At 43.3% G+C, this 72,089-nt stretch overlaps 3 protein-coding genes across 5 annotated transcripts in view; 1 reads left to right on the forward strand and 2 right to left on the reverse strand.

The window, feature by feature from the left end:
* The first annotated feature begins 17,428 nt into the window (after positions 1-17,428).
* LOC132405923 (uncharacterized) lies at positions 17,429-18,409 on the forward strand. Its single transcript, XM_059990904.1, has one exon. The coding sequence runs from the start codon at positions 17,429-17,431 to the stop codon at positions 18,407-18,409; it is 981 nt and encodes a 326-aa protein (XP_059846887.1).
* Positions 18,410-22,966: 4,557 nt separating this feature from the next.
* LOC132406471 (uncharacterized) lies at positions 22,967-56,596 on the reverse strand. Of its 3 annotated transcripts, XM_059992188.1 has the most exons (4): positions 56,246-56,596; positions 50,035-50,091; positions 26,485-26,515; positions 22,967-25,613 (listed from the first exon to the last, which is right to left on the reverse strand). In XM_059992188.1, exons 1-4 carry the CDS (start codon positions 56,270-56,272, stop codon positions 25,219-25,221), a joined length of 510 nt encoding a protein of 169 aa, XP_059848171.1. In that variant the 5' UTR covers positions 56,273-56,596; the 3' UTR covers positions 22,967-25,218. The 3 variants fall into 3 exon arrangements, with proteins under 3 accessions (XP_059848171.1, XP_059848170.1, XP_059848169.1); XM_059992187.1 differs by lacking the exons at positions 50,035-50,091; positions 56,246-56,596 and adding an exon at positions 29,729-30,407; XM_059992186.1 differs by lacking the exons at positions 50,035-50,091; positions 56,246-56,596 and adding an exon at positions 26,920-27,216.
* An 8,484-nt stretch (positions 56,597-65,080) lies between these two features.
* odad3 (outer dynein arm docking complex subunit 3) overlaps positions 65,081-72,089 on the reverse strand; it is a 65,819-nt gene continuing 58,810 nt past the window's right edge. Inside the window, exons 10-13 of the mRNA XM_059992189.1 lie at positions 70,589-70,745; positions 69,787-69,942; positions 69,245-69,329; positions 65,081-67,026 (exon numbers count right to left, since the gene is read on the reverse strand). Coding sequence (XP_059848172.1) covers positions 66,809-67,026; positions 69,245-69,329; positions 69,787-69,942; positions 70,589-70,745 — 616 coding nt within the window. The 3' untranslated portion in view covers positions 65,081-66,808. The remainder of the gene's footprint in view (positions 67,027-69,244; positions 69,330-69,786; positions 69,943-70,588; positions 70,746-72,089) is intronic.

A 72,089-nucleotide genomic window follows, 5' to 3' on the forward strand; every position in this document is an offset into this window, starting at 1 on the left:
GTGTGAAGTGGTGTCTCACTTAAAGGGACTGCTGAGGGCCCCGGAATATGGTAAGGAAGAACCATAGGGGCAGGTGTAACATTTAGCAAGTTTATCCCTGCAAGGTGATCAGGCAAGGGAGTTCCGAAGAGTGCCACCCCTGTGGAAAGAGGAGAAGGATGAGATTTAGCACTAGTATAGATGCTAAACTTGGATAATACAGCAGTGGCTGCTACACCTTCCATACTACCTTCCAGGTGATAGTGCCTCACATATGAATCCATCAGTGTCATCCAATGCATTTGGTGCCCATGGTGCAGCCTCCTCTGCAGTGAGATCTGATGCAGATTGAAGAATCACTTACTTAAGCACGTTCACTTTATCCACCATAACAGCCAGAATCTTCTATTGGAATCTTTCTATTGGAAAGCCATTTTAATTCCATTTCCCATATCCACCCTTACATATCTATCCATGGTCAAGTTGATGCAGATTAGAGGAACACTACCTTAAGTTCCCTCTTGACAGACTCGAACACGACGGCATTAACATTAATTTCTCTAATGTCTATTCCATCTCCACTCCTTTTGTTTCCACTCACCTTAGTGGCCCTTTCACCGCTGTTCTCCTTCTATCCATATGACCCATATCTTCCTCCTGTTCCCATTTCCTTCACTTTATTCCACTGACAATTGTTCCCTATTAGATTGTACCTTGTTCAGCTTTTTGCCTCTTTCACCTATTACCTCCAAGCTTCCCACATCCTTCCCATTTCTCCTCCCTCTTCTCACCTGGATTCACCTACCTGCACATGCTCCTCGCACTATTCCCACCCTTTAACCCTCACTCTGCCCTCTCTTTCCATTCCTGGTCTGAAAACTCAGCTGTCCTTTTCCCTCCATTGATGCTGTAAGTGCTGCTGAGTTTTGTGTGCTGATCCAGATTTAAGCATCTTTCTAAGCACTGTCCAAGCCATAGTTATGAACATAGCTATAAAAGTAGTGTATATTTTTAATGTCAGTGTTTTGTCAGCAATTCCAGCCATTAGCAATAAATAAAATAACAAAGATCTTTTAAAAAAAGGCTCCAAACATAAACCAGTAAATTATAGGCCAGTGAGTCTAACATCAGTTGTGGGGAAGCTCGATGAGTCCAAGCCACTCTAAACAATGGCACACTCACCTTGTCTACTTATGCTACTGGTGCCAAAGCTCAGCAAGACTTCTGAATGCCTGTTGTGCTTGCACCTGTGCAATTTTCATTAGCCTTTTCTAACAAATCCCTCTTGCAAATTGGTGACTCCTGATTGAGAGCTACCTCTTTTTACGTGCTCCCTGACGTCGAATGTCCATGTCAGTAATGGACTCCAAAATCTTCCCAGTCACTGAAGTCAAGCTAACTGGCCTATAATTTCCTTTCTTCTGCCTCCCTCCCTTCTTAGAGTGGAGTGACATTTTTGATTTTCCAGTCCTCTGAACCATTCCAGAATCTAGTAATTCTTGCCTCCACAATCTCTTCAGTTACCTCTTTCACAACCCTGATGCAGTATAATCCATCTGGTTCAGGTGACTACCTGTACTTGAAGGCCTCTCAGCTTCCTAAGCACCTTCTTAGTAATAGTGGCTACACATCTGCCCTGGATACATTCGAATTTCTGGGATATAAGACCGACAATGACCGATAAATTACTTTTTCAGCTTGTCCGCCATTTCTTTGCTTCCCGTCACTACCTTTCCAGCGCCATCTTCCAGCGGTCCGACATCCACTCTTGCTTCTCTTTTTACTCTTTATCTGAAATAAAGATTTGGCATTCTCTTTTATTGGCTAGCTTACTTTCATATTTCACCTCTTCTCTTATTGCTTTTTTTAAGTTGCCTTTGTTGGTTTTAAAGAGCTTTTCAATCCTCTAACCTCCACTAATTTTTGCTAAATTGTATGCCATCTTTATTGATTCACACTATATGATGTGAAGAATTCATTTAGTGCATTCTATGGCAGACAAAGACAGATAACAACCCAAGCTCTAGTACTGAAAGCCTGTGCTCCAGGTCTAGCAAAGCCTTGTGTATGTTTTTTTCTCCCCCAGTAGCTACACCACTGGCATCTTTTCTAACACAAGGGAAACGGTTCCGGTATGGCCCACTCACAAAATTCAGGACAAATCCAGTCTGCAGATTACGACTCAATCCACCTAATCTCAATTAACAGCAAAGTATTAAAGGTATAATCATGAAGCACTTTCTAGAAAACAACTCAGTGATGCGCATAATGGGTTTCCCCAGGAACACCAGGCTCCAGACTTAATCACAGCTTTGATCCAAACATATTACATGTTTCCTTATGACACAGGAGACCCTCTGCCATTGGATTCATGCTAATACTCACAGCACTCAAACCCATATGATTTTCCCACTTATATCCTTAAAATCTATTGTCTCATATTTCCTTCTCCCACCAAGTACAACAGACAAGTTACATTAGCCAATTAGTCTACCAACCAGCACACCTTTGGAACATGGGAAGAAACAGAGCAAGCAGGGGAAATATGCAAGATCACAAGGAGAATGTGCAACCTACATAAACAGTGCCCAAGATCAAAACTGATCTCAAGTTACAGGAACTATAAGACCGCTGACTACTGCAGCACCAAATATGGATGTGGTGATGTGAAACTGACTGCCTTTGCCATCAAGGGACAGTTTGACTGATTATGGTATCAAGTTCTGGTAACACTGAAGTCAGGACATCAAAACCTGGCACAAAGGAAGGTTGTTATGGTTGGCACAAGTCAATCATCCCAATCAATTAAAAAAAATACTCAAGGTAATATTCTAGAATCAACCATAGCAACTCCTTCATCTATTCTTTCTGTTTTAAGGTCAGAAATTAGAATGATTGCAAAATTATAAATTCTGTTTGCAATTTTCATTTGCAAATGAAACAGTCCATGTCTATCGACCTGCAGTAAGACCTAAACAACATTCATGAACAGACTAATAAACGGTAAGTAATATTTATGCCACCAAAGAGCCAGGAATGACCACCTCTGGCAGGAGAGCCTAAACATTCATCTTTCATATTCAATGACATTCCCATTTCTAAATCCCCACTATCAACACTCATTAATGAGAAACTAAACTGGCCCAAACACATAAATTCATTAGCTGCAAGAGCAGATAAGATATTGGACATCTTGCAGCACGTCTTCTCCTAACGTCATAAGATTTTTCACCGTACGTGAGGCACCATTTAGTAGAATAATGGAATACTCTCTATTTACCTGGCCAAGTGCTTGAATCTATCCACAACAAAACAACGTCATGAATTGACTGGCGCACTTCCATCACCATGCACATCCATTCATTCCCTGCACTACTGGTGCATAGCGGCTGCATCATTCACACATAGCACAGTTCTGACAATTACTTGTCTAGAATACTCCCAGAACTTCTTCATCACCAAGGACAAAGGTAGCAGGTGAATGGGAACACCACTTGGTTCCTCTCCAAGTCAGATAACACACTGATACTGAAAAAATATCTCACAATTCCTTCATCCTCCATAACCTTAAATCAGGAAATGCCCCCAACAGCATTTTAAGAATTTGAAGGATTCAACTGGTTTAAGAAGGGAACTCATCAGGAATCACCTTGTTATCCATTCACTAAATCACAGGAAGAACGTAGCAGCAAAATAAAAAATGCAAAAGAGATTCACTACCATTTCATCTAGAATGAGGGCTTAGGTTTCAAGAGATTGGACGGGCTGGGCTCATTCTCACTAGGATGTCAGGAGCATATGGATGACCTTAAAGAGGTTTATAAAATTATGAGATGCATAGATAGATCAAATAGTCACAATCCCTTCTCCAGGATAGGTGAACCTACAACTAAACAGAGCCTAATGCAGACAAATAGAGTTGATGTAGATAGTCAATCAAGTTAGTTTGGATGAGATGAGTTTTTATGCTGTACATTTCTATGATGCTACAAGGTTGATACCAGGTTATTGTAAAGTTACCAGAAAAGAATGAGTGTGTGCCCTCCAGTGACACCTGTAGTACAGAGGTACAGTAATCTAGAGGCAGCCATAATTCAATCTCAATTAATGTCACCTCACCTTAACACCACCCTACCTTCATACAGTGGATTCCAGTTAATTGGGGCAGCTGCTTATTTGACACAACTCTTAAAGAACAATAACAAACTGAGAAAATTGCCAGTATTCCCTCAGTTTATTTGGGACACTGTGCCGAACATTTTTTAAACTAGTATCAAGTCATGTGGCCATTAGACACAACGTGCTTAGAGCAAACAATTTTTAAGTAGCAGCATTTGCTGTGTTCAAAAAACCAGTGATTTTTGTCACTGATAGTTGGTGAGTAATAAACTGTACGGCAATTCAGAACTGTTTTGCTCACTGTAGTTTCAAGCATTCAGGCTTGAAGATGCCAGAAATGGCTGGGTATGAAAATGAACTCATTTCAGTACTTCAATAAATTAGGAATATGAAGAATTTGAAGGCATCAGCAACCATCTTGAATGTTACAATTATAATGAAGATTTGGAGGATACAGTCAGCAAAAGCACAGTGTGAAGGAAACCCTATATCTGCACTAGCTTAAAAACACAAACACAAGGAAATCTGCAGATGCTGAAAATTCAAGCAACACACACAAAATGCTGGTGGAACGCAGCAGGTCAGGCAGCATCTACAGGAAGAAGTACTGTCGATGTTTCCGACCGAGTGCCATCTGCACTAGTTGTCTGCACTGATTTTGTTAATTTACAGTTAAAAGAACACGTCATCATACACTGAATGAATTCATCCATTGATAGCTATTAGGAATTAATACAGTTTTATACTGCTACAGTAGTTTGGGTAGTATTCTAATTTATTCTGCATTTTATTTAAATACATACTTTGTTACTCAGGTAAACAGCAGTTTGCCTTTTATACATTTTAACTATTTCAACGAAACTCTAGACAGCCATATCTAGATATCCCTCTGATCAAACCCTTTAAATATAATGTGCTTCAAAGATTAACCATGCCCCCAAAATATCATTCCCCACTGCTCTCGCCCTGTGGACAAACCACCCAAATATCCTAAAGCAATATTAACCACCCTGAACCCCATTAACTCCCTGCTTAAATATCAACCCCTACTGAACAACAACATTCCCGATCAGTCCACCTCTCTCCATTTAACTTGAACAACAACCCAGGACTAACATGTCTGCTTGAACATCAACCTACCCCAGTCATCTCCATTCCCTCCCTGAACATCACCTTCTGCTGAACATTTCCCTGAACATCAGCCTCTACTATTTGAAACCCACTGAACATCATTTCATTGAATACCAATTCCCCCTCCATATCACTTCACACCTAAACTTTAACTTATAAACATTACCTCTCATTGACCAATTGCCACTGAACTCAGCGCACTGCCCTCTCTAAAGTGCTGTAACATCAACTAGACAGTCAGCCAAACTTCATTCAAAAATGACATGAAAGTCAGGGAATAACCTCCTAGCTCTTTGGTTTTATTGCAGACTCAATGACATGACATAGTGAATAAAGAGTGAAACTGAAAAGCAACAAAATACAGTGCAATTATCATATTGTTCTAGTCACACAAGTAAATATTAGAGATAAGTAAGAACTTAGTTAAGTTTCTTGCAGGTAAATATAAGATTCCAACATTTAAATACGACAGGTAAATATTATGTGTAAACCATTAGTATCTAGGTGAGTGTCTAATAAACACAAAAATAACATTCTATTTCATCAAAATCTTGATACCTGCAGATTAACTTCTAAACAATATAACATCAACTTACAAGCAATGCTTCAGTTGGGGAAACAGCACATTAACTTTAGATAGATACTTCTTTCACTCCTAACATAAACCTCTGGCCTCTTCTTCTTTTGACTTTTAATGGCACTTGGCAGTCCAACTTAAAAGTGTATTACTGCCATCAGCCGGACTTGGACTGTGGTGTAGAGAGCTGGGAAATAAAAACCTCTACTAGTTCTTTATAAAATGAAAACTAAATTAATCAAAGGAGCCCTATAGATTGTAATTAATGAAAGACAATATAGTGAATTAAATTAAAATCACTTCCATAACATAGTAAAGTTTTAAAATTAAAACTGTCAACCCCCAAAGCTAGTAGTGCGACCTGCGTTTGTTTTCTTTCAACCTTCTATGTTTCACATTGTAAAAGAATGTGTTCATCATCATAATGATGACAAAACCTACACACCCCAGAGTGATGTTTCCCAACAAGATACAAGGAATAATTAAGCATAGTATGCCCAATTCTAAGTCGAGTCAATAATTCCTTCCTTGTCTTATTCCCTTCTCCCATCAATCCAGTAGTTTTATGTAAGCTGTAAAGGAGTTTCCCTTTATGCCCATTATCCCACATCTTGCCATAATCCCCTAATTCTTAGACCCACCAACCCCTTAGCTTCTGATTTACTGAATGGAAGGCCTATATCCATAGATAAACAGCTTTTTTGGCCAATCAACCCACTCATTCCTCTCAACACCTCTATGTGCAGGCACCCGTAAGATGACATGAATACCAATAAAGTTTGAAGAGCTTCCAGCAGTAAATCTGACCTACTACTAGAATGATCTGTTTTAAGATTGGTCAAAACTGAAAAAGAATCTCAACAAATTATACCTTTGCAAGGACAGATTTCCTCCACCCACTGTAAGCCCAAAAATGATGGCAATCATCTCTGCACTATATACTGATAAATGGTTAGTAAGATATTTCTTTATTGCTACCTGTAACTCAGGCACAAAAACAGCCACACTGACATTCTTTGTTAAATTATCTTTTGATCCTTCCAGTAAAAATGATTAACATAGCTCAATAATTTTCTTGAACATTTCCCTACTGCAGTCACTTTGCTGAACAGTTAACTGCCGGTTAACTGTCGGCTAACTATTACTTGGATTGCACTACTTATATGTATAATCTATATTTTCATTTATATTTATCATCTGTTATGAGCATAGAGACAACATCTGCCAGAAGTAAATTCCTTGTATGTGTACAGGTACTTGATGATTAAAGTCTGATTCTGATATCGATGAACCAACAAATCATGCAACGTAAAATAAGCTAAAGTAGTTGGGAAAAAAACACAGCGATTACCAAAAAAAAGCTACAGTGGATCACATGCAGCAAACCCATATTACTAGCGTGGTATGAACCCAACCACCCAAGGATATGTAATACCCACAGAGAGTACCCACATAGACACCCAAGTATATTTAATGTCCCTTTGCATTTGTTAATTCCCTTACCTATATGGTACTTCCATGTCAGCTTATTATCCAGCCACATGTCAAAAAGTCTTACCACTGACACTTCAAGAGCTTGATTCCATATTTTTAAATTAAGTGCAGGTCTATTGATCCTTTTTGTAAAACATTAAAGTGTTTTAGCTACTGAAAGCTTAAAACCCTATTTACTTGCCAACTGTTCAACCTTATTAATCACTAATTGCATCCTTTCTTTTCTTTCTTTCTTTTTCAATCTTTTTATTATTGTTATTAATATCAACAAAATACAATTGATACATAATGGGATTACAAACATACACATTTCAACTGCACATGAAAGAATACATAAGCAATGATTACAGTATAAATGAGTATTCCCAAATCATGGACGATACTATAAATAAACAAGGCAAATCTAGGTATATCATAATACATAATTTTTAAAAAACAGAAAAAAGAAAAAGAAAAAATATGCAAAAAAACTAATCTAATAACTAATAAGGAAAAAAAAACAAAAAAGGAAAAGGAGAAAAAGAAAAACTGGAAAAAGCAGAAAAAAGAAAAAAAAAAGGGCTGTTTATAATATCTCACAAAAATACAAAATCATCAGTGTCGTCAACTCCGATCCTCTCAACATATGTAAAATCAAAACTGGAAAATCAAATAGGCTTGAAGCAGGGTCATATCACATCATATGAAAATATTGAATAAATGGTCTCCATATCTTTTCAAATTTAATAGGTATCAAATACACCACTTCTAATTTTTTCTAAATTTAAACATAACATAGTTTGAGAAAACCAATGAAATACGGTGAGGATTAATTTCCAATTCAACAAAATAGATCTTCTAGCCATTAGTGTAAGAAATGCAATCATTCGACAGGCGGAGGAAGATAAATGAAGTGAGTCCATCATTGGTAAACCAAAAATTGCGGTAATAGGATGGGGTTGTAAATCAATGTTCAATACCACAGAGATAATATCAAAAATATCTTTCCAATATTTTCTCAAAAGCGGACACGACCGGAACATATGAGTTAAAGACGCTATTTCAGATTGACATCTATCACAAATAGAATTTACATAGGAATAAAAATAAGCCAATTTATCATTGGACATATGGGCCCTATGTACGACCTATATACATTTGCATCCTATATACAGTTAAATTGAAATTTCTACCTCTGATCTATAACACTCCATCGTCTGAAAAAACTGATTTACCCACCCAGTACCTATCTCAGAGAAAATATCATCATAATATTAAATAATAGAGCTACAAGTACTGACTTGTGGGGTCCCATTCTCTATCTCATAGAAGGTCAAATATAACTTGCCTACCCTTACCTGCATAAACCATTCAAATAAAAAACTCAAAAATTATGTAGTCTTCTCTCACTCTTAATTTCCATAATTTAATTAAAAGACCCTCCCTCTATAACATATTGTATGCTTTTTCTAAATCAAAAAATACAGCTATTACATCTTCTTTATTTATCTGGGCTTTCCTAATATCATCTTCCAAACATCAAACTATTATTCTACACTTCCAAAATCTGCTCTGGTAAAACACTATATCACCTCTTTTTCCCAAAGTATAATTCAACCACTCTATTACCATATGTTCCAAAAGTTTACAAAAATGGGACATTAGTGATATTGGTCTATAACTAGAAGGAACCAATGGGGGTTTTCCAGGTTTCAGAATAGGCACTGCTATTGCCATTTTCCATGAGGAGGGAAGATGGCCTAAAGTCCAGATATGAATCAAAAATGTTATTACCTGAAAAGAGTTGTCGGCCATATGTTTAAACATACAATAACAAATATCATCCTTTCCTGGAGCCATCTGACCTGTACTATTAATAGCTTTCTTAAATTCACACAAAGAAAACTCCACATCATTAATACTATCATTAGTACAGCTGGCTTCCAACACACCAGGTTTTATCCATACAGTGTTTAGCCTCTTCACTTAAATTATCTTGACTATGAATTACAGCAAATGGTGGAGCCAGTAACTCAACCTTCTCTATTGCAATAACAATTGTATTACCTTCTTTTATCAATATTGGAATGTTATTAGCTCTATGAATTCCCCTCCCCCTCCCATTTTTAATCATTCCCCAAAACAGCTCCAGGTTTAATATCCCTTCTAATTCTATCACAATATGACCTCCAGTAAACCTTTTCACAACTTTTACCAGTTTCCTCACCACGGCCTAAGCCCTTATAAGGTCACTCAGAGAGTGATCGTTCTCATCTTTCCTAAACGCCTTATTACTCACCCTACTTTCCGGTGCACACTCCTCAGCCAACTATGGTACAGTCTTTCTTCTATTAATAGGAATCACTTCCAATGCAGTTGGATGAATAATAACCTTCCATTGCATAAATCCATATCATCTTCAACATTTAGGCCTGACAGATGTTCATCATATAAAACCTTAAACTACTCCCAAATACCACCTCCTAAAAGTGGCCTCCTGTCCCTTAAACAAATCCAAACCCAAGCTTATAAATGTAGGAAAACGATTGCTCGCCAATGTTTCCTTTCCCATGACATCCCACTCACTCACTCCAGCCAGAATGTTTGAAAGTAAAGTTAAACCTTTGGCAGTTTGAGAACTATTATGAACATTAAATCTGACACCCTTCCCATCATTAAGACACACAAGATGTGAAATATCTAGAAATTCTACAATTAAACCATTCATCATTCTTCAAAGAACCCCACAGAGAACTATGTGCAATAAAATCCCCATATCATGTAACACAGAGTAAGCTAGAGCTACATATACTTCCAACAAATGAATTGAAAGCCTTCCACAAGGGTCGTAAAAAATTACCACCTTAATGCCTCTACCTGTTGAATCAAATACTTCTACTACAAGTGCCTCATATACTTCATTTACATCCACACCTCTCTGTCCTATCCCTTTCCTTATAAAGCTTGCAATACCACCCCCCTCTATCAACTAGTCTATCACACCTAATTGCAATACAATCCAACTTAAATATGGTAACAACCAGGTTTCCTGAATACATAAAATATCAGGTGGATTTGATAAATCATAATTAAACTTCTTGAAGTCTTGACCATTAGAAATCAGGCTTCTTGCATTCCACTGCAATATTCTTTTACTCATTATGTTCCTTAACAAGGAGACTGAAATTCAGACACCTCACCCATCAGAGCTTCATTTACAGCTTCCCACACAACACCAACTATACCCAGATACTTTTCAGCAGCTTTCTCAGCACAACTAGATGTCTGAGCAGTACAATTCACCACATCCATTATAAGCATCACAAACTTCATTTTACCAACTAGTGAAGTATCTTTAGTAAGAGAAGTATGATGCCAACATCTAGCCCCTGACTTCACATTCTGTTCTCTGACTGGTAATACTTCATCAACATTCAGTTTAACTTTTTGCAAGGCCTCTGCATTAGACACACTTAACTGTACTTTAACCTGTTAAACTTCAGCTGCCTTCTTAAGCACTTCACATCCTCGATAAGCTGCACTCTGTTCTCCTCTGCAATTATAACATTTAAACCTCACGCCTTCACAATCTTCATACTTATGTTCCACACCACACGTACTACATCTTAGTTTCTCATGACATACTGCTGCAACATGCTCAAGTCTCTGAAATTTGTAAAATCTAAGTGGTAGTGGAATATAAACTTGTACATTATAACTAACATACCTCAAACTAACTTTTATCAGGGAGCTTCACTTCATCAAAACATCAATATAAAAAAACTATACATCCTTTCCCCATTTCTGACTACTTGCAATCTCTTTGCCTCCTTAACCTTGCCTCCCAATAAATGAGATTTAACCTCTTTTATCAAAGTTTCCACAGGAATACCCATTATAACACTCCTAATACCTCTATTTTCATTGGGCAACAAAGACACTATATTTTTGCTCAGTAAAGTCTTCAATCATGCCTTCTCACACTATTTCTTATCCTTACAAATGATTAACACATCACTTTCTTTTAATGTACAAGCACAATCTATATTCCCTAGGGCCAACTTCAACTCTGCTGTTAATTTAATGGGATTGATAGAAGAAGAAGGCTATTTCAGGTCAAATTTAAACAATACCTTGGTCTTCCTACCTTTTTTTCAAAATATCCCACCATTCCTCTCCATCACTTGAAATCATTCCAATATTATGTTTCTTTTTCCATATCTCGATTCAACTTCATTCCAAACTCCTCCAATCAACGCACACTCACCTTATTTATGGTTCCTTTTCCAGATCCTCTCCCCTACCAGTGAATGTGCTTTTATATTTAATACTGCCTGATGGCGCAGGAAGTGACCTAATACAGATCTGAAACTGCTCATTAAAATAAAAGTTGAATGTGCTTAACATAAATCAATTGTCTGAAATGCAGAAAAAATCAGTCATTTCGAGCATTGATTTCCTCAGTCTGATCAACCTCCACCAAACATCAGTGCCTGTACCAGCCCACACCCCACACTCTCTCCCAAATGAATAGCAGTTTCCACTTACCTTCAATCAGTTTAGCTTTGGTTCACCAATGCCACGACCATTAACAGCCCCCCCCCCCATGCTTAAAATCCTGAACATCACTTCAATGAACTCAGACTTGCAAACATCAACCCTCTCTAAATTCACACCCTTCTGAACATCACATCCCACTGAATATCACCTACCCTTGAACATTCATTCCAACTTATTCTCTTGCACAATACTCCACTTTGAACATCACTCCACTGCAAGACAGCCTTCAAAGTCACCTTCATGAACATTAAACCCTTAACATAATCTCCATTGTCCATTAACTTCTTCCCCAAATATAATCCCACTTCCAAGTATCACCACCTTAAATGTCACTTAAATATGAAGATGTTACATTTGAATGCACACAGTATATGGAATAAGGTAGATGAACTTGTAGCACAGTTACAGATGGTCATGTATTATGTTGTGGACATCACTGAATTGTGGCTGAAAGAAAATTCTAGCTGTGAGCCTAATGAATGAGGATACACATTGTATCAAAATGATAGGCAGGTAGGATGAGGGGGTTGCACCCCCTCATTATTTTTTATTGATAAAAAATGAAATCAAATCATTAGAAAGTGGTGACACAGGATAAGAAGGCATAGGATCTTTGTGGTTCAAGTTAATAAATTGCAAGGGCAAAAAGACCTCCAAACACTAGTAAGGATGTGGTCTACAAATGATCAAGTCAAGTCGCTTTTATTGTCATTTCAACCATAACTGCTGGTACAGTACACAGTAAAAACGAAACAACGTTCCTCCAGGACCCTGGTGTTACATGAAACAACACAAAGCTACATTAGACTTCAGACCTACACGGGACTACATAAAGTGCACGAAACAGTGCAAGACAGTACAATAATTAATAAACAAGACAATAGGCACAGTAAAGGGCAAATTACAATATAATAATAAATGATATAAATGTAAACAATGTTTTAGCAGGAATCAAGAAAGAAATGAGCAAAAATTGCAAAGGGACTGGAGTGTGTGTGTGTGTGTGTGTGTGTGTGTGTGTGTTTAGGTTGATGTCAAACTAGACTCTGGGAGTTGAGGACACTAATAGCTTGGGGGAAGAAACTGTTACACAGTCTGGTCGTGAGAGCCCAAATGCTTTGGTACCTTTTGCCAGATGGCAGGAGGGAGAAGGGTTTGTAAGAGGGGGGTGTGGGGTCCTTCACAATGGTGTTAGCTCTGCAGCATGTGGTGTAATGGGATTTAGAAAGTACATGTCAAAAGGGCAGTGTAACGATAGTCATGGGGGATTTTAATTTGCAGATAGAATGGTGAAATCAGGTTGGTGCTGGATCCAAGAGGGGTAATTTGTAGAATTGCCTATGAGATGACTATTTAGAGCAACTTGTAATTGAGCCCACTAGCAGATCAGCTATTCTAGATTTGGTATTGTGCAATGAACAGGAATTGATTAGAGAGATTTAGGTAAAGGAACCCTCAGGGGTCAGTGATCATAATATCTTAAAATCGACCCTGAAATTTGAGAAGCAGAAGCAGTCAGATGTATCAGTATTACAATGGAGGAAAGGGAATTACAAAGATTTGAGAGAGGAGTTGGCCAGAATTGGTTGGAAGGGAACACTGGCAGGGATGACGGCAGAACAGCAAAGGCTGGAATTTCTGGGAGCAATTTGGAAGGAGCAGGATAAATACATCCCAGAGAAGAAATATTCTAAAGGCAGGATGGTGCAACCATGCCTGACAAGAAAAGTTAAAGCCAACAAAGCCAAAGAGAGGGCATATAATATACCAATAACTAGTGAGAAGTTAGAGGATTGGGAAGCTTTTAAAAACCAGAGGGCAACTAATAAGGTCATAAAGAAAGAAAAAATGGAATACGAAGGTAAGACAGCCAATAATGTTAAAGAGGATATAAAAAGTTTCTCCAGATATATAAAGTGTAGTAGAGAGAGGAGAGGAGATATTGGACCACTGGAAAATGATGCTGGAGAGGTAGTAAAAGTGGGACAAGAAAATGGCAGATGAAATGAATAAGTATTTTGGATCAGTCTTCACTGTGGAAGACACTAGGAGTATGCCGGAAGTTTGAGAGTGTCAGGAGGCAGAAGTGAGGGAAGTTGCTATTATGAGGGAGAAGCTGTTTAGGAAACTAAAAGATCTGAAAGTAGATAAATCACTTTGAACAGATGGTCTACATCTTAGAGTTCTGAAAGAGGTGGCTGAAGGGAGCGCAGAGGCATTAGTGATGATCTCTCAATAATCAATGGATTCTGGAATGGTTTCAGTAGACTGGAAAATTGAAAATGCCACTCCACTCTTCAAGAAGGGCAAGAAGTAGAAGAAAGGAAATTATAGGCAGGTTAGTCTGACATCAGTGGGGCTGGGAAGATGTTGGAGTTGATTGTTAAGTATGTTGTTTCAGAGTACTTTGTAGCTCATGACAGAATAGGCTGTAGTTGGTCAACAAATGGGCTGTGGTTTCCTTAAGGAAAACTCTTGCCTGACAAAGATGTTGGAATTCTTTAAATAAATAACAAGCAGGGTAGACAATCGAAAATTAGTGAATAGTGTGCTTTGGATTTTCAGAAGGCCTTTGACAATGTGCCACACATGAAGCTGCTTAACAAGTTACAGGAAAGATACTTGCAGAGTTAGAGGATTGACTGATTGGCAGGAGGCAAAGAGTGGGTATAAAGGGTACTTATTCTGGTTGGTGTTCCACAGGGCTCTGTGTTGGAAGTCCTTTTTATGTTGTACAGTATTATCAATGATTTGGTTGACAGAATTGATAGCTTTGCTACCAAGATTGCAGACAATATGAAGATAGGTGGTGGGGCTGGTAGTTTTGAGGAAGTAGAGATGCTGCAGAAGGACTTAGACAGATGAAGAGAATGGGCAAAGAAGTGGCAGATGGAATCCAATGTCGGGAAATGTATGTTCATGCACTTTAATAGAAGAAGACTCAATAGAGATAAAATTCAAAAATCTGAGGTACAAAGGGACTTGGGAGTCATTGTGCAGGATTCCCTAAAGGTTAATTTGCAAGTTGAGTAGGTGGTGAGAAAGACAAATGTAATGTTAGCATTCATTTCAAGAGGACTAGAATATAAAAGCAAGGATGTAATGTTGAGGCTTTATAAGGCATGGTGAGGCCTCACTTGGAGAATCGTGAACAGCTTTGAGCCCCTTATCTCAGGATGCGCTGACAGTGGAGAAGGTTCAAAGAAGGTGCACAAAAATTATTTTGGGATTGAAAGGCTTGTCATATGAAGAGCGTTTGATGCCTCGGGGCTGTATTCACTGGAATTCAGAAGAATGAGGTGGGGAATGAGGGCAAACTAGCCCATAATATAAAGCAGGATATGTTCAGTTATATAAGGAATAAAAAGGTGAGAGTTTATATTGGACCACTGGAAAATTACGCTGGTGAGGTAGTAGTGGGGGACAAAGAAATGGCGGATGAACTTAATAAGTACTTTGCTTCACTCTTTAATGTGGAAGACACTAGTTGTATGCCAGAGGTCCGTGAGTGTCAGGGAGCAGGAATGAGCATCACTGCTCTTACAAAGGAAAAAGTGCTAGGCAGACACAAAGGCCTTAATTTGGATAAGTCACCTGGACCAGATGGACTACATCCCAGAGTCCTGATAGAGGTTGCTGAAGAGCTAACGGATGCATTAGTCATGATCTTTCAAGAATCACTTGATCCTGGCATGGTCCAAGAGGACTGGAAAATTGCAAATTTCACACCACTCTTTAAGAGAGGAAATGATAGGCCAGTTAGTTTTTCAGTGGTTGGGAAAGTGTTGGTCCATTACTAAGGACATGGTTTCAGGTAAAATATGAGGCTGCTTAACAAAATAAAATCCTATGGTAATACAGGAAATACACTGGCAAGTATAGAAGAATGGCTGACAGGCAGGAGGCAGCAAGTGGGAATAAAAGGGGCCTTCTTTGTGGAAAAGTTTGCAGATGATACAAAGATAGGTTGAGGGGTAGGTAGTGCTGAGGAAGCAATACGATTGCAGCAGGACAGACAAATTGGAAGAATGGGCAAAAAAGTGGCAGTGTTGGGAAATATATAATAATACATTTTGGTAAAAGGAACAATACTGCAGATTATTATCTAAATGGGGAGAAGGTTCAAAAATCAGAGGTGAAAAGGGACTGAGGAGTCCTCATGCAAGACTCTCAGAAGGTTAATTCACAGGTTGAGTCTGTGGTAAAGAAGGCAGATGCAATGTTGGCAATTACTTCAAGGGGAATAGAAATTACATCAAAGATAACGCTGAAGCTTTATAAGACACCAGTCAGGCCACACTTGGAGTATTGCCAACAGTTTTGAGCCTCACATCTCAGAAAGGATGTGTTGTCATTGGAGAGAGTCCAGAGGAGGTTCACAAGGATGATTCCAGGAATGAAGGGGTTAACACAAAAGGGACATTTGTCAGCTTTGGGCCTGTACTCACTGGAATTTAGAAGAATGTGTGGAGATCTCATTGAAAGATGTTTCCTCTGTTGGGGGTATCCAGAACTAGACAGCACAACCTCAAAATTGAGGGGCAATTCTTTAGAACAGGAGGAATTTTTTTTAGTTACAGAGTGATGAATCTGTGGAATGCTGTGCTATAGACTGCAATAGTGGCTATGTCCACGGGTATATTCAAAGCAGAAGTTGATAGATTACTGATCAGTCAGAGCATCAAGGGATATGGTGAGAGGGCAGGTATATAGGGTTGAATGTGATCTAGGATCAGCCATAATGAAATGGCAAAGCAGACTCGATGGGCTGAATGGCCTTATACTGCTTCTATGCCTTACGAACGTGCAAGGTGCATGATATTCAATAAGTCATTAATGTTCAGAGGAGGTGATGTTTAAAGGGATGCTGTTTGGGGATGTTTACAAGGAGTTATTTTCAAGTGGGCTTATTATTCATATTCAAGGGAGCTAACTTTCAGGGAACTGATGTTCAAATGGTAGAGAGTGGATTGACATTTGGTTGATGGGTGATGACGTTTATAGTAGTTGATTTTGAAAGTAGCTTGAGTGGATGAGATGGGGCATAGGTTTATGTCAGTGTGTTGATAATCATGATCTGGGGTGAAAGCGTTTGAGGCAGGAAAAACAATGCCTGCAAGATGATTTTATGGGGGGGGGGGTGTTGAGAAGTTCATCACGACAGATTTGGTGATGTTTCAGAAGTTCAGGGTTGTATTCAAATGGAGATTAATGTTTGTGCGTATGCGACGTCCAAGAAGGTTGATGTAAGCGTGACAGAGTGAGATTAATAAAAAAAGAGGCGGTAGTCGAAGAAGGTGCTCACGGGTCTAATAGGGTGGGTAATGTCATCAAAAGTAGCCGATGGTCCCTCAGACCCTTCCACCTCTCAGTCCATAGCGCGTAATCCAATCTTGGGCTCAACATCAGTTCCCTTCGGCCCCCCTTGCAAAGTAGGCGCCCCTTCACCCACCACGGGAATGTATACAGTAACAACACTCACCCATTCCTTCGCCCCCCCACCCAACGTTCCTTCTGCAGCTCTCGGCGGTAAATATTCCCTCGGAGAAGTAATCATTACCTCATTGTCTCAGATGGACAACAGGAAAGATGGGTGAGAGAGAGCCCGTAACTCACCAACTCCAGCTCATTGTGAGTTGTCCCCGGTCGAGCGTCAAGTGTGCCCAGAATATGCCCGCGCGCTCCCGCCGCCCCACACCTACACGCGCAGCCGCGAGCTCCGACCCCATCCCGCGCGCTCAGACACCCCACCACAGCCCGCGCGCTCCCGCCACCCCACACCTACACGCGCAGCCGCGAGCTCCGACCCCATCCCGCGCGCTCCCGCCGCCCCACACCTACACGCGCAGCCGCGAGCTCCGACCCCATCCCACGCGCTCAGACACCCCACCACAGCCCGCGCGCTCCCGCCGCCCCACACCTACACGCGCAGCCGCGAGCTCCGACCCCATCCCGCGCGCTCCCGCCGCCCCACACCTACACGCGCAGCCGCGAGCTCCGACCCCATCCCGCGCGCTCCCGCCGCCCCACACCTACACGCGCAGCCGCGAGCTCCGACCCCATCCCGCGCGCTCCCGCCGCCCCACACCTACACGCGCAGCCGCGAGCTCCGACCCCATCCCACGCGCTCAGACACCCCACCACAGCCCGCGCGCTCCCGCCGCCCCACACCTACACGCGCAGCCGCGAGCTCCGACCCCATCCCGCGCGCTCCCGCCGCCCCACACCTACACGCGCAGCCGCGAGCTCCGACCCCATCCCACGCGCTCAGACACCCCACCACAGCCCGCGCGCTCCCGCCGCCCCACACCTACACGCGCAGCCGCGAGCTCCGACCCCATCCCGCGCGCTCCCGCCGCCCCACACCTACACGCGCAGCCGCGAGCTCCGACCCCATCCCACGCGCTCCCGCCGCCCCACCACAGCCCGCGCGCTCCCGCCGCCCCACACCTACACGCGCAGCCGCGAGCTCCGACCCCATCCCACGCGCTCCCGCCGCCCCACACCTACACGCGCAGCCGCGAGCTCCCACCAGACGTCGCCCCCCGCGCGCTCCGACCCCACAGTTAGTTTGCGGTTTATGTGTGTAATTTAGATGATTTTGTAGAGATCTGTTTTCACTTTGACAGGAAAGAGTCTTTATCTGTGGATCATTGTCGAAACAGCCAAATTTAATCCACCGTGGTTCAATGTTGTAAAGCAATACAACGTGAAAACTTATGGGACCGGGATGGGGGTTGAATACTTTCAACGGGCACTGTAAGTACTTAATTGACCCTTGTGTAATTGTAAAACACTTTCATTTTCCATTCTTCAATCCACATGTACAAATACAACCCAAACCTTTCGATAACCACTTTCCACATTCCCAACTGTGTAAGCTTTTTATATACCATTCATTCACTAGAGCTCATTAGTTCCTTCATTCGCTCACCCCACCCCAGAGTATTTGCATTTCCTTACAATGTGTCTTCATTCACTATTGTCCCTAGTTGGTATTGTATCCCTTGAGCTCATGCACTGGGAGCAAAGATGCCCACACATCTGCCCACTTGGCCATCTCCTGTCCCGAGCCGCGACAAGCCCGCAAGTCTCACATTAGCCTTATTAGTCACCTCAGAACTTACAAGTCATCGTCAATCCCCAATACATAACTTTCCATTCACCATTCTCCTCAAAGTATAAACTTTCCATTTACCATAATCTCTTGTGCAGAAAACTGCTATTCAGCCATTCCATCACTTCTAGCATCTGAATGAAAAAAAAATCCTATTTGCCTTTCCCATGCCTCACATTCACTCTGGTCAAAGCCATAACACCTAGGATTTCACCTGGAAATTTCTCACTTTTATGAGGAAAAGCACTGTGTTACTGTAAGGAAAAGTATTGTAGGACTTTGGAATTAATTGTTGTACTCCACGAAAAAGCTAAAGAGCTTGTGGGATTTCCTCCGACAATTTCCAAAATTAATCGTGTAAATTTTATTTACTGTAACACTAAGTGGTTTGCCTCTTCAACTGCGACAAATTAAACTATTCCAGTTCAGTCAGATCAACTGTCCACAAGAGGTTTTGAATGAACAGGACACTGGAAGAACTCAGCAGGTCAGGGAGCATCCGTGAGAAAAGAGTAGCCAACGTTTCGGGACCCTCCAATGAAGGGTCTCGACCCGAAACGTTGGCTATTCTTTTCTCACGGATGCTGCCTGACCTGCTGAGTTCTTCCAGCGCTGTGTTCGTATTCTTTGATCCACAGCATCTGCAGTTGTATTTTTGAGGTTTTAAATGGACAGGCACGAAACAAGCTGAATGGTTCCGTGGGATATGGTGTAATGAGACGCCCCCTAACCGCGCCAGCTGCCGGGATTTGGACGCTCAAAACATCCCGGAGCACGAATAGCTGACGCAGCCCCTTAAAGGGTTCAGGGCAGTACCGCTGATTGGTAATCGTGCTTCGAGTTCCAAGAATTGAGTATTTAAGGAACAGCTGAACTGTGGTTTGATACTCATTTGCAAGTCTGGTAGTGATATCGTCTAGCACTTGTTTTGTGCTCAGAGCCAGTTTAATACCGTGTTTCAAACCCTGCTTCCGATACCCCAGCATTTGGGTCCAAACCTACCGTATCAATGACTCTCATCACAACATGTTCATGCATTTGATGACATCTTGTCTGACATATTTCTCAATTCTATTCCTCTGTCGTTTATTTCTCTTTATAGAATTATCTAACAGATTATCAACGTCAGGTGAAAAGAGATTCTTTCAGATAGCATCTATAGATTTCCTGTGGGAGGTGGTTCCACAGTTTGATTATCCTTTGTCTGAAACGCTTCTCAATTCTTGATGACTTGGTTCTGATTTTAAGCCTTAACATTAAAAATAGGAAAGTGTCCTTTGGGCCCTCCCACCTCCTCCAACATTTAGTATTGTCTACTTTTCTACCAGTCCCCCTTTGCCCTGATGTCTAAAAGTCTAAATGCTGAAGAGTAGATTTAAAAGGTAGGGGGAGGGGAGAGAGAAATGCAAGGTGATATGTGAAATCTGAAGGGAGAAGGATGAAGTAAAGAGCTGGGAAGTTGATTGGTGAAAGAGATACAGAGCTGGAGAAAGGGGAGTGTAATAGAAGAGGACCGAAGACCATGGAAGAAAGAAAAGGGGGAGGAACACAAGATGGAGGCAATGGGCAGGCAAGGAGATAAGGAAAAAGAGGATGGGAATTGGTGTACTGCGGAGGTGTATTATCAGAAGCTTGAGAAATCAATGTTCATGCCATCAGGTTGGAGGCTACCCAGTTGGAATATAATGTGTTGTTCCTCCAACCTGAGTATGGCCTCATCACAACAGTGGAAGAAGCCATGGATTGACATATCGGAATGGGAATGGGAAGGGGAATTAAAATGGGTCGCCACTGGGAGATCCTGCTTTTTCTGGAGGACGAAGCGTAGGTGCTTGGTGAAGCAATCTCCCAATCTATGTTGGGTCTCAAAATTCAAAGTTCAACCTATACACACAAAATGCGGGAGGAACTCAGCAGGTCAGGAAACTCATCTATGGAAAAGAGTAGAGTCGACATTTTGGGCTGAGTCTCTTCATCAGGACTGGAGAAGAAAAGGCGAAGGGTAGATTTAAAAGGTGGGGGGAGGAGGAGAAAGAGAAATTCTAGGTGATTGGTGAAGCCTAAAGGGAGAGGGATGAAGTAAAGAGCTGAGAATATACAGGATATACAGTTGGCCACACCAGGAGCACCGGACATAGTGTATGACCCAATAGACTCACAGGTGAAGTGTTACCTCACCTGGAAGGACTGTTTGGGGCCCTGAGTGGTATTAGGGAAGGAGGTGTAGCACTTGTTCCGCTTGCAAGGCTGAATGCCAGGAGGGAGATCAGTGGGGAGGGAGGAATAGACAAGGGAGTCATATAGGGAGCGATCCCTGCTGAAAGGAGAAAGTGTGGTGAGGGGGGGAGGGAATGATGTGCTTGGTGGTGGGACCCTGTTTGAGGTGGCAGAAGTTGCGGAGAATTATGTGCTGGACATATAGGCTGGTGGGTGATAGGTGAGGACAAGAGGATCCCTATTCCTCGTAGGGTGGTGGGAGGATGGGGTGAAAGCAGACATGCATGAAATAGAGGAGATGTGGCTGAGGGCAACATTGATGGTGGAGGAAATGAAGCCCCCTTCTCTGAAGGACATCTTCATTCTGGAATGAAAAGCCTCATCCTGAGAGCAAAAGTGGTGGAGACAAAGGAATTGAGAGAAGCGGATGGTGTTTTTACAAGTAACAGGGTGAGAGGAGGTATAGTCCAGGTAGCTATGGGAGTCAGTAGATAAACTGTCTCCAGAAAAAGAGACAGAGATCAAGAAAGGGGAGGGAGGTGTCGGAAATGGACCAGGTAAATTTGAGGGCAGGGTGGGCATTGGAGGCAAAGTGGATGAAGGAAGCATCACCAATACAGTCGTCATTGTAGCAAAGAAAAAGAACAGGACGGTCACCAGTGGAGGGTTGGAACATAGACTTTCCACATAGCTGACAAGCAGGCAGGCATTTCTGGGACCCATGCAAGTGCCCGTGGCTACACCTTCTGTTTGAAGGAAGTGGGAGGAGCCAAAGAAGAAATTATTTAGAATAAGAAGAAGTTCCACAAGGCAGAGGAGAGTGGTTGTGGAGAGAAACAAGTTGGGCCTGGCGTTCAGAAATAAACAGAAAGCTTTGAAGCCTTCCTGGTGGGGGACAGAGGTGAATAGGGACTGGACATCCATGGTAAAAATAAGATGATGGGGGCCTGGGAACCTGAAATCATTGAAAAGATCCTGAGAATGTGAAGTGTCACAGATGAAGGTAGGAAGGGACTGAACTAGCGGGCTAAAACAGAGTTGAGGTATACAGATATGAGTTCAGTGGGACAGGAACAAGCTGAAACGATGGGTGAAAGTAGATTTTATTATCAAAGTACATGTATGTCTCCAGATTCAACTTTGAGATTCATTTTCCTGAGGGCATACTCAGCAAAACTATAGAACACTATAAAAGGATCGATGAAAGGTCAAGCAGAGTGCATAAGACAACAAACTGTGCAGACGCAAATGTAAATAAATAGCAATAAATAATGAGATAGAGTCCTTACAGTGAGATCATTGGTTGTGGGAACATCTCAATGGATGGGCAAGTGAGTGTAGTTATCCCCTTTTGTTCAAGAGCCTGATGGTTGAGGGGTAGTAACTGTTCTTGAAGCTGGTGGCATGAGTCCTGAGGCTCTAGTACATTCTATCAACGGCAGCAGTTAGAAAAGTGCGTGGCCTGGGTTTTCAGGACCTCCAATGATGCTGTTGCTATGCTATGGCAGTATTTCATGTAGATGTGCTTAGTGGTTGGGAAGGCTTAACTGGTGATGTACTGCACTGGTCCAAGTTCACTACCTTTTGAAGGCTTTTCCATTCCAAGGCATTGGTGTTTCCATACCAGTCCATGATGCAGCCAGTCAATACACATCAAAAGAAGTTTGTTGAAGTTTTAAATGTCGCGCCAAATTGTCGCAGACTCCAAAGCAACTAGAGGCACTGCTGTGCTTTCTTTTATGCCGGGTCCAGGAGAGACGAAGTCTTGTGAAATGTAATTAAGCTTTGGGACAACAAATAGAGTGAACCTGTGACTGACGAACAGGCAGAAAACAAACATCAAAAGACCCAGTTTGGAGTAAGCTTGCATTTATTGGTTATCCTGGTGTGCCTGAGAACATATGTTGAGGTATTTCTTTGAGTTGCAGTAGTTCATACAATAAAGTTGCTTACATACTAGTAGGAAAGGAATTTGCTCTAGATGCAATGAACCATGGGAATGTATTTCCAAAATCTGGATATTTTACGATTTGTAACCTGGAGATAATAGTATACCCATGCGCTTGCTGCTTTTGACTAACAGTGGTGAGTAGGGTTTGGAATGTATGATTTGAACATTTTATAGAAAATATCAGTTCTGTTAATAATATGAATACTGCAGGTCTTCCCTGTTTAGTTCATATGAATTTTCATGGATTTTAATTGACATTTAAGGTGAATACACAGAGATTAAATGAAATAAAAATGATGAAATTCACTGATCTGGGGCATCATGACTTTGTAATATTGGATGAAAAGTATATTGTTCAGACTTCTTAATAAATCTGTTTCATTCAGTTGTATATATGTACAGCCAGATGACAATAAGCGGGAATTTGAACTTAAGGTACTTAAAGGTGAATGAATAAATGTACTAAGAAGGTTATGTCAACACTGGAAGCATTATTTTGTAAGTGAAGCAGCATCTAATGAAAGACCAAGGTAGGGTTATTATTTCAGATCACTCCTTTGTTGTAACCTCTGCTATGGTAATGAACCACAGAGATCTGTAAAGTTATGAATTCAGTCTGCAGTGAAACCACTGGATTAGAAAGAGAAAACCAGTCAATGTTTTCAAACTTCTTAGTCATGAGACCAGACGATTTGCCCTATAAAATTTGAATAAAGATGGAATAGGCTTGGAACAGATGACTACATATGACCTGCTCCATCCAGATTTTAGATTTAAAATGTTCGTTTCACAAGGGTTTGGGGATCTAACCCAATACATCAGATCATTCAGGACATGAGAAAGGAACGTGGAAAGATTGGATGAGAAGCATTGTAAACCTAACATAAGAAGATAGAAACACCTTTGAACAGACTTATGCACCGAAGGAAAGCATAAAATTACTAAATAGAATTGAGCAAATGTTTGTATTATAAATATTTCAGATGGTGAATATTTTGCAAATAAAATTATATTTATCTTATGATTCAGTAAACACAAAGAATACATTAGTGCAAATAAATTACATTCAAATGAAAATATTACATTAACTTTTCTGTAAATGTGAAGTAACGGCATCAGTCCGATGGGAACACATAAAAACTAAATGACAACCCAGTGATTTCAGAACAGATGCTTACAAATTTTTATATGTGAGGACTGCCCGGTGCTCCAAATTCCATCCCTGTTGAGTTACTTTGGTTTTAGTCAATGCAGAAGAGAATATTATTTTACAGAGTTGAATTGATCTTTACAGAGAGTATTATATTATTGTGACAAAAGTACCTATGTCACCCAAAATCCTTCCTGAGGTCCAGACCTGCTCCTGTTAAGTACTTATGCACCCTATGGAATCATTGGTGCCATAACTCTTATGAATAAAGTCATTTCTAGGTATCTTGTCATGAAGTAAATACAATAGCACATAGTTACTATTGTACTATTACTAATATTGCTGGATTGGGGCACAAATAGGAAGGTCCCAGGATGCAGAGGATAGCTTTTCTGCCAATTTTCTTTCACCTTACACTTTCACTGTCTCTCTCTTTGGAGCCTGTCTGTATCCACTAATTTATGCACCCGGATAGGGAACTGCTAACATGTGCCACTCTTGTTGGGTGCCTTCATTCTCCCCCTAATTACGTAACAGACTTGAGGAACATTACTTCACTTAACAGTGCAATGTAACATTTGTTTACATAATATTTTACCTCTTATGAAAAGAGGTTTCATTAGATAATTCCAAATTAGGAATATTGCATCTGAACATCAGACAATGGACATACAACATGTCCAGTAACCCATCTCTTGCTGATTGAAACATTGTACCGCGGGACTAAATGCTCTTATATAAATAGTGTAGTGAGCAGTAAGCATTATCCCCTCTCCCAACCAAATGAATCAACCAAGTCTACAGCAGGAGAGTTACATAACAATAAATAATTTGCACCCGTACCATTGATAGTCCTTGAGTTGTATGGAAGTTATTCCTCCAGAATTCAAAACCCTGAGGTTTGTTAAAGTGCTGCCTGTTGTACAATCGGAGAGAATCTAACTTTATATCAGAAATGCTCCAAAATACGTGTCAGGGATATCCAGTTCGACATTTTCCTGCTTCGGATAGTGGATTGTGGCTTGAATCCAACTCTTGGATGTCATGTAGACTAGTGTGCTAGACTGATCAAACGCATCCTCTGCTTCCTGCAACAGCTTCGCCTCCATGCTCAAAAGTTGATTGCAGGTACCCCTTCTGCAATGCTTGAGTTCTAACTTGACAGGCAAAGTGTTTCCGCATCGATTCAGGACGGTGCATTTCACTTTCAGCTTGGCGTATACATAGTACATCCCATCCTTGATGCTGTGTAGCTCTTGCCCTTCTAAATGGAAACCAGCACCCAGGTAGCTACCTGGTATCCCTTCGGCGGCTAACCATGTTACGGTTCGGTTCAAATCTATAGACAGAAACAAAACAGCCATTAGATTACTGCAAGTGAATTTGCTGCAGATCTAAATACAAATACTGTATATTAGCACCATTTCTAAATGCTATAAACTTTGGGTGAAAGCTTCACGGGGCTTCCTCACTCCAAGGCTGGTGAAAGTGCTTAATGAACGACTACAATATAAAGCCAGCGTCGGAAGCTCGAGCGCTTGACTAATCTGTGAAAGTAGCACAACTGTTAGGGATGAAATAGCGGTTTCCCCCTGTTGCCTGTAAAGAGTTTATACATACACCCCATGACTCCTCCGGGTGCTCCGGTTTTCTATGTTACTGTTTCATTACAATTTATTTTAAAAAATGCGATAGATTCCTCAGATCAATAAAACTAGTGTCACGCACTGGACATGGTGCTGAGCAAAACTGAAGGAAATTCTTCAGATTTCAGGCATGTGATGGGCGAGTTATGAGTGTGATGTCAGCAATATTCAGTATAAGAACTGAGAACTGGGGTAGGATGAGGAAGGAGCTGTAATCGTGGAAACTACAGCACAAAAGGAATTATTTGGTAATGTCTTTGACCAACTGGAATCATTTAACGCTTCCGCTACGGTTATATACTCTATTTACAGGTCTTATCAAATCCCCGTAAATCTACTAGTGTTAAAACTTTCCCTGTCCGTAACATTATCAGCATGAAAAAATAATTTCATTTTTTTCTCTTCAACCCTCTGTTGACAATCATTAACATCATCTAGCTTCCTTTACTTTGTCCCGTGAACTCCATCTAAAGAGCCGCCTTCGTTCTCTTAAACACCCCCATGTCTAGCCCCCGTTACGCATACAGACAAGGTAATTTTAAAGTTAATTAAAAATATGCTTACCAAATTGTGGTGTCAGCAGGGCGGCATATTGCTAAATAAACAAAAACAAAAGGAGAATGTGATTAGATATTGGAATTTCAGAAATTCGTAAAAGAAATACATTAGATCTGAGTTTAAACTTTATGACTGTGTTCATCTCGGTGTGTGCAAATTCCCACGGGTATGTTTCGGTCATCTGAATTCACTCCCCACCCCCGTGAGCGCCCATGTAAATCAGCGTCGCGGAAGATGCCGACTCTAGCCCAACTGCCCACTTGAGTGAGTGAGCCTGCACTGGAAGCTGATGTACCCAACCCATAAACCCTGGAGTTGCACTCCATCCGGGTAGCTTTGGATCCACCGTTCGGTCTGGAGCAGTGCAGACCGCGTCTAAGAGTTCGCAGCATGACAACTCCGCAAGGTTTTCGCGGAGACGGAGAAAGCGTGAGATCTTACTTTGTCTTTGACGTCTCTGGGAAGCCTGGGATAGACGAAGAGGCAAAAGGCGCAGAGAAGACCGACGATGGTGATGAAGAGCAGGAGTACAGAAACGAAGACGGCTGCGAGTAGGCGGCGCTGGCACTGGGGATTGCACTGGCTCGATTCTTGGGGCTGCTTAGACGGCCAGCTGCTGTGGGTCGGGATCACTGTCACTTCTCTCAGATCCTCCTGGTGAGGCATTTTTTGCAAGCTCCTTTCACTCTGCTCGGATGTGCTCTCGAACAGGCACCGTGTGTTCTGCGACCAGTGCATCGGCTGGGCCTTTTTATGTTTCCCTCACTCGGGGAAGTTTCCGTGATGACAGAGCCCGTGAGCCGGACTTCCCCAGCACCTAGAGGTCGCTAGATTCAGAAGTCTCTAGGATTCACCCTACACAGTCAGGAGAGGAAACGTGGGTGGAGGAAAGGGACGTGTCAGTGGAACCAAGCGACAGTTGGAAGGGAGGGAAGAGAGTTAAGAGTGGGAAAAGGAAAAAAAAAATAACCCAATAGCAGAAGAGTGTGGAAACGTAACGGGCTGTAAAAGGAACGGAGAAATTATCGGGCATGTGAATTAATGAGTAATTAATGAAAACAAAGTGATCCAAAATTGGATGTGACCCATGGGTAAAGGGAGAGAGTTACATAAAACGAACAGAAAAGGGGGGCAGGAGGTGATAAGAGGAATGTAGGCAGAGTGCTGGAAATCACTTGGGAGATTTCGAAATAGAATAAAAAACCGAGGCTCAGAGTGAAACCCGTCAGCGTAGAAACAAGACTACAGGCTGAGGTAAACCCGGGATCATTGCGCATAGAGCGAGGCAACAGAAGAGAAGAACGAGTACAGACTCGAGATGGAAATTATAAACTTCAGGTAAAATAACGACAGATAAAATACATAAAGAGAAGCAATGTGTAAAGGTATTGGATGAGCGTTTATGTCTCTCTATCCCTGTCTGCTGTTTATTTTTACCGTCCATCTCCTCCGATATTGGAACTACTGCCCGCGACGTTGTTATAGTAACTTGAAGAGGTCTATTGACGTTAAAGCGGCTGTCAAATACACGGGAGATGTTGTAGATGCTGGAACACACGCACACAATGCTAGAGGTACTCAGCAGGTCAGTAACATCCATGGAGGAAATAAACTGTCTATATTTTAGGCAGAGACCTTTTATCAGGGCTGCTCAATCATCAGGACATTATTATCTTTGGACGCTTCATTAGGACATCACATCCGGGCAGATCATTTCAAATTATTTGAGATGTCAGCTGTATAACCAGCGCCGAAAGAAACAACCCAAGACAATAATATATTCAACTGTAAATATTACAAACTGCAACTTGTAGACTTACCTATCTGTCTCCAACTCCCTGACTTTAATTCATTTTTTATTACTAGTCTTCTATATCTTCCTATTCATTTTCTCTGCCCTTTTATCTCCAGATCTCATTGACCATATCATTTCTCTTTAATTTTCATATTTATATTTTTCTGTGCATCTTTGCAATTTCTCTCTGTTAATATCCTTTTCTTTCTCTTTCTGTCTGTGATTTAACATTTGGCCAGATCTGTTCATCTTTGTGTTATCTTTGACATGCCATTTGCCAGACAGTTTCCCATAGAAATATGAGTACAGATCTGAAATATGAACAAAATGATGCAGAAATACTCGGTGGACAGCTACAGCATCAAGACTAAAGTTAATATATCATCAGAAAACCCATCGGTATCCTGCGGGGAAGCATCAGCCTAAAATGTTGACTATTTCCTCTTCATCATCTGCGTATCTCCACCATTTCTTTTCTTAGAAGTTCACCTTATGCCCTTCATTATTCCATTATTTCCTCTATAGGTTCATCCTATATAATTCTGTCAATTTGTCTTTCCAACTCTGTCGCTTCCTGCACTATTGTTACTGTACGTGTAGTACAAATAGTGAAGAAACTCAGTTGGGTTTCTGGAAACCAGAAAATCCCTGAATGCCTTGTAGAAAAGGGATACTGGAAGTCCCAGAGAAACAGGAAGGGCTGCTTGTTTTTAGATTTAAATTAGAATGATGTCACAGCTGTTGAAAAACAACTCTGGTTTTACTTACAGTTTTTCCTCATTTTGTGGTTTCATTACAAAAATAGGATGCAACTTCAACAACGTGAAAAGGGAAAGGTAGACTTATATTTCAGAGAGAGTCTGCACATCCTCTTGGATTTTTGTGGCTGTTTCAGAAGGTTCTGCATAGTGGACTGGTCTAGAAGGTTAGAACTCATGGGTTCCAGGGCGAGAAGGAAAACTAGAAACAAATTTAGCTTGGTGGTAGGATCCTGAGTTTGTTTGTGGTGGGTTGCTTTTCAGATTGCTCCAGCAACATGCCATCTACTGCAAGGATAAGTGCTGGGTCCTTTATTGATTGTCATATATATTAATGATTTAGAAGCGAGTATAGGTGGGTGTATTTATCACCCAAATTGGTGGTGCTATGGACAGTCCAAGTTCAAGTTTAAGTTTTCACTGGACAACAAATTTTTTCAAAAGTGTTGCTTCCTCAGAATTTTTTTTGTGTATGATAGACTGCTTGAAGATGAACACAAATATAACTTCAGACTACTTGTATCACGTAGGAATTTGGAGAAACAACAAATTAACTTTTATTGAACATAATGTGTTTAATTGCATAATGGTGCTGATGCTTTGCAATAGTTCAACTAAGTTAAAAATATTTTGTTAATGATTTTCATTTGTACTCAGTGTCTGAGGCTTCTCGCTTAAGGGTCCAACAATAATTCACCGGCATTGATGGATTCCAGTTGCCCTGGTATCTTTTCTCCATGACCACAACGTCCTGGTGAAACCTTTCACCGTGCTCATCGCCAGCAGCACCAAGACTTGCAGGGAAGAAGTCTAAATGGGAATGCAGAAAATGAATCTTTAGTGACATGTTGCATTTCATGGTTTTATATGCTTGAAGCATGCTTTCAACCAGCTGCATGTAGTTTGGTGCTCTGTAGATGCCGAGAAAAATTTCAACAAATTCCTTGAATGCCTTCCATGTGATTTTCTTCGGTTCCACTAGAAATTCTTCAAATTACCTGTCATTGATGAGTTGTTTGATTTGTGGACCAACAAAAATGCCTTCCTTGATCAGTTATTCTGGGAAGCATCTGTCTGAAATATCAAAATCCTTCATAGAAATTCTTGTGCCTGATGATAGCAAATTCCATCCTTACAGTCCTGAACCCAATAATTATTACTAAAACCTGTCCTGTCATGCAGCAGCCGTGCCGCCTAAGCTTGCCCAAGCATGCCTGGACAAGATGGGAAACTTTCCAGCTTACATTGTAGGCAACATTTTCATTGACTTGAATTATGAATTGAAATAATAAACTTAGTTTATTAAAAAATAGTGCATGATAGGGAAATTTCATGGTGATTTTCATGATCAGTAGCCCAAAATTCATAAGGTATTCAGGAAGCAAAATCTTTGTTGTCCAGTGTTATCATTCAACCATACATAAATACTTTTGAATACAGCCAAACAAAACAGTGATACTCTGCAAAATACAGTACCACAAGTCATACGCAACATAAGGCTCATATTGCACATATAAGGTAGCAGTAAGCATACATTCCCATGAAAAAAAAAATATAGCCTAAGTTTCTAAGTGACATGTCTGACAGGAACAAACAGTTCTCAGCAACTTTTACATATCTTTTACATTCTGTTAATTAGATACACCTGTACACCTGCTCATTAAGATAAATATCCAATCATGTGGCAGTAACCCAATGAATAAAAGAATGCAGACATGGTCAAAAAGTTCAGTTATTCAGACCAAATGTCAGAATGAGGAAGAAATGTGATCTAAGTGACTTTGACTATGAAATGATTGTTGACATTAGATGAAATGTTTTGATTTCCTGGGATTTTCAAGCAAAACAGTCTCTAGCATGTACAGAGAATGATACAAAGAACTACAAAAAAAATTCAGTGAGTGGCAGTTCTGAGGGCAAAAATATGTTGGTAATGAGAGAGGTCAGATGAGACTGGCCGGACGGATTCAAGCTGACAGGAAGGTGACAGTAACTCAAATAACCATGTGTTACAACAATGATGTACAGAAAAGCATCTCTGAATGCTCAACACATTGAACATTAAGTGGATAGATGACAGCAGCGGAAGACCAGGGGGTACCTAATAAAGTGGCCACTGAGAGCAAGGCGGATGCGATTGAACAGGAGATTGTACAGAGAAAATTCATGGAAGACTTGAGTTACAGGGAAAGATTGGATAGGTTGGGACTATATTCCCTGAAATGAAAGAGGCTGAGAAGTGACCTTATAGATATCTATAATATCATGAGGGGCATAGATAAGATAGGTGTTGGCGCGTGGCCAAGTGGTTAAGGTGTTCGTCTAGTGATCTGAAGGTTGCTAGTTCGAGCCTTGGCTGAGGCTGCGTGTGTGTCCTTGAGCAAGGCACTTAACCACACTTTGCTCTAAGTTGACACCAGTGCCAAGCTGTATGGATCCTAATGCCCTTCCCTTGGACATCATTGGTGGCATGGAGAGGGGAGAACTAACTGGGCTACTGCCGGTCTTTCATAAAAAAAAAAAATCCTTGCCCAGGCACAACTTTCCAAGGCTCAAATCCATGTTCTATCGAGACTAACGGAGGCCTACACACAGATAGGGTAGATCGTCACAGACTTTTTCCCATGGTAGGAATTCTAAAACTTGAGGGCTTAGGTTTAAAGTGAGAGGAGAAAGATTTACAGAGGGTCGGAGCAGCAAATATTTTCACGGAAGGTTGTGGGTATGTGGGTTCTTTATCTCCACCATCATATTTATGAACGATTTACGGACACAAACTCATTATTTATTGACAACACGAGTGAATCTGCAGATGCTGGAAATAAATAAAAACACAAAATGCTGGCAGAACTCAGCAGGCCAGACAGCATCTATGGGAGGAGGTAGTGATGATGTTTCGGGCCAAAACCCTTCATTAGGAGGATTATTGATTTTGTTTTTGCACTGTTTATTTATTTTGTGACTGATGGTAATTTCAAGTCTTTGCACCGTACTGCTGCAAAACAACAAATGTTACATCATATAAGACACATAATAAATCTGAATCTGATTCTGGATTCTATAATGAGCTAACAGAGCAAGTAGTGATCACTGGTACGGTTACAACCTTTAAAAGATATTTGGACAGGTACAGTGTGATAGGGACTAAGTGCAGTTAAATGGGATTAGTGTAGGTCAGCATCTTGATCAGCACAGTTAAGTTAAGCCAAAGGACCTGCTTTTGTGTTGTATAATTTTATAAATCTAGGTGAATCTATGACTTTTCTTCAGAAGGTTTCAGTACTAAGCACCTATTTCCTTGGTATAGCCACAGAGAGCAGGCCATCATGGTGACAAGGAGGCATACAGGAGTGGGATAGATCAGCTGGTTGACTGGTGTTGTGACAACAACCTAGCACTCAACATCAGTAAGACCAAGGAATTGATAGCGGACTTCAGGGAGGGGAAGCTGAGGGAGTGACAATGAAGAAACTCCTGAACCTTATCTCACTATTTTTGCTCTCTTATGTCATTACCTAATTAATGTAACTTTTAAATATATTTCTCATTGTGTTTAAAGTATTTGTATTGTATTGCCCTGTAATGCCACTGAAACAACAAGTTTCACAACATATGTCAGTGATATTAAATCCGATTCTGACCATCAGAGAGGGAAAAAAACTTGGAGAGAAGAAATGCTAACAAGAGTGTTAGAGAAGTTGCGTTGAGAGAGAAAATAACATGGGGATGTGAGAATGAAAGAAAAGTAATCAAGAGACTAAGGGAGATAATGAAAAAAATAAGGAGCTTGAGTGAAGACAGTAAGGACACAAAGTAAATAGAATGAGAAAGAGGATAGGCAATATGGGAAATGGCAAATAAATTAATAGTGTTGGGGCATATCCTGGAGTTATGGTATATAGCAAATATTAATTTCAACTGCAACCAGTCTTTAGATCTGAATGTGGATTGCAAATTGAGTTTAAAATGCAGCTCCGAACAATGGTTTTCCTGGAGCTGCAGCTGGGGTTCATTGCAAACCAAGAAACACTCATTGACATGAGATGTCTGCATATGCATGAATGCAACTCAGAGGCAATGTATATGTAATATACATTGTAATTATATGTAATTTTAAAAAAAGATTGTGGATACATTGAAACCATAGAATTGTCATGCTGTTACCTTTGATCTTTAGCTTATAAAAATGTCATGTACAGTGCCTGTTAAAAGTATTCACTCTCCTTAGAAGTTTTCATGTTTTATTGTTTTACAACATTGAATCACAGTGGATTTAACTTGGCTTTTTTGACACTGATCAGCAGAAAAAGACCCTTTCATGTCAAAGTGAAAACAGATCCCTACAAAGTGATCTAAATTAATTACAGATATAAAACACAAAATAATTGACACCCCTTTAGTATTCACTAAAGTATTCACACCCCTTTAATATGGCACACCAAATCATCACTGAAAGCACATAATTAGGTAAATGGAAATCACCGTATGTAGTCAAGGAGTTTCAATTGACCGTAGTAAAAATACCTCTGTATCTGAAAGGTCCAACCGCTGATGAGTCAGTATCTTGGCAAAAACTACACCATGAAGACAAATGAACTCTGCAAAAGAAAGTTATTGAAAACCACAAGTAAGGAAATGGATACAAAAATATTTCCAAGTCTCTGAATATTTCTTGGAGTACAGTTAAGTCAATCATCAATAAATCTGACTGGAACAGGCTGCCCTCTAAAACTGAGTGACCGTGCAAGAAGGAGACTAGTGAGGGAGGCAACCAAGAGACCTATGGCAACTGCGGAGGAGTTATAAGCTTCAGTGGCTGAGGTGGGAGAGCCTGCATGTACAACAACTGTTGCCTGGGCGCTACACCAGTCGCAGCTGTATGGAAGAACTGTAAAAAGAAAGCTACTATTGAGAAAAAAACTCACATTAAATCTCAGCTAGTGTTTGTCAAAAGGCATGTAGGAGACTCTGAAGTCAGCTGGAAGAAGGTTCTATAGTCTGATGACACCAAAATTGAGCTTTTTGGCAATCACACTAAATTCTATAAGCCAAGAACTGCATGTCATCAAAAACATACTATCCCTACTGTGAAGCATGGTGCTGGCTACATTATGCTGTTGGGATTCTTCACTGCAGTAGGCCCTGGAAGGCTTGTGAATGTAGAGGGTAAAATTAATGCAACAAAATACAGGGAAATCCCGGAGGAAATCCTGATGCAGTCTGTGAGGGATCTGCAACTTGGAAGAAGATTTTTTTTTCCATCAAGATGATGACTCCCAGCATAAAGCCAAAGCTATAGAAGAATGGCTTAAAAAGAACACAGTTAATGTCCCGGAGTGGCTAAGTCAGAGTCCAGGCTTCAATCCAGTTGAGAATTTGTGGCTGGACATGAAAAGGGCTGTTCACTCACGATCCTCATGCAACCTGATAGGGCTTGAGCAGATTTGTGAAGAAAAATGGGGAAGGGGGGAAAATTGCAGTGTCCAAATATGCAAAGCAGATAGAGACCTATGCTCACATATTCAAGGCTGTAATTTCTGCCTACCAAATTTTGACTGGGGGGAGGGTGAATATTTATGCAATATATTGCACTTTATATTTGTAATTAGACCACTTTGTAGAGATCTGTTTACACTTTGACGCAAAAAGGTCTGTGGTCTGTGGATCAGTATCAAAAAAGACAAATTCAATCCACTGTGATTCAGTGTTGTAAAGCAATAAAACATGAAAAATTCCAAGGGGGTGAATACTTTTCTGGGAGCCTCTTCTCAAAGTGTCTCCATTATGATGCCTGCTTGTGTGCTGAATATCACCGGCTTAATGCCTCCCAGTGACTTTAATCACACTCACAACAGATAGCATAAGGGAAAATGAATTACAAATGATTGAAATGGGGACTTGGCTGAAAAAGGCTGTGCCATTAGATTGAATGATGTAATATTAAAACAGTAAATGCCGACATTCTAAAGATGCTTCAGTAAGCCAAGTGGCAGTTTGGGAATAGAAATGATAATGATTTGGTACAAGATTATCTGTCAGAAATGGGGATGTGAAAGCAGCGTAGTTTTACAATGCAGAGAGAATGGTGTGAAATCTTATTTCATGAGAACGAAAAATGTGATGACAAACAAACAGTAACAGGCAAATAAGGAAATATTTCAGGATACTCAAGCAAGCCACACTCATTGTGAAATAGTTTTCTAAAGAAATTAAGATGCTCTTATGTCATTAGCATGATGGATGATGGTAAGCCTGAGAATGAAAAGTATTTTAGGAAAGAGCAAAAGATAACTACAATAGAGGAACTAATATATGAGTATAATTCACCAGAAATATGAAATATCTATCATCAACAACTCGCACCAGCCAGGACATGGTCTCCTCCTGTTGCTACCATCAGGAACGGGGTACAGAAGCGTCGGGATCTGCGCCACCAGGTTCAGGAATAGTTATTACCTTCATGCTCTTGAACCAGAGGAGATAACTTCACTCAGCTTCACTCGCCACATCTCGGAACTTATGGACCTACAACTTATGGACTCGCTTTCAAAGACTCTTGATCTCACGTCCGATATTTGTTAACATTATTATTATACTTGCAGCTTGTTATCTTTTCTACATGTTGTGTTGGCGCGTGGCCTAGTGGACAAGGCATCGGACTAGTGATCTGAAGGTCACTGGTTCGAGCCTCAGCTGAGGCAGCGTGTTTGTGTCCTTGAGCAAGGCACTTAACAACACATTGCTCTGCGACGACACTGGTGCCAAGCTGCATGGGTCCTAGTGCCCTTCCCTTGGACATCGGTGGCGTGGAGAGGGGAAGGCCTGCAGCTTGGGCAACTCCAGTCTCCCATGCAACCCTGCCCAGGCCTGCGCCCTGGAAACTTTCCAAGGTGTACATCCATGGTCTCTCGAGACTAACGGATGCCTATATAAAAAATATCTTTTCTACGTTAATTGTCTGCTCCTTCCATTGGGTGCAGTCTTTCATTGATTCTATTGTGTTTCTTGGACTTACTGTGAATGCCCACAAGAAAACAAATCTCAGGTTGTATATAATGATATATATGTATTGATTATAAATATACTAGGAACTTTGAAAACAGATTATAAGAGCTACAAGTGTGTAATATTTATGAAAATAGAACAAAAGTAAATATGGACTTATACTCACGTCTTAATAAGCTGGTAAGGAAGGCGGGCTCTGTCGTGGGCACAGAACTGGAGAGTATGACATCGGTGGCAGAGCGGAGGGCGCTGAGTAGGCTACGGTCAAACATGGAAAACCCTGAACATCCTCTGCACAGCACCATCCAGAGACAGAGAAGCAGCTTCAGCGGCAGGTTGCTGTCAATGCAATGCTCCTCAGACAGGATGAAGAGATCATTACTCCCCAACGCCATTCGGCTCTACAATTCAACCACTAGGGGCAAGACATGTTAAAGTGCCGGGGTTAGGACTGAGCTTAAGTTACCACTCAATGAACTTTAGTAAACTATTTAAGAACTTTTTAAAAGCTATTTATTAATGCTTTTTGGGAGGGTGATTTTAGATGCATATATTTATACTGAGTTAAATACTGTATGTAATTAGTTTTGCTACAATAAGTGTATAGGACACTGGAAAAATGTTGAATTTCCCCTTGGGAATGAATAAAGTATCTATCTATCTATCTATCTATCTATCTAAAGAAGTTGTGCAAATATTACAACATGTATTTGAAAGAACATAGATTGGTGGTTAACTGATAGGATTAAAATGCGATGGATGAAGTATCATGCAGGAAGTATAAATTTTTTTCTAATTCTGTAGGAAGAATAGAAGAACAATATTATTTAACTGGAATAAAACTGTGAACTTTGTTGCTCAGAGAAGTCATAGTGTGTGGAAGCGGGCTCATGCCATCCAAGATGACCATCCAAGCTAGTCCAAATTGCCTGCATTTGGAAAGCTGAGGAGCTCAGAAAGTTAACATGCAGGTAACTGCAAAAGCAAAGAGATGGGGAATACTACACGAAGATGAATCGAAGGGTACGAAAATCTTGCTGCGTCTATGTAGAGTTCACCAAAAGTCTTGAATGTCTACCGTCTAGAGGCCCTGACCTCACGTATCGTGAAGACCCTGGAGAGGCTGGTCCTGGCTCACCTCTGACCCCTGGTCAGATCAGCCCTCAATCCCCTGCAGTTTGCCTACCAGGAGCACATTGGGGTCAACTATGCTGTTATCTACCTGCTGAACAGAGCCATTTGGATAATCAGGGCAGCACGGTGAGGATCATGGTTTTTGATTTCTCAACTTCCTTCAATAACGTACTGATGCACCATCACTAACTCTCAGAGACGGGAAGTGAACGATTGGCTTTTATTAGCAGCATAAGGGAGCACGACATCTCGGAGACTGAGGGGGGAGCAGTGCCCCATTCGCCCTTATACAGGGGTCTGTGGGAGGAGCCACAGGAGCAGTCAGCGGGGGGGGCGCGTCCAGACAGGTATACATAGTTCACCACATTCACTCCCCCTTTGTTTTAAAAGAGAGTCCCCATGGGGCGAAGTTTCTTACAAGTATATTTACAGGTTAAGTCTATCAGGCGGTCGAGTCTGTCGCTGTGATCTACGTAGCACTGGTGGTGATTGCACCGGTGATGGAGGTTGTGCTGGCTCCGGCCTGACTTGAGGTGCCAGCCCGTTAGGCATCAGTAATCCCTCATGCTTGTGCCAGGCGCCCGGTATGGGAGTGTCGTGAGGAGTCTGTGTAGGGCTTGGTGTGCGTGGTGTCTCGTGGGTATATACATCAGTGGGTACGGGGTTCATAGTCACCGTGAAGTGTTCAGGGTAGGGGTCTGGTGCTTCTGCGGGCACCAGGTCATGGACAGAGACCGTGTCCTCCCGCCCATCAGGTAAGACCATGTAGGCATACTGGGGGTTCGCATGAAGTAGGTGAACCCTCTCGACCAGCGGGGAGTATTTATTGCTCTTCGCATGTTTCTGGAGCAGCACTGGCCCTGGGGATGTCAGCCAAGCCAGTGGGGTGGTCCCAGTGGCAGACTTCCTGGGAAAAGAAAAGAGTCGCTCATGAGGGGTGGCATTGGTGGACGTGCATAACAGGGAGCGGATGGAGTGGAGCGCCTTGGGGAGGACCTCCTGCCAGTGAGAGACTGGCAATCCCTTTGACTTAAGGGCTAAAAGTGTGGCCTTCCACACTGTGGCATTCTCCCTCTCCACCTGTCCATTTCCCCGGGGATTATAGTTCGTGGTCCGACTAGTAGCAATACCACTAGCCAGCAGGTACTGGCGCAGCTCGTCACTCATAAAGAAGGACTCTCTATCACTGTGGATACAGCAGGGATACCCGAACAGAGTGAAGAGCTGGCGCAGGGCTTTTATGACGGACGTGGCAGTGGTATCGGGGCAGGGGATGGCAAAGGGGAACCGTGAGTACTTGTCGATTATGTTGAGAAAGTACACATTGTGGTCGGTGGAGGGAAGGGGGCCCTTAAAGTCGACACTCAGTCGCTCAAAGGGGCAGGTGGCCTTGATAAGTTGTGCCTTTGCTGGACGGTAGAAGTGCGGTTTGCACTCAGTGCAGACTTGGTAGTCCCTGGTCATCGTCCTGATGTCCTCAAGGGAGTAAGGCAGGTTCTGGGCTTTCATGAAATGATAAGGCCAGGTGATCCCCAGGTGGCGAAGATCTGCATGGAGGGCGTATAGCCAGTCGAGCTGTGCGCTGGCACATGCTCCCGGGGATAGGGCATCAGGGGGTTTATTGAGCCTTCCAGGCCGGTACAGGATGTCATAGTTGTAGGTGGAGAGTTCTATTCTCCACCTCAAAATTTTATCATTTTTGATTTTGCCCCACTGTTGGTTGCTAAACATGAACGCAACTGAGCGCTGGTCGGTCAGCAAGGTGAACCTTTTGCCGGTGAGATAGTGCCTCCAGTGCCTAATAGCTTCCACTATGGCCTAGGCTTCTTTCTCCACCGCGGAGTGCCGAATTTCAGGGCCTTGAAGGGTACGAGAAAAGAATGCTACCGGCCTTCCTGCCTGATTGAGGGTAGCAGTCAGCGCAAAGTCGGAGGCGTCACTCTCTACTTGGAAGGGAATGGTCTCGTCCACCATATGCATCATTGCTTTGGCAATGTCCCCTTTAATGCGGCTGAAGGCTGTGCGGGCCTTGGCTGAGAGGGGAAATGCGGTGGACTTGACCAGGGGGTGGGCCTTGTCTGCGTAGTGAGGGACCCATTGGGCGTAATAGGAAAAGCCCAGGCACTGTTTGAGGGCTCTGAGGGTGGTGGGAAGAGGGAGTTCCAAAGGGGGTGCATATGGTCGGTGCCAGGGCCAATGACCCCGTTCTCCACGACATACCCAAGGATAGCAAGTCAGGTGGTTCCAAACACATACTTGTCCCTGTTAGAGGTAAGGTTAAGAGCTTTGGCCGCTTGGAAAAATCGTTGGAGGTTAGTGTTGTGATCCTGCCAGTCGTGACCGCAGATGGTGATGTTATCCAGATAGGGAAATGTGGCCTTCAGTTGGCACTGGTCCACCATCCGGTCCATTTCCCTCTGGAAGGCAGAGACACCATTCGTGACACCGAAGGGGACGCGCAGGAAGTGATAGAGCCTGCCGCCCGCCTCGAAGGCGGTGTAGGGGCGGTCCTCTGGGCGGATGGGGAGCTGATGGTAAGCGGATTTCAGGTCTGTGGTTGAGTACACCTTGTACTGAGCTATCTGATTGACCATATCCACGATGCGGGGTAGGGGGTACACGTCAAGCTGCGGGAACCTATTGATGGTCTGTCTATAGTCCACGACCATCCTATTTTTATGCTCGGTCCGAACAACGACAACCTGGGCCCTCCAAGGACTTGTGCTTGGCTCAATGATCCCCTCCCTGAGTAGCCGCTGCATCTCCGACTGAATGAAGGCCCTGTCCCCCGCGCTGTACCTCCTGCTTTTAGTTGCCACAGGTTTACAGTCAGGGGTCAGGTTGGCGAACAGCGGTGGGGGAGGGATCTTGAGGGTGGAGAGGCTGCAAGTGGTGTCAGTAGCGCGGCTGTTGGCATGGTGTTGGGTGGGATATGCGGGTCGGTGTGTGTGTGTGGTCAGTAGCAGGGTATATGATGAAATCCCACAGGACTGAGGATTTTTGACAGTGATTGGTGGGAGGGGCCCATCATACTCCATTGTCACACTTTTCAGGTGATGACCATTAACGCAAAGTCCCAATATTCTGTGCCCTGCACCACCAGTGTCGCTAAACAACCCCCCCGGATGTCTGTGGAATGCGATCCAGAAGCCATGGTGACCCTCTGGCTTACCAGCCGTGTCACGAGTCCGCAGCGTTGCACCGTATCCGGGTGAATAAAACTCTCAGTGCTGCCCGTGTCAAACAGGCAGCTAGTCCTGTGCCCCTCCACCAGGATGTCCATCATTGACCTTGCAAGCTGGTGTAGAGCGCTTTGGCTGAGGGTCACGGAGGCCAGAGTTGAATCGCCGTCTTGGTGCCCGGTAAGCACCTGTGGGTTGGAGGCGGGGTGTATTGGCGCCGACAAAGATGGCCGCCCCCATGCCCCGCACACGGCGGGCAGGCAAGATGGCGGCGACCAAGATAGCGACCCCCATGCCTCACACGTGGCGCTGCTCGACCCCGCTCGTGGTTTGGATTTACAGGCCTTGGCGAAGTGGCTCTTCTTGCCGCAGCTGGAGCAGGTAGCTTCTCGGGCTGGGCAACATTTTCTGGGGTGCTTTTCGAGTCCGCAGAAGTAACACTGTGCGGACTTGTGACTGGCTGCAGCTGTGGTCGACTCGCCAGTGGGTTGCGGGGACTTCACAGACTTGCGACTGGCAGCAGCCGAGGTCGATTCACCGGCAGGTTGCGGGGTCTGCGGCATCTATGGGGCCGGTGGGAGATCGCGTGCCTGGACAGCGTCAGCGTTGTGCAGAGTGACCTCCAGCGTGTCGGCCAGTTTGATCACCAAACGTAAGGTAAGATCGGCGTGTTCCAGTGGCCGCTGGCGCACGTAAACTGATCTGATCCCCGTAATGAAGACGTCTCTTACTAGCAGCTCCGCATGCTGTTCCGCCATCAGTCCCCTGCAGTTGCAGGCCCGCATGAGTGTCTGTAGGGCCTGGACAAACTCAGCGCTCGACTCTCTGGCCCGCTGCCGCCGTGTCACTAAGCGATGTCTTGTGTAGACGATGTTCACCGGCCACTGGTATTGTCTTTTGAGGGCATCCATCGCACCCTGGTAGTCCGTTTGGTCTCTGATCATGGAGTAGACCCTTGCACTGACTCTGGAGAGGAGAACCCTGTGCATCGTGGCAGGGTCAGTCACATGAATCTCCTCCAGGTACGATTCGAAGCATACTAGCCAGAGTTCGAAAGTGTCACCGGCTTCCTGGGATTGTGGGTCGAGATCTAATCTGTCGGGTCATAAAATGCTCTCCATGTTTTAAAATTGCTGCCAATAAAATTGATGCACCATCAATAACTCTTGGAGACTGGAAGTGAACGATAGGCTTTCATTAGCAGCAAAAGGGAGCACGACATGTCGAAGACTGAGGGAGGAGCAGTGCCTCCAATCGCCTTTATACAGGGGTCTGTGGGAGGAGCCACAGGAGCAGTCAGCAGAGGGGCGTGTCTACATAAACTATCTATACATAGTTTACCACACATACAGCCTCCATTGCTGGGGGGAAAGCTCCATTCAATGTAGGATGGCACTTCCATTGTATTCTGGATAATGAGCTATCCGACTGGCAGACCACAGTTTGTGTAACTTCAGGGCTGTGTGTCAGACTTGGCTATAAGCAGCACTGGGGCCCCACAGGGGACTGTATTGGCTCCCTTCCTGTTTACCCTGTATACCTTGGATTTTAGATATAACACTGAGTCTTGTCATTCGCAGAAATTCTCTGATGACTCAGCAATAGTTGGGTGTGTAAAAGGAGGAAGGGAAGATGAACAGAGGGCCCTGGTGGAGGACTTGGTCAAATGATGCAAGCTGAATCATCTGCAGCTCAACATCAGTAAGACAAAGGAGATGGTGATGGATTTTAGGAAGACTAAGCCTGCACTGCTCCCAGTTACTATTGATGGTGAGGATGTGGATGTGGTGAGGATCTACAAGTAGCTGGAGGTGCACCTGGATGGCAGACTTCAGTGGAAGGCCAAGACAGAGGCTGTGTATAAGAAGGGCCAGAGTCACCTCTATTTCCTAAGGAGTCTGAGGACCTTTGGAGTGTGCAGGCCTCTCCTTCACATGTTCCACCAGTCTGTCGTCGTCAGCTCAATCTTCTATGCGGTGGTGTGCTGGGGCAATGGCATCAACATGGGTGATGCCAACAGGCTCAATAAGCTGATTAGAAAGGCTGGCTCTGTTATAGGAGTCAAACTGGACACACTGGAGGCTGTGGTAGAACAAAGGACCCTCCAGAAAATCCTGGTAATTCTGGACAATGTTTCTCACCCTCTGCATGCCACTTTGGCTGAACAGTGGACCACTCCTAGTAATAGACTGAGAGAACTGTGCTGCTCCAAAGAGCACTGTATGAGGTCATTGTTACCCTCAGCCATCAGGCTCTATAATGAGTCAACCCATAGCCGGGGAAGTGATCACCCCTTGTCCTCCTACTCACTGTTAGTGGTAACTTATTTTTTATTCTTTGTACTTCTCTTCTAATATTTATATCTGTGCACTTGTAATGCTACTGTGACACTGTAATTTCCTTTGGGGTCAATTGAGTGTCTATTCATCCATCTATAGAGATTTGATGAGATCATATCTGCTATAGTGCATGCAGTAGTGTCCCCTTTGAAGGACGGACAGAGATCTTGGAAGAAATGCAGTGTACTAGACCGATTCTTGCTAAAGAGGATTGCCTTATGAGGAAGGATTGAGCATATTGGGTAGAGCTCTCAGTGGTAGGTACACATTTCTGAGGGAAGTAGAAACCCAGATATGGCAGGAAACGTTTAACAGGTTAGAGAGTATTTTTAGAAAGAGAAATTGTGTTTCAGGCCAAAGACTTCACTTTCATGAAGGGACTTCAGCTTGAAATTTTAACAACTTCTCTTACCACAAATGTTATCTGATCCACTGATCAATTCTAGCATTTTCTGTTTCCACGTAAGATTAGCTTCTCTTTACTTCCAAGATTTTTATGGAGTTTGCCAAGATACATGCTATGAAAGTATTTCCCCCACAGTCTGTGGGTTGAAAATAAGCGGCCCCAAGTCAGTAAACTCTAAAGTTCCCAAATGGCATGCATGGTTATGTAGCATCTGGGCAGTAGCGGCCACCTGGACTCTGGCTGCAAACTTCAGTTGTGCCTGAGACCCAAGACCTTGGTCAGGGATCAACCACTTTGCTGGGTCTGGAGTCACATCTTGGACAAGCTGGACAAGGCACAAACACCTGAGAATTGCTGAGCTGCGAACAGCTATTGACTAGCATGAATAAGCCCGTAATGTAGAAGTAGAAAGTTGGTGAGCCTATGGAAATGAAAGGGAAGACTAACATTTGGGAAGTCCCTATGTTCCAAAAAAAAGGGATTGCATAAACATGACCTTTCTACATACATAAGTTGGGCTGTTTTTTTTTTATGTCATTACAGTAAATATTCTTACAGTGGATATAGTTTACTAAATATGTACAATTGATACTGGGTAGAGTAATCATATCAGATTATGACACAGATATACAATGAAAATAACTTGTTTGGAAATGTACAGTACCCATAGGTTAAATATAGTTTATACCATATAAGGAGTATAAGGATTCATATGCAATACTGTGATAAAGGATTGCATTTATAAGACCATAAGAATATAATAAATAGGAGCAGAATTAGGCCATTTGGCCCATCGAGTCTGTTCTGCTGTTCCATTGTGAATGATTTATTAACACTCTCAACCCCATTCTCCTTCCTTCTCCCCATAACCATTGGCACCCTGACTAAACAAGAACCTATCAACCTCCGCTTCACATGTACTCAATGACTTGACCACCACAGCTGTCTGTGGCAATGAATTCCACAAATTCATCACCCTCTGGCTAAAGAAATTCCTTTTCATCTCTCTTCTAAACGGACGTCCCCTGTGCCTTCCGGTCCTAGATTCACCCAATACAGGAAACATCCTTTCCGGTAATACTCTACCTAGGTCGTTAAATATTTGATATGTTTCAATGCGATCCCTCCTCATTATTCTAAATTCCAGTGAATACAGGCCTGGAGCTATCAGGCACATTTCATAAACTAACCATTTCATTCCCAGAATCATTTTTGTGACCATCCTCTGGACTCTCCAATGCCTGCACATCTTTTCTTTGAAAAACTGCTCATGAGATTTCAAATGCAGTCTGAACAATGCCTTATGAAACTATAGCGTTATAACTTTGCTCGTATAGCCTAGTCCTCACAAAATGAACACAAATATTACATTTGCCTTTGATACCGTAGACTCAACCTGCAAGTTAACCTTTAGACAACCCTGCACAAGGACTCCCAAGTCCCTTTGTACTTCTGAATTTTGAATCTTCTTCCCATTTAGGTTTATATCTTTATTCCCTCTGGGATACGTACATATCCACACACTTTCCCACACTATGTTCCATCTGCCACTTCTTCTCCCATTATCGCAATCTAAGTTCTTCTGCAGACTCTCTGCTTCCTTGACACCATCTGCTCCTCCACCTATCTTCGTATCATCTGCAAACTTGGCCACTAAGCTGTTAATTCCATCTTCCAAATCATTGACATATAACATAGAAAGAAGTGGTCCTAACTCAAAGGTGGTATGGTAGTGACATGGTTAGCCCAAAACTTTACAGTACAGGCGACCTGGGTTCAATTCCTGCCGCTGCCTGTAAGGAGTTAGTACATTCTCCCCATGGCCACATTCTCCACAGTCCAATGACGTACTGGTCGGTAGGTTAATTAATCATTCTATATTGTCCTCTGATTTAGGCTAGGATTAAATCAGGGGTTGCTGGGTGGTGCGACTCGAAGGGGCAGAAGAGCCAATTCTATGCTGTATCGTAATAAGATAAATAAGCAAATAAAAAACATGAACAGGAGCAGTCCCAATGCCAACTCCTGTGGAATATCACTAGCTACTGGCACGGCTTCATTTATTCCTACTCTGCCTCCTGCCAATCAGCCAATGTTCTATCCATGCTATATCTTTCCTGTAATACCAAAGGCTCTTGCTAATTAGCTTCACGTGTGGCACCTTGTCAAAGGTCTTCTGAAAACCCAAATAAACACCATCCACCGACTCTCCCTTGTCTATCCTGTCTGTTATTTCCTCAAAGAATTCCAATAGATTCATCAGGCAAAAATTCCCTTTAAAAAAGCATGACGACTTTGGCCTATTTTGTCGTGTACCTCCAAGTACCCCAAAACCCCATCCTTGATTATGGATTCAAGCATCTTCCCAACCGCCGAAGTCAGGCTAACTGGCCTGTAATTTTCTTTCTTCTTCCTCCCCCCAATCTTAAAGTGTGGAGTGATGTTTGCAATTTTCCAGTCCTCTGGAACCATTATAGAATCGAGTGATTCTTGAAAGATCATTACTAATGCCTCCACAAGGCTACCTCCTTCAGAAATCTGGGGTGTTGTCCATCTGGTCCAGGTGACTTACCAACCTTCAGACATTTCAGCTTCCCTAGCCTTCTCCTTCGTAATACAACTACACTCACATCTGCCCCTGACACTCTTAAATTCCTGGCATACCTTGTGTCTTCCACAGTGAGCCTGGTGCAAAATACTTATTCGTTCATTTGGCATTTCTGTGTTCCTTGTTACTACCTCTCCAGGGTCATTTTTCAACTGTCCAAGATCCACTCTTGCCTCTCTTTCACTCTTTATATATCTGAAAGAACTTTTGGTATACTCTTTTATATTACCTTCATATTTCATCCCTTCTCTCCTTATGGCTTTTTATTTCCCTTCCGTTGGTTTTTAAAAGCTTTCCAATCCTCTAACTTCCTACTAATTTTTGCTTTTATGCTGTCTTTAGGTTCCCTTATCAGCCACAGCTGTCTCATCCTCTCTTTAGAATATTATTGCACCTTTGGGGTGTATCTATCCTGCACCCTCTTGAGTTGCCTCCAGAAACTCTAGCCATTGCTGTTCTGGTGTCATCCCTGTTAATGTCCCCTTCCAATCAACTTCAGCCAGCTCCTCTCTTGTGCCTTTGTAATTCCCTTTACTCCACTGCAACATTCTGGCTGGTTGTGTGGTGCCGCACCAGACTTCAAGGTGAGTGGTCGTGGGTTCGAATCCAGCCAGCTCCTCGCACGCTTTCCATTCGTGCTGGGTTGAGTGTCGAGCTAGCAACTTCGTAAAAAGCAGACGAATGATAAAAAGAAATGGGAAGCCTGTGCCCAATGTGTGGAAAGGAACAACTGCTGTAATACTGATATTTATGACTTTATCTTCTCCCTTTCAAACTGCAGGGGTGAATTATATCATATTATGATCACTCCCTGCTGAGAGTTCATTTATCTTAAGCTCCCTAATTAAATCTGGCTCATTACACAACATTCAATCCAGAATTGCCTTTCCCCTCGTGGGCTCAACTGCCAGATGATTTAAAAAGCTATTTCATAGGCATTCTACAAATTCCCTCTCTTGATATCCAGCACCAACCAGATTTGCCCTATCTACCTGCATAGTGAAATCCCCCATGACTATAGCAACATTGCCCTTTTGAAACGCCTTTTCTATCTCCCCTTGTAACTTATATCCCAAATCCAGGCTACTGTTTGGAGGCCTGTATATAACTCCCTTCAGAGATTTTGCCCTTGTAGTTTCTTAACTCTACCCACAAGGATTCTACATCTTCTGATTCTATGTCTCCTCTGTCTAAGGATTTGATTTCATTTTTTACCAACCCATCCCTTCTGCCTACCTGCCTTTCCTTCTGACACATTGTGCAACCTTGGACGTTAAGCTCGCAACTGTAACCGTCTTTCAGCCATGACTCAATGATGCCCACGACATTGTACCTGCCAGTCTCTATCCATGAGATTTGCCTAACCAACAGCAACAGAAAGGAGTCTATGTGGTGTCGAGTGATTGGATGATTAGTTTGGTGGGAACAGTGTTGATGGATCAGGGATGCTGTTTACATGGAAAGAGGGAGAATAAAAAGGAAACATGTGAAAGATGCTTGGAGCTAAGGTTTGGGAAACATGATGTTGTGAAGGCAGAGGAAGCAGGGGAGGGAGGATTATGAGAAGACATTGCAAAAGCAATGTTATCTTTGTATTCCAGAATGTCCCTGAACTAATATTAATTTTAACAGAATTATTTATTTATCGAGCTGTAGCTCTTCTAGTCCTTCAAGCCGTGTTGCCCGGCAATCCCCCAGTTAACCCTCGCCTAATCACGGGACAATTTAAAATGACCAATTAACCTACCAGCTGGTACACTTTTGGAATGTTGGAGGAAACCAGAGCACCAGGAGGAAACCCACGTGGTCACGGGGAGAACATACAGACAGCAGTGGGAATTGAACCTGGGTTGCCTGTACCGTAGAGTGTCGTGCTAGTTAATAGGCTGTTGTGTTCTGCCACCTACCACATCTTATGTGGTGTAGCCAGCTGACATTGCACCCATTATAATAGACGCCTGGCAGACCTTTTGAACCCTATTGAGGAAATGAAGGGGCAGGTTGAATCTGAAGAAATAATAATATTTGACTCAAAAATAGAAAGTACTCAGCAGATCAAGCAGCACTGGTAGAGAGACAAAGTGATGACATCTTAGGTCAGTGATACACCATCAGATGAAAATTTATTTTAGTTTCTTGTATCACAGGCACTGCCTGACCTGTGGAGTTTCTCTGTGATTTTCCATTTTTATTTTGGATTTCCAGCATATGCCTGGAATGGGCTCAACTCTAGTTGCCCGGTGACTCACTGTCAAAGGTCCTAGAGAGTTTGTGGTTGAATTAATGAGTAGTAGCCCAATAAGGTGCTGGCGGTTCGGCGCTCGGGATTTTGAAACTACAGAATTAAGAGAATTGGGTAAGCATTTTCATTCTCGGAGCAAGCGCCAAAGGGAGTAGAGGGAGGGGGCGGAGAGGAAGTTGGGTCTGGTGAGAAAAGTCCAGGCGTTGGTTCCACATTGCAGCAGTGACACAGTGTCCATATAATCGCTGTTAATATGTGAGCACTGGATTGTTCTGAGAAACGACCACACATATGTCTGAACTGACATCTGCACCAGGAAGAGAGAGTTTTCTCTTTTAGAAATGCCAAGACCGATTATAGCTCCTGAACAGTAGGAACTACTCGAACATGTTATACCGGCGCAGCACAGACATGGGCGCTGCTAGTGCGGGTACGCACTGGCTCTACCAACTGAAATTTGCATTAATTTATCCACAAGCCCGTATATTCAGACTATATAGAAGTTATCTGTAGCATTTTAATTGTTCAACACCACTCAACAGAAGCAGAAGTGAACTTTTTTTTTATTTCGGTAAACGCTTTGATAAATCACACATTGGAGACTGGTCAAGTTCTGCTGTTGCTGGGCTCTCTGATCTTCCCAGATTTTCCTGAATTCCTGACAAATTGATCCCTGCTTGCCTTTGCATGCCGATGTCACATTCGCATCATGGTTATTGAGGTGGTAACTCGTGGGAATGGACTGTTTACTGCCCAGAGTTCTGCTCACTTCATGCTGTTTCAGTAATGGTGCTGCTGATTTTCCAGTTCTGGTTTTCAGTCAGATCATGTGTGTTGTTGGAACAGAATTGTGCCTGCGCACTGAGACACTTTATTTTCACTTCTTATATCATTTTCCAGCTTTGAGCAACACCATTTTCATTTAACTCTTCCAGACACCCCTCTCTGTAGTGACTAATCCCTTCCTCTCCTCTTTTCCATGGTTCCTGAAAATGTTTCATCTTGTTTATGACTCCATGTGAAATTATTTCCACTCTCTGTATCTTTCTGCTTCTTTCTCACTTGTCTTCATCTGTCTCTTGCAGTAGTCCAAAACTTTTCTAACAGTTCTACCACCCACGTCAGCCACCTATCCACCCACCTCCGCCACCTATCCACCCACCCCATACTCCACTACCTGCTCCTCCAGCAAGAGCAGACAACACATTACCACAGTTTGTACCATCTCATTGAAGAACTCTGAAGGCTGCAAAGAATCATTCAACCCTTATTTATGGTTCAATGCAGCACAACTGAAGAGCTGCTATTGTGGTCTTAGAATCAAAGTCAGAATCAGGTATAATATCACCTGCGTATGTGCTGAAATGTATGTATTAACTTTGTGGCAGCAGTACAATGCAATACATCATAATAGAGAAAAAAAACCCCAAATTACCGTAAATTAAGAAAGTAAGGAGGTGGTGTTCATGAGTTCAATGTCCATTCATAAATCGGATGGTGGAGGCAAAGAAGCCTCTATTCTTACTCAAACCTTTCCCTTGACTCCTTCCAGTATTTCGATGAATGTGTCAATGGTGCTCCCCCCACTCATATGGAACTTAAAATTGTCATTATTTTTGCTTCAAATTTCAACTATGCTCTCACCTTCTTGTGATCTATCAATAACTCTCTTTCTCTGGATTTGTGCCTCAATCTTAAAAAGAGGGGTTAATAACAATTATCTATTATAATCCCCAGTCTCCTACCCTGGCTCCTAAAAGAATCCATTATGTCAGCTCTCTTTCTCAGTCACATCTACTCAGTTGATAAGAGTTTCTACATGAGTTTCACTATGACGTCTTGCTTTTCCTAAATTGTGGCTTTCTCTCTATGCATAGATGATAGAGCCCTGGACTAGGTATCCTTATCTCCCTCACTCTATTCTAACTATTTTTTTTTTCAGGAGCACCAGTGAGGGGTTCCCGACTAGGTGCATCACCATCTAGTATGGAAATTACAAGTCATTTGACTAAAGGACCCTACAAAAGCTTGTGAAGACAGCTGAGGGAATCATTGGGGTCTCTCTTCCACTCATCCCAGGTACTTACCAGGACCTCTGTATACGCAGGGCTCTTAGCATTGTCAGTGATCCCTCCCATGCAGTCCTGTGGGCAAAAACGTCTTGTTATTGAGAGAGGCTAGACTGGTTCAAGCTGACTGAAAACATTACTAACTCCAATAACCACACGTTACAACAGTGGTGTGCAGAAGAGCATCTCTGAACACAGAACATGTCAGACCTTGAAGTGGATGGGCTTCAGCAGCAGAAGACCACACGGGGGTTCCACCCCTGTGAGCTAATAAAGTTGCCACTGACTGTATGCTCCCTTCCCCTTTTGTGATTCGTGATGAGCTGTTTTCTTCACAACTCTCCGACCTTCTCTTTCATCTCTACCACCACTCTACTTCTCGCAGTTTGAAGGAGCGGAATCAAGCAGTTTCACAGTGACTATTACTCAGACCAGAGTTTTAAAAATTTCTACAGATATCTCAGTGGTCCAGCACTCTGGCTGCAACTTCAGTACCTTACCTTACTGTACTCCACCTCACTGTAACTCTTTTGAGTGCCTTACAACTTCCTGTGCTGTATCAGCCTATGATTCTAAGGATAAATTGTTGTTGGGGAGCAACACTAAACATTTCTAATGAAGAAAAGAGCATCAAAATGCCAAAAAAAAAAACCCTAAATGGATGTGCCATTTGAATTTGGCCTGTTGTTTCTTGGGTGGTTTAAAACTCTTATAAAACAGTAGTTCCTCCAGGTCTTGTGCAGTTTCCAGCAGCCTCAGTGATTTTCTGTTATTCATCAGTTTGGAGGAGATTTCCTTCTTGTGACACGTCTTTTAAATTCCTGTCTCTGCCATTCACCATCGAAAGAATTCATTTAGAATGGTTGTACAGATGGGACTTAAGGCGATATGAGATAAACATGAGGCAGAAAGGACGAGATGGACAGAAAATGAAGAATAAAGGACTTATTCTGGCATCTTTCCCCTTCCTCCTCAGTCCTGAAGAAGGATCTCAACCCAAAGTGTTGACTGTTTATTTATTTATGTAGATGCTGCCTGACCTCCTGAGTCATTTTGTGTGTGTTGCATAGGGAAAAAGTAAACTGGTCTTCAATAAGCCAGCATGTACTCAATGGGCTGATTGGCTTGTTTTGTGCCATAATGATTCCATAATTCTAGTTTAAAGTAAGATAAATAATAGTGCTCAGCAGACTCTAAGAAATGTATTTTTTATTCAGATACTGGAACGCACAGACCAGAAAGATCTAATGCAAAGGATGTCAAGCTCAGTATCTATAAGTATCATAGCCTTCAGTGAAAATAATTTCCAGTTTCTACCTTTCTTTATGTGTTAGGGGTAGCACAGTCGTGTAGTGGTCAGCACAATGCCTTACTGTACCAGCGACCGGGGTTCAATTCCTGCCGCTGTCTGTAAACAGTTTGTACGCTCTCCTGGTGACTGTGTGGGTTTCCTCCGGGTGCTCCGGTTTTCTCCCACAGTCCAAAGACGTACCGTTTGGTAGGTTGATTGGTCTTAGTAAATTGTCCCATGATTAAACTGGGGGCTGCTCGGTGGCATGGCTTGAAGGGTCGGACAGGCCCATTCCACGCCATATCTCAATAAATAAAACAGAGCGTTTCTCAAATTCCCTGATTACATATCTAACTCCAGTTTTGTTATATCTCCTTGTCTTTGAATTGTTCATAAAGAGTTTAGTACCACCCAGGCCTCCACTTGGCCAAGGTTTTGGTTTCCTACCTCCAGTTCCTCTTTGCTCTCTTGCTTTCTCTCACGCCTTTTCTCTCTCACATGACTACTCTCCTCTCGCTCACTAGTCTCCTAGCTTACTTTCTCACACAGACTCTTCACTCGGTCTCTCTCCCTAGCTCAAATTATTCCCTCACACTCTCCCTCCATCTTTCTGTGCACCTTTTCTCTGACCTATCTCACTTGCTCTATCTCTGGTTTCCTCTCTTCTTACCCCCTTTTGCTTCCACTTTCCCTTTTCCTCTCTCTCTCCCTCTCCCTCAAAATCAAAAAATTTAAAGACATTTAAAGACAACAGACATAACAGTGCAGTTTTGGTGAGATGGTTAACCTTCAACAAAGTGTGACAGGAAGGGAATGGTAAGAGTACAGCCTTGTATAAAGTGTTAAAATTAAAGGCTTCTCTGTCTGAAAGCACTAAGTATTCTTAAGACATTAATGGTAGCACAAATAACAAAAATGCTTATAATTTACAAAACATTGTAGAGAATTGATTACAAGGCAACCTGAAATGGAACAGAATATATCAATATCCTTGTAAAATTAGTCAGCTCCAACATGGGCATTAGCCTCTGTGGTATCCAAGACATCTCCAAGGAGCGATGCCTCAAAAAGGTGGTATCTATCGTTAAGGACATGCCCTCTTTTCAGTGCTACCAAGAGGAAGGAGGTACAGGAGCCTGAAGGCACACTCAGTGATTCAGGAACAGCTTCTTCCCCTCTGCCATCTGATTTCTGAATGGACATTGAACCCATGAACACTACCTCACTACCTTTTTTTTTAATTTCTTATTTTTTGTGCTATTTATTTGACTGTTTAATATAATTACCATAATACAGTTTTCTTGTTCTCTCTATTATCTTATATTGCATTGTACTGCTGCCGCAAAGTTAACAAATTCCACAACATGAGCCAGTGATACAAATCCTGATTCTGATGTTTTGGAAAGGAGAAGGTGCGCTAATAGAGAATGACGTTAGGAGCTAGTGAGGAGATATCCTTGCTCAGAAAAAGAACTAATATTCTGGTCTAGGTTTGTTTATTCCCCCAAGCCATCAGACTCCTCATTACTCAGAGTTCAGACTGACATCCACATCATTTATTATTATATTGTAATTTGTCCTCTACGGTGCCTATTGCCTTGTTTATATAATTATTGTACTGCCCTGCACTGTTTTGTGCACTTTGTAGTCCTGTAGTCTCTGTGGTCTAATGCAGTTTTTTATGTTGTTTTATGTAGTCTAGTGTAGCCTTGTGCTGTCTAGTGTAGTTTTGTGTTGTTTCATGTCGCACCAGGGTCCTGGAGGAACGTCGTTTCATTTTTACTGTGTACTGTACCAGCAGTTTATAGCCGAAGTGACAATAAACTTGACTTATTGAGCTATTGCACGGAACAAGCCCTTCAGACCTTTGAAACCGCGCCACTCAACAAGCCCTAATCACAGGACAATTTGCAATGACCAAATAACCATGATCAATAATGGTATGTCTTTGGACTGTAGGAGGAAACCCGAGCACCCGGAGGAAACCCACATGGTTGTGGGGAGAACGTACAAACTCCTTACTGGCAGTGGTGGGAATTGAACCTGGTCCACCTGTACTGTAAAGCATTGTGCTGACCATGCTGCCCCAGTAAAAGAGCTTCATTAAGTAGAGGATTACCATCAATATCACAAGATAGGTCATGACATTGCAGTGTCATACCCCTGTATGATGACAACACTCAGCACTTTAAACCCTTCATTCCTCCTAGGTCAAGGGTTCCCAACAATTTTTATGCCATGGACCAATAATACCATTAAACAAGGGGTCTATGGATGGCAGGTTGGGACCCCCTGCTCTATAGAAACTGTTTATCTGACATTCAGTATTCTGAGAAAATATTTCCTCCAACAAAACTTCCAGAAAACTGCAGGTACCAACTTCAGTCTCTGTGACAAATACCGTCCCCTGGCCACGACACTTCCTCTTTCTGGCAAATGCCTGAAACTGAACCAGACTGTCAAAAACTCTGACAGCAATTTTCATTCTAAGTCAAACTTTAGACATATCCATGCATAATTTTTTCTACTTCTACTTTTATAATTGTCCGAATATGTTGCATTTCAGGTTTTCTGCTGCAGAAACCCTAATCGCTCCACGAGGACCACAACCTTGTCATGGTTTGGAGGTTTCCATGCCTCAATGAGCTGGAGAGCTTCTTTATTCTGGGTCACCCATGACAAACAGGTCAAAGGGTAGAGATCAGACTAAGATTGGTCCATCAGTCCTCCAGGATTGGTGGGGGGGGGGGGTGGTTCAGCTCTGGGCTATCAACCCTGACTGGTAAAACAAAGTTGTTACGGGAACAGCAACTCTACATCGGAGTGCGACGGTATTCCTGAGTCTCCACCCGGGACTCGCATGACTGACAGGAGTGAAAACCGAAAGGAAGCTACTGACATGGAGCACGGAACATCGGGAATGGGGGGGGGGGGGGGGTTAGCTACCATGGGCTGCGAGTCCAGAGATCTGAGCCCTGGGGCCGACTCTCCGGGCACAGAGCTCGGAAAAAGTGACGCACCAGACTTTTAACATCGTAAGTCAGCGAGTTGTTTGTTACGCCTCCTCTCTCACTGTGAAATGAGGCACCCCTTTTCCCTTCATTAGGAAGAGACAGAGAGAGAGAGCGAGAGAGCCTGTGGTATGTCGAATACTGGGTGAATGAGTAGTCTTTGGGGTACTGCAAGTCTGTGTCTTTATTGATACACTGCTGCACGCTTGAGGGCTTGGTGTGGGGGTGCTGTTGCTTTTTCGCTGGCCGGTGGTAGTGGGGGGGTCGTTGCTTTGCTGCTGTTAGTGCCTGGGAGGGGGGGAGCTGGGGGGGGGGCTTTGGGGTTCTAACATGTAACTGTCATTCATTCTTTGGGACACTCCTCTGTTTTCGTGGATGGTTGCGAAGGAAAAGAATTTCAGGATGTATACTGTATACGTTTCTCTGACATTAAATGTACCTATTGATTGAAGATGATGAAGGAAGCCCTGAACACCGCCAGAGATGGAGGGCCTTCATTGCTGCCCTAAATGGCAGTTGTGTAACAGGCGGTAAATAAGTAATTCTAGTCCACTCTATTGATAACCGGATGAATGTCGGTGATATCATAGGATGGTATCGCGGTTCTGCATTTACAGATCAGACTACTGTGCTTCCAGATTGTGGGCTTGTTTAGACTTACTGCTTTTATCTTCTGTTTTTTTATCGCCTGCCCTTTTTCCATTTTGTTGTGTTGGGGGGTGTTTGGGGCTTGATGTTCTGATGTGTTCTGGTGGTTTTTGTGCTGGGGAGGGTTTTTTGGGGTGGTTGATGTTCCTGTTCTGTTTGGTGCGGAGGAACAGGGCTTTGGGGGTGGGTTGATGATTAGGATGTTGTTCCTTTTTGTATGGGGATGTGGGTTTGATTTTCTGTCGGAACAACTTTCATGTTCTTTCTCTGCTTTGTAGCTACCTGGAGGAGTCAAATTGCAGATTTGTATGTTGATAATAAATGAATCTTTGAACTTAACTGATCTAGCCTTAGGTGGCCTTATTAAGTCTACTTCCCACAAACTTGAGGGAATCTGAAACTGTGCTGTTCCAATTACCATTCCCTACTGGGCTTTCCCACCTACACCGTTCTTATACAAGCAATACCTCAACTTTAATATGCTTTCCATTGTTTTCAAACCCTCTCCAGATTCACGTCTTCCTCGTACTACCACTTTATCTGATTTTATAACCTTCCTAATTCTCTGAACTGCTGCCATTCTGGCCTCTTGCCTGTTTGAACACATAATCCCTCCAGTTCTGGTGGCTGTGCTTTCAGTTTCTGGTTTCAAGTTCTGGAATTCCCTGTCTAAGTCTCACTGTCCCTTCATATTGCTTTCATCCAATGATGCTCTGTGCAATCTAAGTGTTAGAGCAAACATTTGCTCTTCTCTCAAGAGACTCAATGTAATTTTAAAAACATTTACAGAACTCAATATGAAGCACTTTGCTGTATTAAAGGTGACATATAACTTTTTTATTAAATGCATCTTCTCTGAAGATAGGTGAGATATTCCTTCTTTAAACATACTACTGCTGAGAAATGGATGCTTAATGCCTATGATATGGAAGGAAAGCACGGTGACATCAGGTTTACACCATTCAAAGGTTCATTTATTATCAAAGTATGCATCTCTGAAATTCTTCTTCTCCAGATAGCCACAAAACCGAGAAAGAAAAGACCGGCAGCAGATCATCAACTCCCAAATCCGTCCTCCCCGCACAAAAAAAGTGTGAAAGACTGGGAGAAAAACACAGAATATAAAAAATTATAAGACTGGAAAACAATGTTTCTAGTCCAGGTCCATATACAAAGTGAGAAAAACTTGGCAGCATTCTCTGGGCACAGCAGCAGGTTCTCTACTCTCCGGCAGCAGAGCGATCCCACCAGCAATCAAAAGGCAGGCAGCCACTCTCACCTTCTGCACTCGCCTCGGCATTTCCATCTCCCCCCTCGCTTTAATCGGCAAACAATGGAAACTTTATTTGTCGAAATGGAGCCACACATCGACTTGTGCCCTGTCCTGCAGTCTTCTCACTGTGAGGTTCGTTCACGTTGCCTCTGCCCCCTGGAATCTTCCTGGACACGGCAGAGAGCTGAAACAGTCAAACAATCTCCAAACTGCACACCACAGGCTCCAGTATTTCCAGAATCCCGTTCAAGATGTAAGCAACTTAAAAGAAGTGAAATATATGGTTTCCTGATCTATCCCGAAGATGCTGACAGAAGGAACATTATAAGCAGGCGTCATCTTGACAAGCAGTGTCATGTCCTTTGAGGTAATAGAACAGCTTCTACCAGGAAAGGCTGAGGAAGCTTGATCCAAACACAGAGCAGCTGCAATGATTATGCAATAGACAATAACTTTTAGATTGCAAAACTACAAGCCAAGAGGGGCCACTAAACAGGAGAGGACAGGATCAGAATCAGTGGCTTATGTTGTGAAATTTGTTGTTATGCAGCAGCAGTACAGTGCGATACATTGAAAACTGTAAGTTACAGAAAGGAGTGTGTGTATATTTATATATATACATACACACTTCTTACTTTATATTACAGTTTTTAATATATTATTTTCTAATTAAATTTAATAAGTAGCTCGAAAGGAGAGTAAAAAAGAAATAAGTAGTGAGGTAGTGTTCATGGGCTCAAGGTCCATTCGGAAATTGGATGGTAGAGGGGAAGAAGCTGTTCCTGAATCAGACTGTGTGCCTTCTGGCTCCTGTACCTCCTGCCTGATGGTAGCAATGAGCAATGTCCTGGGTAATGGGGGTCCTTAATGATGGACGCCACCATTCTGAGGCATCGCTCCTTGAAGATGTTCTGGATAATGGAGAGGATAGTGCCCATGATGGAGTTAACTGAGTTTACAACTCTCTGCAGTGTATTTCGATCCTGCAACGGAAACTAAATGCAACAGAGAACAGGGGCAGCTTTAGGCAGGGTGATTAAAAGGTACGAGGAACTAGCTGAGGCTGACTGGTTTGCTGAGTGAACAAGGATGGTGGATGGGAACAGGGGTTAAACAGGCTTCAGGTGATGAATCTGGAATGAGCAGCAGATAAATCCAATTAGCTGAGTGGACACAGAAGTCCCTGCATGTGCAGGCCTGACAGGAAGACCACCTCATCCTCCTACAGCCAGCCCCTGATAGCCCCGGGCCATCCAGGGTGGAACGCATCAATGAGCGATGGATCCAAGATGTAACTGGGATGGCTCCTGAGACCTCAGGGCCGTGCTCTTCCCGGTAATCGGGTACTGCACACCCTGTCTGCAGCAATGCAACTCATGGGAGTCAATGCGCAGGAGCATATCTCAGGGGGGACAGCCAGACAAGCCCCCCATGCCTGTTTAGTCTGGTTGGATGCCGTTGGCAGTAGGTGAGGTGGGTGGCTAGGATGGCTCTCCAGCACCTCTTCCATGCATGCCGGCGTCGGTGAATCAGGGTCCTGGTGGACAGGACCTCCACTGTTGGCTCTCCATGGGGAACAAAGGGGGCTGGTAGCACTTCAAAGGATGACATACCTGTGGCAGAGGAGGTATGTAGATTGTGGGAGAGCTCGGCCCAGAGCAGGTGCTTCTTCCACGTGGAAGAGTAGAGGTGGCAAAGCATTGCTGAAGCTTCTCCGCTCGCTGCCTGGGCTTTCTGGTTGTCCATTGGTCTGCGGATGGCAGCCAGAGGACAAACTCCCTGAGATGTGGAGGAGGGAGCAGAAAGAGGGAGGTGATTTGTTAGCCCTGGCCGACACAATGTTCTGAGGGAAGCTGTGGAGGTGAAGTACGTGTTGAGGAACCAGGTCCGCTATCTTGGTGGCAGTCGGAAGCTTGGGGAGGGCATCAAAATGATCTGTCTTGGAGAACTGGTCCACCACTGTCATGATCACAATGGACCCATTGGAAGGTGGCAAAGCAGTGAAGAATTCCATGGCATTATGGGACCACAGGTGTTGAGGGACCAGTAGGGGCTGCAGGAGCAGGGAGACCCGCTGGTTGCTGGAATTGGACCATGCACACTGAGGGAAGACACCAATGAACTGACGCACATCTGTGAACATGGTGGGCCACCAGAACTGGCATTGCAGAAAATCCAGAATCTGTTGTGTACTTGGATGGCCAGAGAGGGGTGAGAAGTTAGCCCACTGGCCAGAGTAGGCTCAGCCACTGGCACATGTATGTGGTTGTCAGGTTTGTCGGCCAGAGTAGGGCATGGCATATCTGGTTCTCAGGGTCCTGGATGACCAGAGCAAGAATCTGAGAGAAAGGAATGATGGGGTGAGTGTTGGCCTCGGTTTCAGCTGGGTCAGCTGACACTACAGACCGTCCACCTTTGTGTTCTTGAAACCGGGCTGGCAGGAGATGGTGAAATTGAACTCTTCAAAGAGGAGGGTCCAGTGAGCTTGGTAGGTCTGTTGTAGGGATATGAGGTTCTGGTGGCCAGTCCAGATTAGGAATGGCTCAGTGTTTCTCATCACTCAATCAGCCATTTAATACCAAATAGCCCCCTGTCTTCTACTCCACTACAGTATTATGTAAAGTTGAACTTGTGGGAGAAGAAGGCACAAGCGTCAACACCGCCCCCCACCCAAACCTTCCATGTGAGCAATAGCAAAACCCCCAGAGACCATGATCTAGACAACAAGAACTACTGTCCATCCCAACACTTCGACATCTCAGACAGAACAAGACATGAGAAGAGGAGATTTAAACTATTCCGTGGACGCACCGGAAGTAGTTGCCCAGGTCTGCAGAAGCCTCTGGTGCCATCTTTAGCTCCTCCCACTGCATAGACTTGAACCAAACATTTATTCTGATATTCCTGGCATAATAATGAGGGGCACTGGCTATAAGGCTCAGAAGTTCATGTGAGACTTTAAACCAATTTCCTGTCTGGCTTGTCAGGTAGGGTATAAAACAACGGTATGTTTGGTAGTGTAGTGGTTAGTACAATGCTTTGCAGTACCAACAACCTGGGTTCAATTCCCACCGCTGCCCGCTGCCAAACGCTGCGGTGTTTGTGTATTCTCCCCGTGAGCACGTGTGTTTCCTCCAGGTTCCCCACCATTCAAAGATGTATCAGATGACAGGTTAATCAGTCATTGAAATTTATCCCATGTTCAGGCTAGGATTACATCGGGGAATGCTGGGTAGCATGTCACAAAGAACCAAAAGGGGCTCTTCCGTGCTGTATCCAAATAAATAATTAATAAACAAACAATCAACTCCCATGTTCACTATTGAAAGAAGAGAATGATTATCCACATCATTCTCCAATATTGCCTCAAGCAGCCTCACAGTCTTCCCCCAGCTAACAGGATTCACCTGCCACTCATTCCAGACACATCACCTGCAGCCTACTTAAACCCTGCTCTCATCCACTGTCCCTGCTCACTGATCGATTCAGCTGGCCACAAGTAGTTGCACCTAGCGTTCGCTCTCCCTGCCTAAAGTTCAACTTCTTGACTGTTGTATTTCGTTTCTGTTCTCTCTTGATTTGTGGTCCCTCCTGGCTTGTTATTTTTATGTACAGATACAGTGAGGAGTAGGCCCTTCTGGCCTTTTGAGCTGCACCGCCCAGCATCCCACCATCTTAACACTAGTTGAATCACAGGACAATTTACAATGACCAATTAACCAACTAAATGTTATGTCTTTGGACTCTGGGCGGGAAACCAGAGCACCCAGAGGAAACCTATGCACACACAGGAAGGAACATACAAACTTCCTTACAGAGGATGCCAGAACTGAACTACGAACTCTTAACGCTTGAGCTGTAGTAGCATTTTGCTAAGTGACACTCCAGTTAGTAATTTTGGGGTCTATAATGCAAGTTATCATTTACTGATAAATTGTTTCCGCTGCTCTGCTTTTGGGTCAGGTGGACCATCGACTGGTTCAGCAGAGTATGCTCACCTAAAGGAAGTTACCTGCTGATTTGACCACATGATCCAGAAGCAGCGGGAAACCATTGACCATCTGCTAGTGACTCTCATCCAACTCTCTGCATCAGCTCGACAACTCCACACCTGTCAACCTCCTCCCTCTGAGTCCTGGAATTCCCAGGCCTGAACGATTCAATGGAACTCCAACCCAATGCCGCAGCTTCTTCTCCCACTTCGAGCTCCAGCCGTCCTTGTGTTCCACTGACTGGTCCAAAATTGCCTTTCACGTCTCTCTTTTGACTGGGCGACTTGTGGCCTCTGCCACTGCTAAGTGGGACAATAAAGTCATCACCTGCAACAAATATGAGCACTTTACCGCTGAAGTGCATCAGGTTTTCAACCATTTGTGAAACGGGAGGCAAGGGATCTGAGTCAAGGTTAACGTTCTATGCTGGATTACACTGTGGATTTCAGGACCACAGAATGTAGCTGGAGTGCAGAAGCTCCACTGGCTACAGCCCCTCAGAGTGATTGAAAGACGACCTACCTAGGGATACCCAACAACCTCGAACGCCTCGTCACTCTGGCTCTCTGTATTCTCATGCACCCCCTCCCCCCAAGATGGAACCCCAATTCTGTTCCCAGAACCATTTCAGGTTTCACCATGCCTCCAGTGAGGGAGAGCTCCCCTAACTCCCCTCGAGCGTGAGCATTGGTGGAGAAACAAATTGCACAACTCCTGCGCAGCAGACACCCACCAATGCATCGGGTGTCCGCTGTGTTCAGGAAATGGCATCTCCAGGTAGAACTGGTCTCCCCAGCCCCTCGTTCCAGCACCAGAGCCCATCTCACACTCTTTGTCCTCCTCCGTACTCCGTCGGCGCCGGTGGATTCTGGCACAGCAGACAACTTCCTAGATCAGACACTGTGTGTTCAGCTTGGACTCCCTACAGAAGCTGTCCCTCAGCCCTTCAACGTCATGGCCATTGAAGGACATCCCTTGGGGTCTGGAATGATCAAAGTGTGCACACCACCTGTGCATAGGAGCACCACGAGCCCATCCAATTCCTCCTCATCGACTCATTCAACACTCCTCTCATCCGCTGACTCATGACCCTCACTTCACCTGGTCATTGAATTGAGGACCCACTTGCCTGCAGCCTCAACTGACTTCACCCCATAAGTCTGTGGAGACAGAGGAAACCCTCGACCTCACCAGACTCCCAAAGGAATATCACGACTTAGCCGTTGCCTTCAGTAGAAGGGAAGCCGGCACCCTGCCACATCACAGACCACACCACTGCGAAATCAACCTCCTCCGGGCACTACTCTTCCCCGAGGTCGTCTATTCTTCCCCTCTACTCTTGAGACCCAAGCCATGAATGACTATATCACCAAAGTGCTACAGCACGGCTTTATTTGCCCATCACAGTCTCCAGCCAGTGCAGGGCTCTTCTTTGTCAAAAAGAAAGAGGGGGTCTTCACCCTTGCATTGCATACTGTGGACTCAGCAAAATTGCCATTAAGAACTACCACCTTCTCCCCTTGATGGGTAGTGTATCCAAAACACTCCATGGAACCCAGATTTTCACCAAACTGGATCTACAGCGTGCATACAACCTGATCTCCATCCACCAAGGGGAAGAGTGGCATATGGTGTTCATAACACAAACTGGCCACTACGAATACTTGATGATGTCCTTTGGACTTTCCAACAGTTCAGCCATTTTCTAAGCCTTCATTAATGAGTTCCTCCAAGACATGTCACAAAGGTATGTGTTTGTCTATGTCAACAACATCCTCAGGAATTGAACCTAGGTTGTTGGTACTGCAAAGCATACGTACCATTGTTTTATATCCTACCCGACAAGCCAGAAATGAAATTGGTTTAAAGTCTCACATGAACTTCTGAGCCTTATAGCCAGTGCCCCTCGTTATTACGCCAGGAATATCAGAATAAATTTTTGGTTCAAGTCTATGCAGTGGGAGGAGCTAAAGATGGCACCAGAGGCTTCTGTGGACCTGGGCAACTACTTCTAGTTCGTCCACAGAATAGTTTCAATTTCCTTTCTCCCGTCCTGTTCTGTCTGAGATGTCTAAGTGTTGGGATGGACAGTAGTTTTTGGACTCTAGATCATGGTGTCTGGGGGTTTTGCTATTGCTCGCGTGGAGGGTGGTGGGGGGGGGTGTTGATGCCTACTGGAGCTAGTACAGGGAGAGGGAGAGGGGAGTGTTGATGCTTTTGCTTTTGCTTGTGTGTGGGAAGAGGGAAGGGGGGCTCTGGGATTCTTATGTTTTCTGTCATTCATCCTTTGGGTTATTTTTCTGTTTTGTGGATGTCTGTGAAGAATAAGAATCTCAGGTTGCATGTTGTATACATTCTCTGATACTAAATTGAATCATTGAAAGTGTTTTGCACTGAACCATTGCTGACATATTGATATAGAAATGAATTCTACTCTCTTTGGTCTGCTTGGTTCACACACATTGGCCCTCTGGGGTATAATTCAACAAATTGTACAGTTTTATCAAATGAAATGAACTGGAACTTTAGGGATTGGATTCTCTGTTCCCAGATATGACCAATTATTCTGTCACTGGAAATAACTGAGTGTCAATAAGTTTGTGACAAGTCTTATGCAATAAACAGGATAAATTAGAACTGTAGGCTTGAGGTCTAATTTAATCTTACCAAATATAGTTAGGCCTGTACTGTGCTGTAGTATTCCAGTGTCTAGTTACTAAGTTATAAATCTTTATATCCCTTGAATAAAAAGGTCCAGCACAGTTTATCAAATAGTACAGTAGTTCTAGTTAAGTGCACCCAACAGCTGATTTTAGAGATCATTAGAAATTAACACCAGACATAAACCCGTGCATTTTTAAAGGGCTCAAATATCCCTTTGATCGTGTTACTGTCAGCCGAGTATACACAACAGCCATATATAGATATTCTAAAGTGTCTCCTAATTCAAATGTACACTCTGTTTCCCTTTCCACAGATGCTGCCTGACCTGCAGATTTTTCCCAGTGTTTTCTGTGTCCATTTTTGTTTTCCAGCATCTGCAATATTTTAAAGTTTACACATTGTCAAGCTTCGGTGCAGACTTTATGCATCACCTTATCCCACCGACGGTTCATGACCACAGCACTCTTACAACTGGACTCAGATCACTGACTCTAGGTCTAAGAATATAACAAATAGAGGCAGGAGACCCTTGAGCCCTCGTGCTTACTGTATAAGATCATGGCTAATCTTTCAATAGAGTAACGATATAGAAACATAGAAAACCTATGACACAATACAGGCTCTTCAGCCCACAAAGCTGTGCCAAACATGTCCTTTTCTTAGAAATTACCTAGGGTTACCCACAGCCCTCTATTTTTCTAAGCTCCATGTACCTATCCAGGAGTCTCTTAAAAGACCCCATCGTATCCTCCTCCACCACTGTCGTCGGCAGCCCATTCGACACACTCACCACTCTCTGTGTAAAAAACTTAACCCCGACATCTCCTCTGTACCTACTTCCAAGCACCTTAAAACTGTGCCCTCTTGTGCTAGTCATTTCAGCCCTGGGAAAAAGCCTCTGACTATCCGCACGATCAATGCCTCTCATCATCTTATACACCTCTATCAGGTCACCTCTCATCCTTCGTCACTCCAAGGAGAAAAGGCCGAGTTCACTCAACCTATTCTCATAAGCCATGCTCCCCAATCCAGGTAACATCCTTGTAAATCTCCTCTTCACCCTTTCTATAGTTTCCACATCCTTCCTGTAGTGAAGTGACCAGAACTGAGCACAGTACTCCAAATGAGGTCTGACCAGGGTCCTATATAGCTGCAACATTACCTCTCGGCTCCTAAATTCAATCCCACAATTGATGAAGGCCAATGCACTGTATGCTTTCTTAACCACAGAGACAACATGTGCAGCAGCTTTGAGTGTCCTATGGACTCGGACCCCAAGATCCCTCTGAACCTCCACACTGCTAAGTGTCTTTCCATTCTGCCATCATATTTGACCTACCAAAATGAACCACCTCACACTTATCTGGGTTGAACTCCACCTGCCACTTCTCAACCCAGTTTTGCATCCTATCAATGTCCCGCTGTAATCTCTGACAGCCCTCTACATATCCACAGTACATCCAACCTTTGTGTCATCAGCAAATTTACTAACCCATCCCTCCACTTCCTCATTCAGGTCAATTATAAAAATCACGAAGAGTAGGGGTCCCAGATACACCACTGGTCACCAACCTCCATGCAGAATATGACCCATATGCAGAATATGACCCCAACCACTCTTTGCCTTCGGTGGGCAAGCCAGTTCTGAATCCAGAACATGGTAAACTTTACTGGTTTACCATGCCAAAGAAACTGTGGCTCTCTGATATATCTGTGGGTTGTTCCATGTTCCGAACTCCTGCCAATTTGTCTGAATCTGTTTGCATTCCCTCTGAGGATAGTTGGTGGCCTAAGAACCTCACCTCCAACTCTGAAAATTTGCATTTCTTTTTGTTCAGGGTGATTCCAGCCTGTTTCAGTTTCTCCAAGGCAGCTTCCACTCTTTCGTCATGTTCCTCAGTTAAGCCTCCGAAGATGAGTCCATACGGTAGACTACTCCTTCCAGTCCCTCTAGAATTTGGTTCATCCTCCTCTGAAAGAGTTCAGGGGCTGATGAGATACCAAAAGGGAGTCTCTCGAAGGCATTCCATCATCTAGTGTGACCCTCAGGTTTGGCTAGCGGCTTAATCTAGGGGAAGACAGTACCCGGCCCGGCCAAACTTAAGAAATCCTGTTTGGGTAGATGCTATGTGATGTGTTCCCTTGTTACAAATCAGTACTACAAAATAACAAGCAGTACACAATATGCAACTGAACGATTGAGCTTTATAATTCTTAATTTGACTATAGGTTAGTAAAGAAACAAAAAAAAGAAAAAGGGCCCAATCACATGAAACGGTCTAACATGCACGTTGGAGCTCATGGTTCTGTCCAATCATTCCCCATTGACCTCGTCTGAGCATCGTGGATCCTCAGACCCACACTCCGTCCACTCCTTCTGGTAGTTGACCAACTCCCTCCGCTCGCGTCTTCTCTCTCCCTCTGTTGCCTGGTTGACATCTGTCAGTTCCCTTCATAGCCTCTCTTGCTCGTTTGATGGTGTGCGAGAGCCTGTCGGCCCTCGAGTGAGGGGACTTAGAGAAGCAAAGCAGAAGATCGTAACGTTGAAGTGATGCCGAAGATTGTAACGTTGCCACAGCAAGGGGCTGGTCTCCCACTCTCGTTTATCGCAGGAGTGGTCCCTCTCTCTCCCTCACTATTGAGAGAGAGCCTACCTGAGATACCAAAATGTTGGCTTGGACTCTAGACCAACGTCTCTTTGGGGGCTTTGCTATTGCTTGCATGGCAGGGGAGGAGGAGGAGGGAGGGTCGGTGCTTTTGCTGGAGCAAGTGGGGGGGGGCAGGCTGATACGTGTGTGGGAGGGGACGGGGGGAGTTTTGGGGTTCTGATGTTTCTGTCATTCGTTCCTTGGGTTTTTTTTTTCTGTTTTGTGGATGGCTGTGAAGAGTATGAATTTCAGGTTGTACACTGTATACATTCTCTGATATGAAATGGAAGCACTTGAATCATTGATCCTATTGACTGAGCATCCACTCCTTGAGTTCTGAATGAATACATTTCTTCCCATTCCTGTCCTTACTAGCCTAGTCCTGTTCTGAACCTCAGTCCTGCCCCTGCCCTTCCCACCCAGCCAGAGAAAACATTACCCTAATGCATCAACCCTGTCAATAAAATTCAAATCAAAACAAAAAATGCAGAAGCTGGAAATCTGAACTAAAAATAGAAATGGTTATAAATACTCAGTATACCAGGCAGCATCTCACTCTAACCATCATTATGATGCTGTGACCTGCTCACTCTTTCCAGCATTTTAGGTCATCCACCCTGTCAAATCTGGTAAGAATTTTTATGACAGATTTCAGTAGCAACTGGAATGAGGTGGGCTAATGGAGGATATCAACTAAAAGCCACTATAGGGCTGAAATTTGCAAACTCCAATTATCTACTGCATATGCCCTGGTATCCAGATCAGGATCTCCAATAAACTTCACAAAGTTTGAAATTATTTATTTGATTAGTTCAAGTCTACTCCACCTTGCAGGCCCTTTCTCTGATCCTTTTTTTTAAACTAGACAAAAGATATTGTCTGATCTTCACCCTTAACATTTAACATTTACATTGTACTGAAATAATGGGGGAAGAGTAGGTCCTTTAGCCTCTGATTAAAGATCTTTAAAATACCACTCTCTCACTCAAATGCAAATTGTTTCTACTGAAAATTTGCAGAATTTACTATTGTTTCAGAATTGGTACTTTTGAAGTTTTTTCCCACTAGCGATGACCTCATTGTGTTTCCTGGTGTGGGCTGAAGTAAAAAACTCTGAGTCTGCTGCACAGACTCCAACGGGATTCTAATCTACTGCTTGCTTCAAATTACCACATGCTGCAAATCCTCCGTCACTCAGTTCCTCTGGCTACCTTCTTGGACTGTTACAAGCTACCTACAACCTGCGAGCCAGAGGCACAGCGGGACTAGCGAACAAGGATGGGACGAGGCAGAGGGGTTCCTTCGTGAGCCGATCTGTGTTTTGCCTTCCTCCTTTTGGGGCGAGACTTCCTCTTGGTTTTCCAATCAACAATCTGCTGTGACTGTCGCTTCAGCATTGCCCTTGTGATAATGTCACCAGCATTGTCTCCACTGTCATTATCTTCATCAGTGTCATCATTGTCGTCATCATCATCCTCGGCACCTGCAATAGGAAATCCTTCGGTTACTCATCACTGAGAGATAGGGGGTCCTTCAAAATTCCAAAAGGAGAGATGGTGGAGGAGAAATGCAAAGAAGCAGGCATGCAGAGATCCTGTGGCAGAAGGAAGGGAGGGGGAGAAAGAGAGAAAGGGATGTGGGGGGAGAGAGCGAGGGGGGGGGGGCGGGAGAGGGGGTGGGGAGAGAGAATGACAGGAGAGAAAGAGAGAGAGAGTGGTGAGAGAGGGTAGAGAGAGAGAGGAGAGAGTGAGAGAGGCAGAAGGAGAGGGAAAGAGGAGAGGGAGAGAGTAAGGGAGATGGATAGAGAGAAGGAAAGGGAGGAAGAGAAATATGAAGATAGGGAGATGCAGTCACAGAGTGAGAGACAGAACAAAAGACAACACAACTGGATGCACATAAACACTTCAAGCTGCTCTTAATAAGCTCAAGGCTGATTTGATAATTAGCCCTTTCTTTGCTTTTCAATCTGATCCCCATAACTATTAAACTGCCTTGGTTCAAAAATACTGCATATCTCAGCTATCAAATATACTCAAAGCTTACAGAACGGGGAAGTCCCACAACCCTCAGAAAAATTCCTCATCCTTTCAGTTTTAAAAGGATATCCTTTCAGTCTTAAAAGGATATCCTATCAGTATAGGACTATGTACCTTAGTTCCAAATTCCCTGACGGGTGAACATCTCCACAGCAAACACTCCGTCAAGCACTGTCAGAATCTTACATGCTCTAATAACATTACCTCTTGTTTTCCTGTTTTTTCTAAACTTCAGAAAGTGCAGAACAACATTTTTTCCAAGAGTGAAATCACAGAGTAGTAAAACAGAAGTCATTGTGTCATATTGCATGGAAACAAATGCTTTAGCCCGCCAAGTCCACATAATCCATCAAGCAGATCCTTCAGCTCAACGAGTTCATACAAACCATCAAACAAGTCCCTTAGCCTACCAAGTTCATACAAACCATCATACAGGTCCTTTAGCCCACCGAATTCACACAAACCAACAAACCATTCACAATAATCGCACATTAATCCCTTGTCATCACCCTCCCCCCCCCCCCAAAGATACCACTATTTGCTTCCAGACTTGGGGCCAACTAACCTCCCAACCTGCATGTCTTTGGGATGTGGGAGAAAACTGGAGCACCCTGAGGAAACCCACAAAATCACAGGGAAAAACCCACAATGCACAGAGAGAGCACCTGAGGCTGTTTGATCCTGAGTCTCAGGCTTGCTACTATAGCAGGGGTTCCCAACTTTTTTTAGGCCATGGACCCCAACCACTAACCTTGAAATGCCTCGATAGAGTGGATGTGGAAAGAATGTTTCCTATGATGGTGGAGTCAAAGACCAGAGGACACAGCCTCAGACTAGAGAGACATCCATTTAGAATGGAGATGAGGAGGAATTTCTTTAGCCAGAGAGTGGTGAATCTGTGGAATTCGTTGCCACAGGCAGCTGTGGAGGCCAAGTCACTGGGTAAATTCAAGGCAGAGGTTGATGTATTCCTGATTGGTCAGGGCATGATGGGTTAGGGGGAGAAGGCAGGAGATTGGGGCTGAGAGGGAAAACGGAACAGCTATGATGGAATGGCAGAGCAGACTTGATGGGCCAAATGGCCTAATTCTGCTCCTATACCTTATGGTCTTACGGTCTCACTAACTGAGAGATCCATGGACTCCAGGTTGGGAACCCCTGTACTAGACAAGAGTTTGTGAAATACTTGCAATACTTTATTTTACTCAGTTTTGTCAAAGAGTGTCATATTCCTTTTCGGAGCAGATGTGAGCTACTGAGGATCCAGGTAAAGTGTAGGTTGGCGATGGGAGTTATACCTGTTGCTGGATGCAGGGCAGATGCTCAATTTCTGCCTTTGCAAAAGAGACAAATTTAGAAACTTGTTCTGGTTTTGTTTGTTCTCTCCTGGTAGGGAAGTAATGTGAAGCTATAGGAAGGTCTAGATCAGACAGAGGTAGGAGGAATATCGGATCCCTGTTTCATTATGAAGCATTCTTCTGTTACAACTTGATTCCTCGATTATTTCATTTTCAAAGCTTTTTCTGAACGATTTACTGACACTCACAGTTAGAATATACAGTTGGTTACAGCCAAGCAAATGAAACAGAACTTTAGTTTTATAAAGCTAATGAAACGATGTGCCGTAAATAATGTGATTAAAAAAACCTAAATGTGGATTCTCACCCTCGTATACATCAAGCTTTTGAGCCACAGGTAGCTTCACCCGCATATTGTAGGGAGGGAGTTTGCCTTCCACACTGGCGTGGAACTGAAAGACAAAAATAATATTGTCAACATCCAACTCACTGCCAGCAAATGGGTCGACAACAGGAACCGACAATCACTGGGGATTTACCCAGGCTTTTCCCGACCCACACCCCCTCCTGGCAATCCCACCCAGAGTCTCCCCCATCCGCCCAAGTAATGGAGCATATCCTTGTTACCCTTTTTCTTTCTAGTAGTTAGGCGCACACCTATCATCTCCAAGTAAATAGATCCCTATCCCCTGAGTATTGTAGGTCTTGTTCCATCTCTACTAATGAGAAGTCTCCAGCGCAGTGGTGAGATATACACCTCCTTTCCATAAATAGGACATATTACCCTTTGCCCCAAGGAACTGGATGTATATACCTCTTTCTCATTACTGCCCCCTCCACCCATCCAAAATAGAGAATGGGAACAGCGGGTTGCCAATCACTTAGTGAAAAGATTGAATGACCTCACACCTCATCCTCCTCCATCAACTGCAGCATGTTGTTCCGGTCAAGCGTACTGAGCTGTTGATGGAGTTGCAGCAGCTTAGCCTCGGTTGCTGACAGCAGGTCCAGCACGTACTCATCTGAGCCGGGGCTCAGGACCACAGCGGGAATGCTATCCTGCGACTGCACAAAGTAAACGCTTTAGTCACATGTCAATCTGCAGCCGAACAGTAACGTGAGCATTTACAAATGCAGGCACTGGCAGGATTATTCCAATACAATGCCAACCTGGATCAAATAATCTGGATTTCACCATAATATTCACTAATAATAGGAATTCACCAGATTGCTCCTGAATACAGTGTCTGAAATCAATGGGATTATTCCCATGTTTAGAATACTTTGGAAGAAGGTGCTCATTGTCTGGAATGGAACTGATTATGCACCTGGAATATCTGTAATTTATCAATTACACTCTGTCTGGATTAATTCCCTAATGGAATTGATCATCTAGAACACACTGGAACTAATCAGATTATTCCCTATCTGAGTTGCTCTGAAGTCCCTGTCTGAAATCAATCAGATTAGTCAGTTCCAGAACACTCATCATCATTATGTGCCCTGTCGTATCACGAAGGCAGTTATGGTCTACTCATGACCGTGATTGTTCTCGGCAATTTTTTTCTACAGAAGAGGTTTGCCATTGGTCTTCCTCTGGGATGAACACTGTAGAATGCATCCAATAACTCTGTCTGCGATACTTAGATGAGTTTCCTGACTCTCTGAAATACTCTGGTGTGATGATTCGTCCCACTACGGCATCACTTACGACTTCCACATGTTGCATTTTTTCAGAGAGATGCTCCATGCCAGCTTTAATAGACAGAGTGATCCGGCTGATGTACTCAAGATCCTCCAGTAGCTTGTCTCGTCGTTTTTGCTCATCCTCCAGGTGTGCTTGCAGCTCCATTAACAGCTTCTGCTCACTGTGTCAAAAACCAGAAAAAAAGTGGAAGCGTTAAGTGATCAGGAAGGGTAGGGTCCCAGTCCAACAAACAGGCTCTTTCTAATCTTCCTTACAACCGTTCTACAGTTCAATATACTGACTGTAAGGAAGAAATATGAAATAACCATCAAGTTATAGTTTTGAGTCGGATTGATGTCCATATGAAGCACCAGTGACTGTTCAGATTAAACTGAAAAATCTGTACATTTTGTTTCCTTCTCACGCCTTCACTTCTTCCCTGTAGATCACCTCCGTCTGGTGCTCCTCCCCCTTCCCTTTCTTCAATGGTCTTTTGTCCTCTGCAATTCGATTCCCCCTTCTCCAACCTGTTATAACTTTCACCAATCAATTTGCTCTTTCCTTCAGGCCCTCCCCCTCTTCTGGTTATAAGGAAAGATTAAACAGGCTAGGACTTTATTTCTTGGAATGTAGAAGATTGGGAGATTTGATAGAGGTATACAAAATCATGAGGGGTATAGATAGGGTAGATGCAAGCAGGCTTTTTTCCACTGAGGTGGGGGGCGGGACTACAACTGACCCCTTACTGCCCTGTTGCCTTGTCTATTATTTATTGTAATGCCTCCACTGTTCTGTGAACTTTTTGCAGTCCTGGGTAGGTCTGTAGTCTAGTGTATTTTTTTTTCCTGTGTTTTTTTTAACGTAGCTCAGTCTGGTTTTTGTGCTGTGTCATGTAACACCAGGGCCCTGAAAAACGTCGTCTCGTTTTTACTGTGCACTGTACCAGCAATTATGGTCGAAATGACAATAAAAAGTGACTTGACTTGACTTGAATTTTCTAACAAATATGTGGGCTCCTTAAGATCTGATGGAGACAATCATCAGATCTTATTTTAGAAAGGCAAGTGGGGGAAAATACAGCCTAATTTCTGTTTCAGTGAATGTCAGAGCATTATTAAGGATACAGGAAGTGAATACATGGAATTTTATTTTTACTCAGAGACAGACCTGATTGAATTTCTTTGAATAACTAACTAAAATAGTGGATAGGGGAATATCTATGGATGCTATTTATGCACACTTATCCAACCGTTTACCTTTTAAAACTGTTTGTCAAAGTTTGTCATGAAGGATAGAACCTGGAACAGGAACAGTCCCATCAGCCCACAACGTTGTGCTCAGCCAGTGGAAAAGTAAATCAAAAACTCCCTAAGACTAATCCCTCCTACCTGCACCGTCTGTATCCCCCATCTTTCTCATATCCACGTGCTTATCTAAACCACAGAACCATAGAACATTACAGCACAGAAACAGGCCTTTTGGCCCTTCTTGGCTGTGCCAAACCATTTTTCTGCCAAGTCCCACT

Source organism: Hypanus sabinus, chromosome 16 (genome assembly GCF_030144855.1).
Source record: "Hypanus sabinus isolate sHypSab1 chromosome 16, sHypSab1.hap1, whole genome shotgun sequence".
Taxonomy (NCBI): domain Eukaryota; kingdom Metazoa; phylum Chordata; class Chondrichthyes; order Myliobatiformes; family Dasyatidae; genus Hypanus; species Hypanus sabinus.

What these genes read in the sequence shown, in the direction of transcription:
- LOC132406471 (XM_059992186.1), bottom strand. Translation starts at nt 27,216, where the DNA reads ATGCACTGGTCGCAGAACACACGGTGCCTGTTCGAGAGCACATCCGAG. An exon ending in CCAGAGACGTCAAAGACAAA is followed by an intron (nt 26,516 to 26,919) that starts GTAAGATCTCAC and finishes TTGTTTATTTAG; the next exon opens with CAATATGCCGCCCTGCTGAC. An exon ending in CCTGCTGACACCACAATTTG is followed by an intron (nt 25,614 to 26,484) that starts GTAAGCATATTT and finishes TTCTGTCTATAG; the next exon opens with ATTTGAACCGAACCGTAACA.
- LOC132405923 (XM_059990904.1), top strand. Translation starts at nt 17,429, where the DNA reads ATGGGTGAGAGAGAGCCCGTAACTCACCAACTCCAGCTCATTGTGAGT.